This window comes from Cupressus sempervirens, chromosome 10 (genome assembly GCF_028749045.1).
Source record: "Cupressus sempervirens isolate cs-2001-9-10 chromosome 10, ASM2874904v1, whole genome shotgun sequence".
Lineage (NCBI taxonomy): Eukaryota > Viridiplantae > Streptophyta > Pinopsida > Cupressales > Cupressaceae > Cupressus > Cupressus sempervirens.
The window spans coordinates 919,210,422-919,282,510 of record NC_143127.1 but is presented as its reverse complement, the minus strand read 5'-3'; the positions used below and the strand labels follow the sequence as shown (position 1 = coordinate 919,282,510).

Below are 72,089 nucleotides of genomic sequence, written 5' to 3'. Positions count from 1 at the left end.
CAAGTTGTTGCAAGGTTTGTACAACTTTCATTTCCTACCAAATAACAACACCACAATGACCACTCTTCAATTATAAATGCCCAGGTTATGTGTTGAGAAAAAAATATAGATCTAATTTGGGTTTTGAAATTTATTTTACATCTTTTCAATTTGAATACAATCAAAAGAACAACACATTAGAAAAATTTAGAATCTAGTTTCTTACCCATAATTAAGGGCATAATTTTCCATCCATCCTTATAAGACTCTTTCTTTTGTACAACATAATCGTCATTTCTTGAACTTGATTCTTCCCGCACTCTCAATGGGACAACTGCACTAATATATCCATTGGGTCCATTACAAAAAATATTCTTCTTGGGTATATAAAGATTGTTATCATCACTTCAATTCATGAACAAATCATTAATATTCTTATCACAATGATGGATTAGTGAATGCAATCTTATATATTCATGCAAACTAAACTGTTACACAATCTAATTGAGAAATAACATTGCTCAATCACTACCCATAATTTATATTTGCACAATCTAGAACAACCACCATTCAACCTTTCAAATTCTGAATTTGGTTGATGGCATTGCTAAATCAACTTCTGTGATTGTTATTCTCAAACTATTGTTACTTATTTTGAACATCAAACTCAATGCAACAAAATTGCCTTGTGAAGGTTTTATCAAGAAACATATTTTTTTGATGAATAGTCCCTTCCTTGTATTAAAAAAATAATAATACAATAAACTTACATATTCACAAAAAAAGGGGTTGGGGGATACAGGATCACCCCGCGAGTTTATATGGCCACTAGTCGGAAATCAGCTATTCGTCAAAAAACTTTTAGAAAACAAAGAAATCCTCATGCTACCAGCACAGCGCCAATTGAGAAAGGAGGATCCTTATTATTAGAGCCCCACCCAAAAGTGGGGTGAGTAGATGGCTCGGGGGGGGGGGCAACCGTCATTAGCAGTAGCAACATTATCTTCATCTTTCTCTCCCTCGGGCCTAGGAGGAGAAATGGCTAAGTCCAGCAGGGGAAACACCCACTTGGGGTCCAAGTGAGCAGAGGGCCAACCACTAGCAAAAGCAACCATTGGGGACCACCTCAAACCAGACCTCCGGGGAGGCGAGGCCGAGAGGTGCCAACCACCAGAACCTCCAAAAGCACGACGTTGACCAAAAGTACCATCACTAGGAGAGCGGTGCTGTTGAGAGTGAGGCATGTGCGAGCAGCGAGCAGCGAGCAGAACTGCTATGTCCTCGATGGTGACCGCAAGGAGGGATATGGTCGCCGAAGGCCAAATTTGATTGAACATGAGCAACCATATAGGGGGCATTTCCCCAATGAGTCAAAAGCTCCTGTAAGTGCACCACCTCCAAAGCCACTTTATCCATTTGTACTTGAATCTACAACATGACATTGTTATAAATACATGCTTTAGAATACATAGCCACATTAAGGTCAAGTGTGTCGTGAGCATAAATGACCGCATTGTGATCTTTTCAAATGGTAAACAAGATCTCCAATCTAAAAGCATGCCATATCTGGGTGTATTTGAAGAGAATCAAGGTATTATCACCCAGAAGAACCATATGCCAAGAAAAAGGTTTTGGGCAAAAGGGGCGAAAGAGATCATGGACCCATCGCCAGTAACACTGAGCCTATCTACAGAAGCAAAAAATGTGCAAAAAGGACTCTGGTTGACCACAAAAAGGGCAACGGAGGTCAGGAACTCCTAGATGTCATAGCTGGGAGCCCAAAGGAAAGCCCTAGAAAAGAATACACCAAGCAAAATGCGCAATTTTGGGTTCAATAATGGCATGTCACATAGTGGAGAAACTATGACTCCAAGTGTGATGTGAGGATTGCAAATGCCAATGTTTTTTGAGTACATCAACCATGGGCAGGTGAGGAACAAACCATTGGTAACCCAACCTAGGTTTATAGCTGGTAACCGAAGTGTCTGGATACCACTTCCAGTCTTTTCACCAAGGGTGAGAAGACTGAATGCCAACTTCGTGTAACAAATGTGAAGGCACCGCAAAAACTAGAAGATCAAAATTCTATCGATCTGGATGAGTGAGTCGGAATTACACTCTCATGTCTTCCCACAATGACAAGCTCATAGTAGCTCTAGAGAAAAGATCTTTAGGGGTCCTTATGTCATGTTTAAAAAAATGTAGAGCACTAGACCCATGCACCTTAGCCAGGGGAACACCTTGAATAACAAATAAAGGTGACCACCAGAGATTATGTTGGTTCAAGGAAAGCCCATCTGTGAAACCATTGCCAACCCAGCGAAGCTAGGGCTTAACTGCTTCCTAGGCTTTCCAAATACTCTTGGCAACAAAAGTACCCTAAATTTGAATAGGTTTAGGGGTAATCAGAAGGGTTTGAAACCCAATCCCCTTCCAGGATGGCCAATGAACCAGAAAGCCTGAAGAAATGCAATGCCTTAACAAAATCTTCCAAGCTTCATTGCCGAAAAGATTTTGAATCACCCATTTGGCACATAAAGAAGTACCTTGCTTCTATGTGGACAACAAGCCAAGGCCCCCCGACTCCTTGGGAAGATAGCAAAAATCTCAAGCAACTCTATGAAAGCCTTAGTGAGAAGTGTCTAATGCCCAAAGGAAGTCACATAAAAGCTATTCAAGTTTGAGGTACGAGGCCTTTGACAAAGCCCAACAGGAAGAATAATAAACATGGGTGGCGGCCAACACTTTGCAAAAAATATGGAATTTGCCTACTAGTGAAAGAGGTTTGGTAATCCAATACTCCAGCTTCTCTATTCTAACAAGAACCGAATTCCAGAGTTCAACAGCTAAAGCTTGGAAGGTGAAGGGGATACACAGAAAATGGAAAATTTCCCCATGTTGAACCCATTTCCACTGGTATTTCTCAAGCCAAGCAGGATGAGGAAGGTAAGATTGTCTGTAACAAAGGGTTTTGTGCCACTAAATGATAGACGCTGAAGCAAGACAGAATGTGTCAAGACATTGCAAAGTGGAGGCAATATTCTCTTCATCCTCAATGAGAGTGAGGAAAGAGTCATCTGCAAAATGACCATTCACAAGCTGATCAAGGGAATCTGGAAGGGAAATACCTCAAACCCTTCTTTGGGAGATGGCATTTGCGAGAAAATACCCAAAACTTTCTGCTGCCAAAACATATAATGAGGGTGCCAACGGGCAGCGTTGGCGAATTGAACGATAAATCCCAAAAGCTTGAGACTGACGGCCATTAATGGAGATGCAAGCAGAGGCATCTCCAAAGAGCACTTGGACTTACTGCAAAAAAGTAGGGCCAAACCCAAGAGCCTGAAGCATGGCCAGAATGAAAGGCCACTCAATCCTATCATAAGCCTTGGCAAAATCAATTTTGAGAAAGATGGCATGTTGCTTGGAATGACGAGTCCATTCCATCCCTTCCCACACAGAAATTATATTGTCCAAGATATAACGGGACTTGATAAAACCCATTTTCTCAGGGTGAATGATCTGAGGAAGAAGATGATGGATTTTGAGCGAGAGAGCCTGGGCAATGATCTTATAGGAAACATTCAACAATGTGATAGGCCTCCAATTGCAGATGTCTTCAGGGTCATCGGCCTTAGGTACGAACTTAATATTCCCTTTGTTAATAAGATTACCTAGAGAATGAGAATTGTATGCCTCAATATAAACCTTATGCAGGTCCTGACCAATCTCATCCCAAAATGCTTTGTAAAATTCACAAGGGAGGTCATCACAACTAGGGGCCTTATCATCCGCCATGGAAAAGACAGCTTCCTTGAGGTCCTCCAAAGTGAGCTTCTGCTCATAGAGCACATATTATTCTGGAACGATTTTTTTAGGCATGACAGCCAAACAAGCCTGCAAGGCTTGGTCCCTAGGCACTGAGGGACCCAGAGCTGTGAAAACTTTTTCATAGTGGCGAACAAAGGCTTGAAGAATATTAGGAAGCTCATAGAGGGTATGCTAACCCTGTAATGTCCCCATTTTAGAAGTTGACCAAGTGTGTGTGCGTTAGCCTTGTTCTACATGGTCCTAAGGGCTAACGAAGGGTTTAATGGGATCCTGGAGTGTTTTGGCTTAGTCATTTCCATTTTGGGCCAAAACGAAGTTGATTTACTCAGTTTCAGGCATACTTACTGTTTTAGTAAGTCGGCAGGACACAGTGCAGCTCAATTTTGTTGATTGGATTTGATACTCCTTGGTGAGAGCTTTCCGATGAGCTATCACTTGCATTATTCGGAGTCCGATTGCTAATACATTTTAATGCCTGAAGTTTTATTAAAGTAACATCTAATTTAATTGTAAAATATTAAAGTGTTACTTTAATATTTATTTTATGGTGATGTGTACCCAAGGGAGACATAAGGGGTATTTTAATATATGTTTTATATTACACATCTTTTATCCCACATTGCCCATATGAGTTGAGCGGACCCTTGGGAATAGAATAAAAGGGAGCATTTGTGGCTTCATTAGACATGTTGAATATGAGAAGAAATTGGTGTGTGAGTTGCAGCTCTGTTCTTGGCATTTGAGGACATTTATCCTCTCTTGTAACATTCTAGACGTCATTCCCTTGGGGTTTGGCCTTTGGAATTCTTTGTTATCGGCTTCATTATCAGGGAGTTTAGTTGCATTTCCGGCTACAGGCAGATTTGGTATTTTGCTCATATCTTCTTCACTACTTGTTCGACGCTTATGCCGCTTTGAGGGAATGATATTATGAAGGTAGTGGACTAATTGAAGGACAAAGTACTGTAGCAGCAAGTTCGAAAGCATGCGCTGGAGTATTATGTCAATAATGCTGAAGTAATTAGTGAGTTGATAAATCTGCCATGTATTTGGTTTTATGAATTCTGAAAATAACAGTTTATTGGCATCAGTTCATTTCCACTTTGCATATTATTGTAGTTTCTTTCTTGTTTATGTTGTATGATACCAATTCCATACACAAAACACAACAAAAAAATAAACATTTGATTTCTGGAGTTACAAGGGGTTTAAAACATTAAACGGAGAAATAAGAGGTTGAATGCAAACTGTTTGACATAATTCCTTTCAGCAATTTGGTTTAGTTTTTGGGACATTCAGGGGTGCCCATTACAGTGGTATCAGAGCTATAAGTCTTGCCAGCCTGTGGAGGTCTTATAGGGGATTTGGAACAGCCGGATAGAGGAAAAAAGTGTTTGACGAAATGTCAAAACACTAAAATCAGAAATAAATAAAAAACACAGGCTAAGCATTTATGTTTGAGCATGCGACAGGGGTATTATAATTTCCGCGATACCAAAGAAAGACAAAATAGGATTTTAGACTTGCAAAACAGTCTAGTACATCCTTGCAAGTGGACATTGAATCCAACCATACAGACACAGAGGAGATATTCTTTGATCAGGACAATAATATGGGTGATCGAGATGACAGGAATACAGGATTAGGCGGAGGTAGAAATGCTGGTCCAGATCAGGGGGAGGTACTGTTCAGACAGTTACTAGATACATTAGAGCAGGGGCAGCGTATGTAGCAGGAACAGAATAGGCGAATGGACATGATGTTGCAGCTCATGGCTAGACAGATGGGTGTCAATATTAATCCAGGTGATGCCAACAACAGAAAAAATAACAACGAGGGAAACAATAACAACGGGGGAAACAATAACCATGGAGGCCAAGGCAACAACAATGGTCCTCAGAATAACATTAATGGTAATAATGGACACGGCAACAATGGGAATGAGGCTGATAACTTTAGACACGTTGCATGCCCAGCACGGACTGCGAGCTCGAGACCTCTTCTACCCACTTTCCCACCCAGAGATCCAGTTCAACCAGTAAACGAACCGCAGATTATCGAGTTACAGGATCAGTTCAGGAGGGACTGGGAGGCTAGTGGACCGGAGTTTCAAGCGGATATTTCTCTTAGAGATTATATGGACTTGAGGATAAGACACATGCCTAAAGGAGGAGGGAGGAATCAAAACTTTGAGCTGAGGAAGAAAGTTGGAAAACTTTCTTTACCTTATTATGATGCTTCAGGGAAGATGACTGCACGAGCTTGGGTGCAGAAGGTAGATACATACTTGCAGCTAAATCTTATGCCTGAGGAGGAGGCTATCAAGTATGTGGCTATGCACTTGGATGTCGTTGCACATGAATGGTGGCATCATGGCCTGGCGACTTTGGGGCATAATCAGATTACATCCTATGAGGAATTCACCGGAACATTGATTGGGAGATTTGACACTAAGGATCCCGAGTTACATTTCAAGGAGCTAGCACAATTAAAACAGTCAGGTTCTGTGGATGCTTACATTGCCGAGTTTCAGCGCTTGTCTGTACTTGTTACTGATATCTCTCCTAGGAGATTGGTGGTGTTATTTTGTGATGGTCTTGCTGATCCATTATGATGTTGGGTGAAGGGACATGATCCACTCACCCTAGCTGAAGCAACTAAAAAGGCACGAGATTTAGCCCCTTCGGTATACAAAGAAAAAAACCATTCAATAGATTCTTCCTACCGCAAGGACAAAGACAAAAAACCGTTTCAAAAAGAGTATAGAAAACCCAAAGAAGGATCAAAAGGACTAGACAATGAAACCTTGAATGAACTTCAAAAGAAGAAGTTGTGCTTCCATTGTAGAGAGCCTTGGGACTTATCTCATAAATGTTCTCTCAAGGCTAAGGCAAATCAAATGGAGTATTTTTCAACAGAAGAGTCAGAGTCAGAAGGGGAGGATCAGCACTCCGATTCAGATGAGGGTAACACTATAGAGGAGAGCAACATTCCTAAGGATGATAGATCATTGGCACGCTTGACAGGGGCCCAAAAGGCAATCACATTTAATGTCAGGGGTACTATCCAGGGGCAGAAAGTGATATCTCTTATTGACACTGGGGCTACACATAACTTCATAGATGCACAGTTGGTAGCCAGGAGAGGGTTACAGATAGAGGAGCATGATGGGTTTAGAGTCATGGTAGCTAACAGTGATAAGTTATTATGCACTCGGAAGATATCTAATCTTCACATCAGGTTTGGAGATGGCTACGAGTTGGAGGATGAGTTCTATGTTGTGGACATGGAAGATTATGATGTCATCCTCGGCATGACATGGATGGCTTCACTAGTTGAGTTCACACTCAATCTAGCGAAATTGGAGATGAGATTCCAGCATGAGGGTAGAACTGTGGTACTTAGAGGGCTTTCAGATGGAGGTTGCAGAGTAGTGTCCTTGAGGAGAATGCAGAGACTTTTTCGTCATGATGACATAGAGTGGGCGGCAGAGTGCCACATTATGCCAACTTCACCAGAGCCACCAGAAAAGAGTCATCTACTAGATGTCCAGAAGATACTTGATAGACACGCTAAAGTATTTAGCGATATTCCTCATGGGGTTCCTCCTGACAGAGGGATGGAACATGTTATTGAGCTCGAGGAGGGAGCCAAACCAGTTATGATTACTCCCTATCATCATCCTAAGAAACACAAGGATGAGATAGAGAATGCGATTAAGGATTTGTTGGAGATGGGGCATATCAGGCCCAATAAGAGCCCCTTTTATTCAGCAGTAGTATTGGTAAAGAAGAAGGATGGGACGATGCACATGTGCATCAATTACAGGGCACTAAATAAGAAAACAATTAAAAATAGGTATCCCATTCCTAGGATTGATGAGCTGATTGATGAGTTGCATGGGGCATGCTTCTTCACCAAAATTGATTTACGATCCGGATACCATCAGATCAAGATGAGAGCAAAGGACATTGAGAAAACAGCCTTCCGATGTCACTATGGCCACTTTGAGTTCATGGTTATGCCATTTGGTCTAACCAATGCACCCGCTACATTTCAGAGTTGTATGAACCAGGTATTCAGGAAGCAGTTGAGGAGATTTGTCTTGATCTTCTTTGATGACATCTTGATCTTCAGTAAGACCTGGGAGGAGCACTTACATCATCTAGAGGAGGTGTTATCTATTCTGGAGAGAGAGTCATTGTATGCCAAGGAATCTAAATGTGAGTTTGGCATGACTGAGCTCCTTTACCTTGGGCATATCATTAGTGCAGATGGCGTTCGGGTTGATCCTGAAAAGATTAGAGCTATTGTAGAGTGGCCTACTCCCACAAACCTTACACAGCTTAAGGGATTCTTTGGTTTATGTGGTTTTTATAGGAAGTTTGTTAAGGGATTCTCACAGATTGCTACACCCTTGACAAATCTTACCAGGAAAGGAGCATTCGTGTGGACAGGGGCAGCACAGAGGTGTTTTGAGCATTTCAAGCAGGTAATGTCTTCATGTCCAGTTCTAGCTCTACCAGATTTCACAAAGCCTTTTGAGCTTCATTGTGATGCATCAGGTGATGGGATTGGAGTAGTATTGATGCAGGAGAAGCATCCCATTGCATTCGAGAGTACGAAGCTCCGGGGAGTTGAGAAAATTTATTTTGTCTATGACCGGGAGATGTTGGCCATAATGCATGCATTGGCCAAATTTCGATCATATTTGGTAGGTGGACGTTTTGTGATCAAGACTGATCACAACAGTATTAAATACTTCATGAGCCAGCGTGATCTTAATGACCGGCAACAAAAATGGGTGACTAAATTGCAGGCTTATGACTTTGACATAGAGTTTGTCAAAGGTGAGAAAAATGTGGTGGCTGATGCCTTATCTCGGAGACCTCATTTATGTGCTCTGGCAGAGATTTCAAGAGATTGGAGAGATCGGATTATAGCAGAGTATGTGGGAGATGCTTGGGCTTCTGGATTGATTTCAGGTACCATACAGGATGATCGCTATGAGGTGATAGATGGAGTGATCAGAGTTCAAGACAGGGTATATTTGATTTCGTCATCACATTTGAGAGAGGCGATATTGAAGACATTTCATGATGCACCCGCAGCTAGACATCCGGGGGTCTTCAAGACCTACAGGCAGATCCGAGAGCGGTTTTCATGGAAAGGGCTCAAGGATGATGTTCAGAGGTATGTCAGGGAGTGTGTGGTTTGTCAACAGAATAAGGGAGAGCACACATTTCCTGCAGGTTTATTACAACCTTTGCCCATTCCTGATAGGAAATGGGAAAGTATTTTGGTGGACTTCATCATTGGTTTACCACGCGTGCAGGGAAGGGAATGCATCTATGTGGTGGTGGACTGCTTGACGAAGTTTGCTCACTTCTTTGCTAATCTGTCCACTTACACAGCAACACAGGTGGCAGATCTTTTCTTTAAAGAGATATTCAGGTTACATGGGCTGCCCAGATTCATTGTCAGCAATCGGGATAGTAAGTTTATGAGTGTTTTTTGGCAGGAGTTGTTTAGGTTGTGTGGTACAGATCTTACACCTAGCACTAGTTATTATCCACAAACAGATGGGCAAACAGAGATTGTGAATAAATGGGCGGAAGGATATTTGAGGAACTATGTAACTACACAACAAAAGGCTTGGATCAGATGGTTGCATATGGGAGAGTATTGTTATAAAACCACTTATCATATGTCCATCAAGATGACTCCTTTCATGGCATTCTATGGTTATGAAGCACCTAGCTTCATGGATTTAGTTTTGGGGGATAGTAGAGTGCCCAAAGCCAAAAACTTATTGCAAGATAGTCAGGACATCCTGAAAGTGCTCAAAGAGAATATACAACAGGTCCAGAATCAACAGAAATTGTATGCTGATCAGCACCGAATAGAGCGTAGCTTCGAGGTAGGGGATATGGTTTACTTGAGGCTACAACCATATAGACAGTCATCACTCAAGAAGAGCAGAGCTGAAAAGTTAAAACCTAGATTTTATGGTCCCTACAGGGTGATTCGCAAAGTGGGCAAAGTCGCCTATGAGCTTGAGCTTCCAGAGGACAATCGAGTGCACAATGTGTTTCATGTGTCTAGGCTTAAGAAAGCCATTGGTCAGAGTGTAGTGCCTTCTACAAATTTACCCCCTTTGGATGAGGAGGAGAAGCTTGTGTTAGTACCCGAGGCTATTCTGGACACCAGAGAGAGGAAGCTTAGAAACAGGATAGTGAAGGAGTATTTGGTTAGATGGAAAGACCTGCTGGGGGAAGATTCTACATGGGAGAGTGAGCAGGTTGATCAACAGGCTGGACTGAGATTTCTTGAGGACAAGCAATTTCAAGGGGGGCAGACTGTAATGTCCCCATTTTAGCAGTTGACCAAGTGTGTGTGCGTTAGCCTTGTTCTACATGGTCCCGAGGGCTAACGAAGGGTTTAATGGGATTCTGGAGTGTTTTGGCTTAGTCATTTCCATTTTGGGCCAAAACGAAGTTGATTTACTCAGTTTCAGGCATACTTACTATTTTTAGTTAAGTCGGCAGGACACAGTGCAGCTCAATTTTGGTGATTGGATTCAATACTCCTTGGTGAGAGCTTTCCGATGAGCTATCACTTGCATTATTCGGAGTCCGATTGCTAATACATTTTAATGCCTGAAGTTTTATTAAAGTAACATCTAATTTAATTGTAAAATATTAAAGTGTTACTTTAATATTTATTTTATGGTGATGTGTACCCAAGGGAGACATAAGGGGTATTTTAATATATGTTTTATATTACACATCTTTTATCCCACATTGCCCATATGAGTTGAGCAGACCCTTGGGAATAGAATAAAAGGAAGCATTTGTGGCTTCATTAGACAAGTTGAATATGAGAAGAAATTGGTGTGTGAGTTGCAGCTCTGTTCTTGGCATTTGAGGACGTTTATCCTCTCTTGTAACATTCTAGACGTCATTCCCTTGGAGTTTGGCCTTTGGAATTCTTTGTTATCGGCTTCATTATCAAGTAGTTTAGTTGCATTTCCGGCTACAGGCAGATTTGGTATTTTGCTCATATCTTCTTCACTACTTGTCCGACACTTATGCCACTTTGAGGGAATGATATTACGAAGGTAGTGGACTAATTGAAGGAAAAAGTACTGTAGTAGAAAGTTCGAAAGCATGCGCTGGAGTATTATCAATAATGCTGAAGTAATTAGTGAGTTGATAAATTTGCCATGTATTTGGTTTTATGAATTCTGAAAATAACAATTTATTGGCAGCAGTTCATTTCCACTTTACATATTATTGTAGTTTCTTTCTTGTTTATGTTGTATGATACCAATTCCATACACAAAACACAACAAAAAAATAAACATTTGATTTCTGGAGTTATAAGGGGTTTAAAACATTAAACGGAGAAATAAGAGGTTGAATGCAAACTGTTTGACATAATTGCTTTCAGTAATTTGGTTTAGTTTTTGGGACATTCAGGGGTGCCCATTACAAACCCTCCCGAATGCGCTTGATCCCTACCACAAAATGGCATGCCCTCAATGCATTAAATAATTCCTTGGAAGCTTGATCAACAACCTCCAGCCAGTGAAGGAGGGCTTTGAGTTGAACTCCCTAGGCAGCATAATTGTTTGCAACTTGTTTTTGATGGCAAAGTTTGGCAAGCCAAACCTGGAGATCTATATCAAACGGATTCATGGCAAGAGCTTCAGTGGCCGTACAGAGATCTTTGATAGTGGCCTCATAGGATCTCTTGCAGTATGTGGCCAATTGCCTCCCATAAATATGAAGAAACCTTACAGTATGGTTGATGGCTTCATTCCACCACTAGATCCACCCAGAGGATGAGTGGGGCCTAGGTTCAAGGTTCCAAGTTTGTAAAATATGGGTAGTAGTGGGCGGATGGGACAACACGAAAATATTAAGGTAAAATTGAGTTTTACAATTACGAAGGGCAGAATGCCAAGTAATGGAGAAGTGGATGGAAAAATGGTCTGAAAGAGTCACGTCAGGGAGCGAAGTGACAGGCAGTAGAATCGTGTGAGAAAAAGGAAAAAAGGACTGAGCAGAAATCATAGCACGATCCAACCTTTTAAGTACCCTGTCAGCTCCCTCTCGAAGGTTGGACCATGTGTACCAGACGCCATCAATCCGGCAGCGATGAACATTGGGATCAAAAAGACCCAACTTGTTCCGCATGTAGAACCAGACTTCTCACTCACCAGTTGACCATCGAAAAGGCAGAAGGCCCACTTTATCAACAGCCAGCTCAACCATATTGAAATCCCCGCAGAATAACCAGGTGGCAGGTGACAAAGAATCAACTAGCCACCTCTACAAGTGTGAGTGCTCAATCGCATCATCAGGGGCATAGACATTGACAATGCCAAAAGAATTATTTTGAAAAGACAACAAAATCCAAACTACTTTCTGCATGGGGTCAAAACCATGGGAAATAACAAAAGGAGAAAGTCGAGAGGAGAGGAGAGTGACAACACCACCTCGACCAACTTCATGCTGAGAAGAAAAACTAACACTATCCAGTCATATCACACGACAAGCTGAGTTGAGAAGGAACCCAGAGACTTCAAATTATTGCGAACACAGACAATCAATATTGCCAAGCCTACGCTTCGTATCACGAAAAAAATACTTTCTAGGGAGGTCTGTTAGCCCCTACACATTCCATGAGAAAAAATTCATCATAAACCAGCTTGCATATTCTCCTCGCCCTCAAGCGAAGAAAAACTATTATGCAAGAAAGTAGAGAGTTCAAACAAAGAGTCACCCAAAGTGATGGCTCTTCACTTATTACCTTCAGGGTTGTGAGAGCGATGGGGAGACGAATAAGAAATCATAGAAGCTGCTTGAGGTGCCGAAACCCAAGTAGCTCAAACCTTCGGCTTAGCTATCCCCTATAATGCAGGGTTTGAAACAGGTGACAGCGTCACAACCAAAGGAGCCTCTGGTGCCGAAAGCACAAGAGGAGTCATACTGGAACTAGGATGGCTAGGTTCTTGAGAAATAAAGTTTGGCTTAGTAGTGCCCTTGCCTTTCTTGACAACCATTGTCCACTTATCTTTTTTAACAGTTGGAGCCGGCTTGGGTTCCTACAGTAGAGAGCGATTCTGCTCAAGAAGAGGACAATCCTTGATCTTGTGACTCGCAAATTGATAGCAAAAACAAGTATTCAAGAGATTTAAGTAAAGAACCTTTTGAGAAAAGGTGGTAGGACCAATATGAATTTTCATAGTCTCTTTGAGGTCCCTAGAAAGGTCGACCTCAACATAGAGCCTCTGCTGAGGACGGGCATTAAAAAATTTGTCTGGTTCCACACAAATGACTTTGCCCATAGTTTGGGAAACTTCAGTGAAAAATACCAGCAAGGGATGGGCAACCCAGGGAACTGAACCCAAACTGGAACCCTAAGTTTGCAGTCATCCGAGACGCAAAAGTCTCGAGACCATCTCTGGAAAATGAGCAGAGACGAGCAAACTATCCATGGCCTATGGCTGAAAATACTCTCGGCCTGGGAGGGGTTACCAAAACGAAACAAGAAAAAACCCTTCGTGAGGTTTTGAATCCCCTGGAAGGACCTGGCTTTGGGTACCCATTCATGCAATGTGATTTCAAATGGAGTGCGACTCACAAAATACACAATAAGGGTTTGGGTTTCCAGCCATTGGCAAGTAGATTCAAAAGTAGAAATATTCATAACCAAGTTGAGAGGAATTACCTCGTGAAATACCTTGGGCACAAATTTGCGTGGGCGTTTGCTCGACGGGGCCATTATCGCATGCAGCAGCAACTCCAACACCAACAGTAACTGCTAGGCCGGAGAGGGCCAATGTCATTATAAGCTAAAATAAATTCCTGCAGTAAATGGAGAATAACAAACAGTAATGCAGAAAGGGCTCAGACGCAGACTGTACAAACCCTAGTAGAGCTCATTTCCTTGCATAATTAGGAAAGTAGTTTCCAAGAAACATATTTATACATATAAACAGCTATCATGTTAAAATTCTCTCTCTCTCTCTCTCTCTCTCTCTCTCTCTCTCTCTCTCTCTCTCTCTCCACACACACACACACACACACACACACACATATATATAGCTATCATATCAAAATCCATTCCTGTATATATGAACATATTTAAATATATATAAAAATAGCTATCACATTGACATCCATTCTTATATATAGGGGCACGAAAGAACATGGCCATTGGAAGGCATGCATTTGATAAATACTTTGTACATAGGTGCTTGTCTTTATGTCTTCTCTCTATAGATTAAATTTGTTTTTTTTGTAGGGTTTTTAAAGGGTTTGGACTGAATTGTCATATAGATTATGGTAAGCATGGAAGTAAAATCGTTTTACTTAAGAAACTATCAATGTTTGGCATAAGAGTGTCTTCCATGGATTTTTTTTATTAAAATTAATAACTATAGTATGAGATGTAAAGAAGCTTTAGTTATGTGTTATATAATTAATATGTCTTTTTAATATCTGATAATAGATGATTGATTTTTAGCAAATATTTAACTTTAATACAACATATATGTATAAGCTTGAAGAAGAGATGCATAACATTGTACTTGTGCCCTTCCAATGATAATTTAGATATTTTTAGTCCTTGGGATACCACTTTCTCCATTAGCTAAGTACTGAAATAAGAGTATTGCATTCTAATTAATTTTTGTGATCTGATTTCAATTAACCTCTATTGCTAGCACTCTACTTAACCTCTATTGGTTAGCCTCTTGTGCACCTCTTTCCATGTATCCTTGATCCTCTCTGATTAGATGTATCTCTTCTATCCTCTAACTCCTTTCCTTTATTCTCCTCTAATTGATTCTGCAATCCATACTCTATGATCACAACTCCCTTAGTCATCATGAAATGCTTTGTTTGCACATGCAAAGTTCTTTGTTCGCTCTTACAATGTTTTACGATTTAACTTCCTTAAGAAACTCTAGGTGAATTAAGGTTAGGTATGAATTAATGATTTTAATTCATTAATCTAGTCGCTCAATTCATCCCTTTTACTGATTGGTTGCATGTACTACATAGGGATTCTCAATAGAGATATGTTCTTATCATTCAAGATCGCAAAACAATCCTTAAGTTGGCTCAAAAATGGTCTACATAGAAGTTTGTGCCATTACAAACAACTATCCAGAATTGTATAAATTGACACTTGAAGTCTCTGATGCTCGGCATCCACTGTATCTTCAATGCTATAACTCGACTTCTGAATGACTCGACATCTATTGATCACTCAACATTTGAATCACTCAACACATATTTTCTGCTCAGCACTTGAGTGGCTCGGCACTAATTGTTTACTCGACACATACTATATATCTGGCTCGACATACACTATCTGACATGTTATGCTCGGCATGCATTACTTATTCGGCATGAACTAAGTTCTAACTTATAAATGACTTAAGTGTTTTGTCACTCATATGTCAAAACCAATCTAAGATTAACACACACACTTCTTTAGCGCAGGTCATGTAGTTTTCTCTTTGGCCCCTCTCACGAAGATTGTGTTTGATATTCTTCTAAGTTGTTTGATTGATAGTGCTTCTGCTCAAACATTTCACAAATAGTGTTGCATTTCCATTTCCTTTTTATATTACTGTAGATAAGAAGCCCAATGTTGTGATCATTTCTCCATATAGGAAGTTGTGGATTCAACATACATTTTGTGTGCGACATTAATTTATTGAGGACTTAAAATGAAAATAAGAAGTTGTGGATTCAACAAATAACATAATTTGCTCAATGCATCTGCAACTCGGTTAGTAGCTCCATTCTTATGCTTTATCACAAATGTGAAACTCTGCAAATACTCAACCCACTTCATGTCTCTGATTCAACTTATGTTGACTTCCCAAATATTGTAAAGCTTTATGATTAGTATACAACAAAAACTCCTTTGGAATCAAATAATGTCTCTACTTCTTCAAAGCTTGAACAATAGCATAAAACTTTTGATAATACATATAATGCTTCTTTTTAGCATCATTCAACTTCTCACTAAAGAAAGCAATAGGTTTACCTTCTTGACTCAACACATCTCTTACTGCACTATCACTTGCATCACAGTCAACATGAAATACATAAATGAAATCAGGCAAAGCCAATACAGGTAACTCAATAACCTTTTGTTTCAAAGTCTCAAAACTCTTATCAGCGCCATGTGTCCCCTTGAAATCTTTTTTATCTCCTCTCCTAGTCTTAGTCCTAGCATTACAAACAGAACTGAAATTCTTTATAAACTTTCTGTAGAAACTAGCGAAACCATAAAATTATCTTACATCACCCACATTCTTAGGTGTAGGCCATTGCAAAATTATTTTAACCTTCTCAAGATTCATTCTCAAACCATCAACTGAAATCACAAAATCCAAATACACAATTTTTTTTGCATAAAAGAACATTTCTTCAAATTGATTAGCAACTTCTCCTCTTTCAATCTCTGCAATACTTGCCCAACATGCTATAAGTGTTCTTTCTTAGTCTTACAAAATATCATAATATCATCCAAATAAACAATCACAAACTTACCCAAGAAGAACTTCATTCATCAACCTCATGAAAGTATTAGGTGCATTAGTCAAATCAAAAGGCACTACTAACCACGCATACAAACCATCTTGTCTCGAAAGTAGTTTTCCATTCATCACCTTCTTTAATTCCAATATGATGATAACCACTTTTCAAATAAATCTTGGTAAAATACTTTGCTCCACTCAAACAATCCATTCTCGGCCTAGAAAACCTATATTTCATTGTGATCTTGTTAATAGCTCTGGAATCAATACACATTCTTTATTCTCCATTCTAAGTGCCAATATAGCAGGTACATCACATGGACTCAAGCTTTCTTTGATCAAACCTTTCTGCAACAACTCCTGCACTTCTCTGTTAAGTTCTTCATTCTCAATAGGTGTCAATCTATATGGTGTTTTATTTGGTAAACTAGCTCCAGGAATTAGATCCATACAATGACTTATACTTCTTACTAGAGGTAAACCATTAGGTATATCTTCAAGAACAATCTCCTTGTACTCTTTTAGCAAGTTTGCAATTTCTACTAGCACTTGGCCAAAACAATCAATTTCTATTGTCACTCAACTTCTACTATCTTCGGTTACTCGGCCTCTATATGTCACTTGGTCATTACTATATTATGTTGCCCACTCACTATTGCCACAAATCGACCCTCTAGGAATTATAGCGAAACAAATTTGGTTCATTTTCCTCTTTCTCAAATTGTTTCCCATTAACCATGCAAACTCTAACATTAGCACAATTTACTCCATCGGGAGTTTCAATCGAAGGCAACAATATTTTCTTTTCTCATCACTCGAAGTGTATATTGATTCAATCTACCATCATGCACATGTTCATCATACTGTCAAGGTCTGCCCAACAGAATATGGCAACAATCCATAGGCAATATCACACATAATTTCACCAAAATAGTTTGCAATCTTGAATTTCACAACACATTGTTCACTTACTAATATTTTATGTTTGTTCTTGACCCATGAAACATGATAGGGTTTAGGGTGTCTTAAATTCTACAATTGCAACTTTCTAACCATTTCCTCTGATGCTAAATTTGTTGAACTTTCACTGTCAATGATCACTTTACAACATTTTCATGTCGTCTTAGATCTAGTCTTGAAAAAACTTCACCTTAGGACAGGTTCCTCATCAATTGTCTTATTACACAAAGTTCTCATCACTGTCAAGTTTTCTCCAACCTCAAGTCCACAAGGTGTACCCGCAAGATCTCCTTGAAACACAACATTTCTATTGCCTTGTTCATTTTCACCAAAGTGCCTACACTAAAAGGATCTATGCCCTTTTTTGCCACATCTAAAACAATTGCCATGAAAACCTCTTGTAGAATAAGAAATTACCTCTTCCTCGGTAAGAACTAGTACCTCCTCAGTAAGAACTACCACCTTTCCACTCGGTCTTGCCTTTATCATTTGTTATCCATTCAGATTTGCCCTTATCTTGCACAGAATTCTTAGATCTATCACTTTTTCCATAAGATATACCTCTGCCTCTTTGGAATCTACCACCTCCACCTCTTTGTCTTTGTTCATGCTTCTTTGTCAAGATTTCCTCAGCTTTCAAGACATTGATATGCTTCTTCCACACTTTCCAATTTCACAAAACTTATCTCATCTTGAATTTGAGATCTCAATCCATTCAAGTATCTTGCAACTTTCTCAATCTCCTCATCGACATGTCCAAATTTGATGTCCAATCTATAGAATTTCTCAATGCACTCCTTCCTAGTCATGTCTTTTTGCCTCAAATTTTGCATCTTTCTCAACAAGCTAAGTTGGTAATCAGTAGGAAGGAACTTCTTCATCACTTTGTTCATGATTTTCAGCCAAGTTCTAATCTTTTCCTTTCCTCTTCTTTGTCTATCAATTTGCAAATGCTCCCACCACAGTGAAGCATGACCTTTCAACCTAGTGACTACAATATTTATCTTCCTATTATCAAGAGTGCCTTCAAACTCAAAGAACTTCTCTATATCAGAGATGCAGTCCAACACAACATTAGTGTCCAATTTTCCTTCATAAGGAACAACTTCCACAACAGGCTTTGAATGTGCCCTAGACAACACAACAATCTTTCCTCATCTTGATCTTCATCAGGTTTTGGAATAGGGTTTAATGACATTGCTTCAGCATCACTCACATCATCGAGATATATTCCTCTCCTCTGGGTTGTCTCAATGGGATCTAATCTAGCTATAATTTGTCTCAATATGCCCATAATAATAGTGTAAGCATTTCCTCTACCTCGAACCATCTTGACAAACAAGGTCCTACAAGATCGTTACCTTTTGCAAGTTATAGATCAAATCCACAGATCTGCCACCCTACAACCAAATCCAAATTAGGGTTCTATACGATCCAATCTCCTTAAGGACGAACCTCAGGCTGTGGTACCACCTAACGCAAGGAGGATTGAACAACTAGGGCCAAAAGCACACCTAACTATCTAATCACCTTGCGGAGTAAACACAACGGAAGCAAAAAACACAAAAAAAGATCAAGGAGAGAAGGAACAACAAATATTTTATTGATTCATCAAATTATCAACATGCATGCCCAACTGTAAGGCCTTCTAGGTTACGGCCAATACAAAGATTCAACTTCAAGATCCACGATCCCTTTTAGTCCAACTCTAACCTCGCTCCTCCAGAATCATTTGCTCCAAACTTCTCTAAGTGATCCATAACCTAAACCTAAACACCCTTATTTAAACTTGCCAAAACGGCTTACCGAAGATTCTAGATCATTAAAAAATAGAAGGTTGACCTTAAAACAGTATGCACACATCCCAAGTTAAGATCTTTGCATTTAATTCACAATCCAAATTAATTACATAAGTCGGCTCAAACTAAGAACCAATGACAGACAAACTTGGTCAAAGAAGGAACCGAACATCAACAATCATCAAGTTCACAGCACATGAAGGAAAACTTGGCCACCAAAGCACTTGTTCAACACTGGACATCTCGGCCAACATTGAACAACTCAGCCAACATTAAACAACTCGGTAGCAGCTGCAACTCGGCACTAACAAGGAGAATGAACAAAGATGAGCAGGATAGCAAGGCAACCCAAGATGCTCCTGCATCATAAGTCCAACCATGGGCAACCTCTACCTTGGCATAGAGAGAAGATTCAACTATTCGCAATAGTTCATCTTCTAATGACATGGACACATGATTCAACTGCGTTTATTTCATTCTGAATGTATTATGGCTAAATTGTAGCTCTGATAACATGTTAAAATAAGATTGTTTTGTCATTTGCAGTAACTTGTAATTACCCTATCATATTTTTGTGTGTTTCAACTTACTATACTAATGAATATATATGCGATATAAAAAAGGCATGTCTCTACTCTCTTGCTAATATATTAACTCACATTAGTTATTGTTTTAACATATATTAAAATTGATATTTTCTCAATATATTAGCATGATTATATATATATATGACTGAATTATAACATTGACAGTGCACACAGATGTTAGATGAATCAAAACAGCACTAAATCTGCTATTATGGAGAGACTAATAATCTTGTATTATATGCAAATTCAACCTGTTTAAACAAAATGGAGCATACTTGGCAACTTTTGCATAGTCCTGGTATAAGCTTCTTAAATGTTTATGCCAGTGGAAATTAATACGTATTCCTAAGTATGAACTCCGTGAAAATATATGCCTCCAGAAGCTTACTCTTCTGGATGACCTAAAACATAAGTCCCAAGTATCTCCCAGCTGAAATCAGAACCCCAACGGCCACAATTTTCAGTGATCACCCAATTCTCAGAATAGACTCCTCAGGAATCAATTTATCACAATCATCAAAGCTATCTGACTTTGCTTCATGGTGGACCATAGTATGGGGGAGCTCCCGCCATTGGTGTTCCTATCATGGGCATTCCAGGTTGGATAGTTTGCGGGAGTTGAATAGCTGCATGTGGTGGAAATTCAGAGTTTGGGTTGTACTGTGTTGGTGCACCCACTCCATGGGGCATAGACAATCCTGTATACACAGGTTGTGTTGCAAATGGATGTCCATATACTGGTTCTGTCACATAAGAATGCTGTGGAGCATATGCAGGTAGAACAGCGGGGTACACTTGTGGGGAAGGACCTGATATATGTTGCCTTGGATAGGAAGAAAACTTTGGGTTTACAGTGCCATAAACTGGTGGAACCTGTGATGCCAACTGGCCTTGAGGTGATGGTGCAGCCTGTGGCATTGTTCTCTCCTTCTGACCTTCAATTGCAAGTTTTACGGTAACTGATCTTCCCTGCAATTCAAACACAGTACATGTTTTCATATTTCATGCTGCATAAAGAGAGAAGCTCATTCCTTAACACATCTGAATTGCAATTATGAAAACCTGCTATTACTTACATCAATATTCCGGTTTTTATCTTCAAGAGCTCTCTTCGCTGCTTCAATAGTCTTGAATGTAACGAAAGCAAAACCCCTATTTGGCATAAAACTTATTAGAATTAAAATACAAATGATTCAACTTCCTGACATGCTATTGGAATAGATTACATTCCAAATGAGCCCTTCACATAGAGCAATTTTACAAAATACGTCAACAATTTTCCTTTCAGATAACATCCCATTCAGTTAGAAAAAAAGGTATCCTGCACTTATTTTTCGATTCCGCTAACCTCCCATCCAGTTAAACAACACACAACTAGCAATTTTATAAAAGACTTAACACTTTTCCTTTCAGATAACATCCCATTCAGTTAAACAAAAGGTTTCCTAAACTTAATTTTTCCTTTCAGCTAACCTCCCATCCAGTTAAACAAAACACAACTATCTCTGGCACTTGATTTTTTATACCTGGATTTGCTTGAACTCTTGTCATATGCAACAGAACCTTCCTCTATTTCTCCGTATTGTGAAAAAATAGATATAAGTCTTTCATTGGATGTCTCGTATGAAAGGCCACCAATGTACAATTTCTTCTGGGACTGGTCAGCAGCTTGTGCCGAATTTGTGCCGGCAGTTGCAAGATTGCAGACTGTAATTCGACCCTGCAATCCCATCTCACACCAAATAAAACTCCAAATAGAAACAAGCAATGCATCTTACCTGAATTTATTACTGTGTTCAACTTCAAACATTGTTAAAATTTGAAACAAACCATAACTAACAATGTCCATAAGAATATTGCAGACAAAACATCTATAATTTACTACTTTAAACCCAGAAATTAATTATCTCCTTGAAAATAACGTTCTGATACTTTGTACCTAACAACAAGTTCTAACTATTGTAGATAGCAGCAATATAAATTATTCATACCTCTGATGTTCTTCTATGTAGAAGCCTGTTATCATCTTTAGCAGAGATTCTATCTTGACTATGGTGATTACCATACTCATCATGTATGTATTTGTTTGGGAGTTGTAATGGCTATTGCTGCTATTGTATTGTGCTCCTCTTGTAACCGCCACTGCTCAGCTAAGAGCCTTCGTGGAATTCCTATCGTGGTCAGCTGTTTTGTTATCTTCAGTTCTCTTCTTTAATTTAAACCTACTTGATCACCTTCGTAACTGATATGTATGCAATGACTTTGCCTCATGGACGAGATCACTTGGCAGCATGGACTTGCCATGTGTTGCATTCATCAGTTCGTGTTTAGAGCTGTCACTGATTCATGTTTAGAGGTGTCGTCGGTTCATGATGCCCATCCTTAGGTCTTCCATGAGAGACTCTTCAGTTTGAGGTGATGTCATTGATTTAAGTTATGGAAAAACAAAAGAACAATAGATTATCATGGCATCTTTATACAGTTGGATTGCACTATCATATTCTAACAGATTGTATGAGTGGTGGTCTATGGAGTGCTGCTTGGAAGGTAGTGTATCGAGTGCTCCTTGGGTGGTTGTGTATCGAATGCTCTTGCATTCTACATCTTCATTTAGTGGGAAAGTTTCAGTGATTCTATGTTGAGTCTGTATAAATCTTTTTTCTGAGAATATGTGTTGAGATCTAAATCAATGGTATTGTGAATAAATCTGTATGTGTGATCATCATGTCTGTTATGAGAATTATATCATTTGTATTGAGTGAGGCTGTTATTTTTCTGAATCCACAGTGAAGGTTTTATCTGTGAAGGAAGCATTTCAGGCTTATTGATTGGCTGTCAAAGCCATCAATAATTTTGTATTTATATTAAGAGAACTCAATAAAGGTATTATCTTTTTCTGGGCTGGGTTTTTCACCCTCAAGTAGGATGGCTTTCCTAGGGTAAATCTGTATCTCAAGATTTTTCACCCTCAAGTAGGATGGCTTTCCTAGGGTAAATCTGTATCTCAAGATTTTATGTGATTTGACATTCCTATTATTTATTTATGCTAGAATCGTTCTAGAAAACTTTACACCAACTACCTGCATAACCTCCATAATCAAACTAACAACATTTCAAAGATTTAAAAAAAGGAGTAAGAAGTTATACAAAGTTAACTTCAACACATGTTTTGGTTCACATGAAAGGCAGCAATGTTCCTTTTAGTCCACAACTTAAATACGAAATCAATATCCAGCCAAAATTAATTTTTACAAGAATAGCAAAAAACACAGGCATTAAACATAAAACTACACAGATAATACAACTAAACCAGCATTTGACATGTCTGATGTCAGACATGAGGCAATTAAGGTGATACAACATTCAGTAGTAAGATCCAATAAATCAAGGACTGTATTACTTAGTAAAACCAATAAATAAAAAATGCCAGTGCTAATCATAAAGCTTACACTAGTAGAAAAAAATGTTGTAAATGTCTAAAAGCCAATTCATATACTTACATCAATAGTCTTGCTAGGCTCCTTCAATGCCCTTTCAGCAGAATCCATTTGCTTAAATGTAATAAAACCAAAACCCCTTGGCTTTCCAGTTGCCTTGTCAATGATGACAGCTCCCTCTTCAACTTCTCCATACTTTTCAAATGCCTGGACAAAGAAAGTCACAGATACAATCACAAAAACTAGATTTATATGTAAACATTACTTACCTGATTAAGCCTCCAAAAAAATAGTTTTCGATGTTGGGCAAAGAAGATGGAATCTTCCAAATTTATGTGAAACCAAAACAAAGAATAGCATAACTTCCATGCATCCAGATCACAAAAGAACAAATACACACAAAACCAATGCTTAACACAACTGTGAACACCTCAAACTACACACTAGAGCCATTACAACTAAACGACATGATACTCAGAATCTGCAAACATACAAATCAAAAGCAAGCAGTCAATCATGCACTCACTTCACGCAGAGTTTGTGAAGAAGTCTCCCAAGACAGTCCACGCACAAACAGCTTCCGATGAGCAGGGTCCTTGCTTGCAACATCCCTAATGTCATCTGCAACTACAGGGTACAAACAACCTCTGCAGGATACCACCACAAGCATTCCAGTCAATCCATTCCCAAGCAATAAGCAAGACAAACAATCCATGCAAAAATGAATGGAATAAAAATTAAAACACTTACAGTCACATGCAAAAGGAAAACAAGAAGAATAATCTGAAAGCTAGAAACATGAATAATGCATCATTGCATTCAACAAGCAACAAAAACTGCACTCTACCAAGCGTAAAGCACATGACAGCAGCAGGAAGCTTTTAATAAGCTACAAGTAAGAAATCTGTAACAATGTTCTTCTCAAATAGGACTGGCATGCAACTGTTGAACTAAACTTTCCTTCCAAAAAATGATCTAAAAAAACATTACAGAATTTCCTTTCTAGTAATATGCAGAGAAAAACATATGATTCCATCAATAGATTTGGAATCCATAGAAGGAAATATATTTTATTTTATACACAAACCAAGAATTTTCGTTTTAGATATATGCAATGCATATTATAATATCACTGAACATAGAAATAAATTCAATGGCTATACTAAGTACTAAACAAGTAAAAGATGAATGTCTCTCGATGGGAAAATAAGCAAGTTACTACCACTATAACTTACAAGTAAAAGGAAGGCCATTGATAAGACAGGTCATTGCTCATGAATCTTGGATTGTGCACAACAAAGAAAAGAAAATGGTAGGACCATCAGCAGCAGAGCACTAGTCAAAAGTTTCACTTACCTCACTAATTCAACTGACCTATGCAGTGATTAGCCATGCAGTACCCAGCACATAAGTTCCATTAATTCCACTTCATTAAAATTCAATTTTCAACTCATATATCCAATAACAGTCCTCACATAGCCAAAAAGTTTATTTTTAATAAAGTATATTAATTGATCAAAAGCTTCAGGTACAGTTGCAAGTGCGAGATACAGATACTGGTACAGCTAATGCCTGTACAGCAATTTTTTTCCCTTGGGGTGCGGGTATGACTATGTATATAAGAACTGTGAAACTCAAAATTGCCAAATATTTAATAATGAAATATTTAAATAGCTCATAATCATAATTTGTAAATTTGAAAATACTTGTCTCAAAATATCATGACACAATAAAAAGTCAAATTACAATCAATTTTTAATATTCATGTTTAGTGATACGAATACAGGTATGATTATCCAGTACATGGATACAATCATACAGGCAACAAAAAAAATTGAGGGTTTGGGTACATGGGTTCAGGTATGTCTGTGTGTGTGTGTGCGCGCGAGCGCGCCCGCACATGTGTATTTGTGTGTGCATGCGTAAAAATAAATTGAAGAAATATACAGAATTGAATCATTTCATAGTATGATATTTCCTCATTATCAATGCCAAATGCCAAAGATTGTGAATGTAAATTAAACTTCTAATCAGACTGGTATAGGTTTTAAAATTTGCAGATTAAAATGCAATAGGTTTTTTTTGTTCAGGTTAAGATAAGACTTTACTCTTGAAGGAATCGGTATAACAGAGTGTATGTAATACAAGTGCACTTTTGAAAATGCAATTTATATTCAGATCTGCTAGTGCCGGACTTCACAGTGAGAGTATTTGTTGATTTCTATATCTCTCTTGAACTTATCAGCTGGGTATAAATATCTCCTCCGATAGACATATCATAAAAAGGTGTGTCATGAGTGGACATGTCTCATGTCCGTTCATGACAAGACTTTACAATTAAACAAATAGTTAATGTTAATCATAACCAGATTTGTTTATACACAACCAAATATTCCTCTTAGCAAATCGATGATCTGCTAGTGCATTAATGGATCATTACTCGAGATCCACAAAGAGGCTTAACATATGATCTGTTTATATAAACTCATAAGATCATATTCGATCTAAGTCAAGAGAGAATAATTATAATCAGAATCTGCCAATACCGACTGTAGTATACTTGATCTGCATAGAGTTTCGATTTGAATATAAGGGTGGTAGTTTTGTCTTTAAGGTTTTGTAATGATTACACTTATATAGCAATAGTCTATGTATGTATATCAGTTTCACATAGTGAACTGATATACATGCGTGCATGCACACGTGTGTAATCAGTGCAATCTATCACTCTAATATCTGACCAAAGCTACTATGTATCAACACTCCCTCTTAGCTAGGTAAGATAATCAAGTGTATATCAATAGTAATACCACCTAACTTGTGATATCAATGGATATAAAAAACATCAAGTCACATGACATTCTTCTTATATCCAAGTTATGGTAGGTGCATTAACATCAAATCTCATCATGTCTACCATAACAAGTCATGGCATATCCACAGATGTTATGTCACATAATATCCACCACGATTATCTCATAAAAGAACATTATGATCTTCAACTAATATCAAGTCACATGATATCTATCAAAATGTCCAAGAGATACTAACTATCATGACATATCTACAAATATCAAGTCACATGATATTCATCATGATAGTAAATATTGTAAAGTCGTCACCTTGCAATGTTAGATACAAGTGTATATTATCAAAATGATCGCCACCTTTCAGTAATGTACACAGAGGGACAATAAAGTCATTGAGTCACACTATATCAGTACAAAAACAATTTTGAGACTTGGTCTCGGTAACTTAGATTTAAACCATACCAAGTTTCTTTCTAAAGTGTTCAACTTTAACTCTGGAGAGGCACTTGGTGAGAATTTCTATTGTTTGATCACTTGAACTAATATATTCCAACTGGATCACATTTCTTTCTACCATATCTCTCACATACTAATGAGGAATTTCTATATGCTTAGATTAATCATGGAACACTGGATTCACTGAAAGCTTAATACAACTTCAATTATAGAAATGGATAGTTGTATGTTTTAGGGGCTCACCAAATAGTCCCACAATCAACTTTCAAAGCCATATTGCTTCTCTAGCTCTCATAAAGGCTGCCTTTTATTTGGCTTCTATAGAACTTTGTGCTATTGAAGATTGTTTCCTGCTTATCCAAGAAATCATGGCTGATCCCAAACTGAAGCAACATCTTGATGTGCTTTTTCAATCAATCACATTTCCAAGCCAATCTAAATCAGAGTATCCACATAGATCGAGGCCAATTTTCCTATATTTGAGATCATATCCAATAGTACCTTGAAGATGCCTCAATATATGTTTTGCAACAACGAGGTGTATCTCCCGTGGTTCACACATAAACTGACTCAAAGTATTCACTGCATAGCAAATATTAGGCCAAGTGTTAACCAAGTACATCAGTGATCCAATAATCTGTCAATAAAGAGTAGAATCTTCAAATCTGGATTATGTTGCTACCTCTTTAACTTATGTAAGTTGGTTTCCATGGGTGTTGACATCGGTCTACAATTTAACATCCCAAATCTTTTCAGAATATCAATATTGTATTTTCCTTGATTCAAAAGAATACCATCAAGTGTTTGCTAGACTACCAAACCTAGGACCTAGTGTAAAATACACAAGCCCTTCATATCAAATTCTGAGACCAAGTCCTTTTTACATTGAACAATAAGGTGATCTTCTCCTCTAATTACCAGGTTGTCAACATATAGGATTAGTATTAACATATCACCTTTAATAATTTTAAAGTAGAGATTTAGGTCTGCACCATTCTTTGAGAAACCTAGTCTCATAAGATAGTTGTTGATCCTTTCGTACCAGGCTTGGGGAACTTGTTTAAGTCCGTATAGGGCTTTCTTCAATTTGCATACATGTGAGAAGCTGCATTACGGATCACAAAACCTTCAGATTGTTCTAAATAGACTTCTTTGATAGTCCCCTTGAAGAATGCAGTTTTCAAATCCATCTGGTGTATCTTCCAGCGTTTAGCTGCTACAATAGCTATGATTTCTCTAATAAAAGTGTATATGGAGACAGGTGAAATGTCTCTTCATAATCAATACCTTTCTTTTGAGAGAATCCTCTAGTAACAAAACATGTTTTGTGTTTCTCTATACTGCCATTTAGAAGAGACAATCGATTTCTCTTTAGGCCTAAGTACTATATCCTATACATCATTTTCCAAAATGGATTGATACTCTTTTGTTATGGCATCTTTCCATACTTGATATTTGAGAGCTTTTATTACACTAGTAGGTTTAGAGTTTATGATTTCACTCGTTAGGACCACATAGCTTGAGAATCTATTAGGCCTTTTACTTTCTTTGAAGGTTCCTTTGGGTGTCGTCTTAAATTGGAAGCACTTCAATTTAATGACGATTTCACACCCATTTAATGCAATTCCATCATTTATTTGCATTTATCGTCTTTCTTCTCATTTCCCCTAGGCAGAATTAGGGTAGGACCTAATTGATCCTCCTTGGTGTTTCTTTTTATGGAGTGAAACTCGAGGTAGGATCTAACCACTTGGGTCCTCCCTTGCTTTCATTCAATCACTCAATCTATCTTTTGCACCATAATGGATTTTTCTCGAAAACTACACCTGATTTTCAAAGACTGGGACCTATTTCAAGACCCTGAGGGAATCCCGTGTTGGGGCCTAGTTAGCAGGGATGCAGAGTGTCCTTGCTTGCGCAATCAAGGACACAATGCATCCCTACTTGGGACCTAATTTGGGTTTGCTTCTCAAGTCCCAAGTTTGGATTGATCTTTGCATTTATCCTCTTTTCATCTCATTTCTCCTAGGCAGAATTAGGGTAGGACCTAATTGATCCTCCTTGATGTTCCTATTTCATGGCGTAAAACTCGAGGTAGGATCTAACCAATTAAGTCCTCCCTTGCCTTCATCCAATCACTCAAAATCTATTTTCAGCACCGTAATGGACTTTTCTCGAAAACTACACCTTGTTTTTAAAGACCGGGACCTATTTCAAGACCCCAAGGGAATCCTGAGTTGGGGCTTAGTTAGCAAGGATGCAATGTGTCCTTGCTTGCCCAATCAGGGACACAATGTGTCCCTGTCCCTGCTTGGAACCTATTTTGGGTCTTCTCAAGTCCCAAGTTTGGATTGCTCTGAGGTGTTAATTTCAAGGTACAATTGACCTGCGAGAGATAGTTATTTTGAGTTCTTTATAAACCCATCCATTTGCCTCATTTTGTATCCATCAATCATATGCATAAAGGATCCATCATTCACATGCTCAAGCTCTCGAAAACCCTTCAAGAATTCAAGGCATTCAAGCAAGTTCTCCATTGAAGATGAAGGATTCGAGCATTCAAGCAAAAGAAGAGATCTAACATTTTCAACATTCAAGATCTCCCTTCATGCATTTGGAATCCTTTACATTCATCTCTCCAACATCCACATTTATTCCTAAGGCGAATTTCAAGCACATTCATTCATGAAGATTTTCATTTACTTTGATTTCCTTTCCTAGGGTTTTTGAAGTTGCGTTAAAGCTATTAAATCTACATACTTGATTACATTCTAAAATCAAGAGTATATTCATAGATTTACATGGTTTTATATCAGACCTACTTCTACTACTTGCTAGCATTCTCTATTTTCTATCTCAATTTCAAGTTAATTCTTAAATTGAGGTTTGACTAAGGCAAACACCCCAACCCCCCTCCCCCAACAACAAAAAAAAACCCTTTATTTTGCAGGTTGCAAATTTCAAAAGGAAGAACCGGTTGTTGAGCAGGGATGCACTACATCCATGTTGCCTAAAGTCATCCCTATTAAGAAAATCCGACTCTACCAAAAAGCCAAGCGATTTATGGGCTTTGTGGATCTTGCAGTTTTCAATCTAGATCGCGGGATTCAACACTTTAAGAGGTTGTTTGACAACCCTTTTTCAGGTTTGTATTTTGCAAGGTATATCATCTTTCCTTCTCCATCTCAATACACTTTTTCATTTCTTTATATTTCAGCCTTATATTGCATATCTACTTGCCCAAAACTCTCTTAAGGTGGAGGTAAGGAGAAGTTAGTCCAAATAATTCACACTTTTGCACTATCTCACAAATTGGCAGTTCATTTTGTGTTAATTGGGCCTACATTAGGAGGTGAATCTTGATTTTCTCCCTACACATCTTTGGTGAACCCAAGACATGACAATTGCACTTTTGATTTTGTTGTTAGATTGCTTTTTTTGTTCAATTTTGGAGTTAAATTTCTTGGTGTATCCAAATCTACTTGTTTGCATTAGTGGTATTTAGATTTCTTTTTGCATTGTTTTCATATACATTGCCTTTCATATATTTGCATTTTGAAAATACAAAAACAAATTGCATTTCATTCCAATGGGGTTTTTATCTTTGTTTTCAAGTTTTATTCATGAACTTCATGATGTTCTATTTCATGTGTATGATGAAAAATTAGTTTTTCCTGGCATTGATTCTCATCCTCCCCCCCCCCCCCTCATGATGTTCCTACCCTTGACAATGCTATTATTTGGGATGAACCCTTGGATAAGGAAATGGGTTACTCTATTCCTCACGAGACATATTTGGATAGTGACATGGGTATTGCTTATAATGATCAACCTCTATGCATATTCCTTCTATAGATGAGGCCTTGATGAGTTTTGTTAGTCCTTTTTCTACAAGTGCCTTCACTATAGAAGATCCCACACTTGATGCTTCTTCTTCCTTTCAAGACATGTCTCAAATCAAATTAGGTCTTGTTGAAAAAAGATAATCATTATGACCTTATTTCACCAATCTAACCTTAGATCATAAGGAGCCTAATCACCTCAACCCTATAAGTGGCTTATCAACTCTTCAAAATAGAGAAAATTTCAATTTTACACCACCATTATACATTCTTGACTCTGTGAATCAAACACCTTTAGTTAATGAGTAGATGCATATTAATTGCTTCTCTTTACATCTCCATCTAATTACACCTAAGAGATCTACTATGTTTTATTTCTTGTTTTCAGTTCATTGCTTATGTTATGTTTCATATGACTTGCTATGATGAATAATATCTATTTCATGATTATTTTACTTGATGCATATATATCCCTATTATGTTGCTCCTTGGTTTGTGACATTGTTAGCCTATCTTTTGGGGGCTCCTTGTCCTAATATTGCAAGTAAAATAATAGTCATTTCCCTTGTCTCCTCACTTGGGGGGCAAGGGACCTATTTCGTTTTCTATCTATATTATAGGATCCATTATTCCCCTTTGCTGAATTGCTTTCCTTTTATATGATGACATATTTTCTTGCATTCATTTATTGTCATTACTTATGGATTAACATCCCAAGTGCAATCTTATGTTTGCTTGAAATTACATGTCTAGTATAAATTGAAACCACTTAGGGAGCATAACGTGTCCTCCCTCCATTGTTCAATGCATCCAATATCCTTTATGAATTTGCATTTTCTTATAGTTTAATGTTCTCTCTTGCATTCATTTATTGTGTTACACATGGATTAGCATCCTAAGTTAATCTTATGATTGTAAATGCGTTTTTATTATAGGGAATCTATCATTTAGGGCATATATTGGATTTTCTATCTCTTTTCTCTCAAGGACCTGTTATCCCTTTGTTGTTACTTTCATGATAACTAGATAGGCATAAGGTGGTATCCTTTCATCTCTCTTATCTCATTTCTCTATAGATTTGTAATATTTTATGAAGCATTCTTAGCTATGAATATGTACTGCTTTATTACATGCAAGATCATGTGTATCTGCCTAGCAAATGTCTTTTCATACCTTGGATTTTAATGTTTCTCATTTAATGATCACCTATAGTCTACTTCATATTCGATATCTTTTCTAGCATCTTATGTTGTTTGGAATCACATATCCTATGATGTTTTCTTGCTTTTATTTTCTCTATGGTGTTGCATTATTCTATAATACTTCTTGTTGGATATGGAGTTTTTGTGTTTTGTGCATGACTATCAGTTTTTGCTTACGACATCCTTATATCTTCCAAGATTTTGTTATACAATCCACCACAGACTTTTATTGCTTGCCTCGCGCTTGGGGGGCAAGATGCTTTTTATATTCTTTCTCTTTTTCTAAGAATCTATTTTCCTTAGGGTTAAGTGGAGCTTGTTTATTATGTGACATTGTTCTTTCTTTATGAAGAATTGTGTCTTGACTATGGCTTCTCCCTTTTGCAAGAGGTGTAGGTCCTATGTCATCACCTCTTCTTTCTCAAGAAAAGTTATGTCCATTATATACACTTTCCCTTGCTTTAGGTTGAAGTTTGTCATCCTTCATCCAAGGATCCCTATTCCACCTATACATAGGGGGTTGAATAGGTGCATTCTTGTTCTTCTTCCCCTCTTTTTGGAGATGTTATCTTGATCAAGCGCTCCTCCTAGGTAGATGTCTTGTCATTAAGATTTCTCCCTTTTGAGGATCCTCTTACCATTAGTGATATATCATTTTCATGATTGATTATGTTCTTAAGTTGTGAAGGTTAATGCTCTTCGCTAAGACCATAGTCTGCATTGTTTCTTTAAGGATATCTCCTTGTCGCGTGTAGAAGGTGTCCTCTTTCTCTGCCCTCTAATGTCTATACAGGGGTGCATATATACACCCTCCTTTTACATAGTTTATGCTCACAATCATGGAGTAGCAAATACGAATTCGAAGTATGGCTTAGAGTACTTTAGCCTTGGGGGCTTGGTATGCTTTCTAGGCTATCCTCAAACCTGTGCATTGTTGCTTCATCTCTTTTGCACACACAAGCACATATGCTAAATCTCATATATGGGTCACGCATTCAGATATATGCTAAATCTCGTATATGGTTAACACATAAGAACTTGCTAAATCTCATATATGGGTAACGCATTCCAAACACATTTTTTAAATCTTATATATGAGTAACGCATACAAGTTTGCTAAATCTCATACATAAGTAATGCATTCAAGCACAACATGCTAAATCCCATATACGAGCAACACATTTTTACAAGATCATGCCATGGTGATACAAAGGAGATTGATCTATGGATGGAACTTTGGTGGGTTGACTAGTGAATTGCCACCCTGTTAGACCATACAATGCCATATTTTGCAAACAGCTCTTCCTGTGATTCACAATAGGGTGGTCACTTTACTGGGTGAGGTAATCACTTCTCTTCCCCTTCTCTCTTTTGTTTTCATGCTAGTAGGAATACATCTTGAAGCTATGTTATTAATGATGTTGCTCTTGCATTTTTTATGTCATTACTTATGCTCTTGTAATGGCCTTACAGATACGATATTAGTGGGTGAGACATTTCGTCAGCGAGGTCTCTTTCACTAGTTGATTTGGGATTATTTTAGTACTAACCCCTTTTATCTCTATCTTTTAACTTGGTTTTCTTTTCGCTTTGTTTTTGCACCCTTGTGTATGGATGTGGAGTTAGCTAAGTGATGTTCTATCTCGTTGTGATTTGTCGGACTCTTCTCTCTTCTTCTCTTGTCTACTTTACCGTATGGGTTGGTCCACCCTCTTGCTAAAGTGAGGGCTAAATATATCGTCCTGAATTCGAAGGAATTCAATTTAATGATGCTTTAGCACCCATTTAATGTAATTTCATCATTTATTTACATTTCTCCTAGGCAAAATTAAGGTAGGACCTAATTGATCCTCCTTGGTGTTCCTATTTCATGGCGTAAAACCCGAGTTAGGATCTAACCACTTGGATCCTCCTCCCTTGCCTTCATCTAGTCACTCAAAATCTATTTTCCACAACGAAGCAGATGTTTTCTTGAAAATTGCACCTAATTTCTAAAGATTGGGACCTATTTTGGGACCCTGAAGGAATCTCGAGTATTTTAAGGCCTGGTTAGTAGAGACGTAGTGTGTTCCTACTTGATACCTATTTTGGGGTCCACTTCTCGGATCCCGAGTTTGGATTGATCCAAGGTGTTAATTTCAAGGTACAATCGGCTTGTGCGAGAAAGTTATTCTGAGCCCTTTATAAACCCATCCATTTGCCTCATTTTGCACCCATCAACCATATGCATAAGCGATCCATCATTCACATGCTCAAGTTCGCAAGCATTCAAGTCGTTCAAGCAAGTTCTCCTTTGAAGATCGAGGATTCAAGAATTCAAGCAATTGAAGAGATCTAGCATTTTCAACATTCAAGATCTCCCTTCATTCACTTGGAGTCCTTTACATTCATTCCTCCAACATCCACATTCATTCCTAAGGCGAATTTCAAGCACATTCACACATGAAGATTTTCATTTACTTTGATTTCCTTTCCTAGAGTTTTTGAAGTTAGAGTCAAGGCTATTGAACCTACATACTTGATTACATTCTAAATTCAAGAGGATATTCATAGATTTGCATTGCTTCATGTTAGATCTACTTCTACTACTTGCTAGCATTCTCTATTTTCTATCTCAACTTAAGGTTAATTCCTAAACTAAGGTTTGATTGAGGCAAACCCCCCCCCCCCAACAACAACAACAAACAAAAACCATTTATTTTGAAAGTTGCAAATTTCAGAAGGAAGAATAGGTTGTGGATTTGGATGCCCTTTTCATCAATCTTTGAAGATTCTGAAACTATCTCGCATTCGGAAACTCTTGAGAAAGGATGCATTGCGTCCCTGCTGCCTAGAGTTATCCCTACTAAGAAAACTAAGTCCAAAAATCCCCTTAACGTGGAGGTGAGGGAGAAGTAAGTCCAAGTAATTCACCCTTTTGAACTAGGTCACGAATTGACACTTCTTCTTGTGTTAATTGGACCTACGTTATGAGGTGAATCTTGGTTTTACACCTACACATTAACAACTCAATCCAGTATACTATGCTTTTTTCCTTGGTTGATGATAAAAGTCGACTAAATAAATCACTTGATTAATGAGTAAACTGCTCTATTTCTCAAGAAGTGTACCATTTTAGTAGTAAAAATCAAGTTTTTACATGTTTTTGTCTGTGCTACCCATTTGGACCTAGGACTTGGTAGTTCAAGTTTGGTCCAACTCAAATATAGGTCCAGGTCTAGTTTGAATTGGGAGCCATCCAAGGTCACATCCCTAACCTCTATGACTATATAGAACAGCCTGTGGACACCCCCTAACAAATTTCACTAATTTTCATGCCCAACCAATGAAACTGGTAATTTAAAAAAAAAGTCTTAACTGACATTCAACTTCGACTAAAAGCTAAAAAACACACCCAAAACCCTAAATGTGTATTCCCAACATTTTTGGGAACAAGAAAAAAGAATTTTATCTTTTTGTGAATGCCAAATGAAAATAAATTTTAAACCTTGCTTGCCACGACATGAATAGAGTTGAAGATTGATTGGCAAATGTTCTAGACTGCTTGGCATGTTATTCCTATGTATTTACTTGAGCTCTTATGATGCCAACAAGTTCACAAAGGAAGATTTTCAAAAAGGTGGTGAATTTTTTTCAAACTTTTAGTTTTTCCCTATACATTTTTCTATCGAATGAGCTCTCTTGATTTCTTTTGAATAATTGATTTGTTTACATTCTTCTATGATTCTATGACACGTGATAAAAATTTCTAAATCGGTTAAATTGCATGTGTTTCTTTTTTCATTTGTTTCAATTCTTCAAATGTGTTGTTGAATGAACTTGCTATAACGGGTATTACAATGGCAATTGGTTCAACCTCTCTGGGTCAACTTCACTTCAAAACAAATCCAAAATCTACACATTAAAATAATGTTGACATATAGCAACTTCCAAGTGTTGAGGGTTATGTTTGTATTTGTGGCGGCTGTGATGTTAGGTATTCAAGCTCATAAAGTTAGGTAAGAGGGCACTTGTGAAGATGTAAAGGAGATTTGTGCCACATTCACGGATAGGGCTTCAAAACTTGCCCAACAAAAAATGCTGTACCACTCTAGAAGCTCAAGTCATGGCATATATTAATGAGCAAGAAAAATAAATCAAGAGGCAGATCGCAGATCACAGATCAAACCAGCCTCTGTTAAAAGATTTTGAGGAATGAATCTCCCTCCATCACCTTCCAATTTTCAACCTATAAAAAACCACCCATTTTTACCACACATAAAGAAGAAACCATGGCCTTTATGCATACAAGATCAATGTGATCATTGGAAATGGCGTTGATGTTTCTATGCAAATGGATTGGCTTTCCATGTTGTTCACTTACCGCAGTGACAATAAAATTTGAAAGCAATTATTAAAGCTCCAAAAGGGTAAAGAAATCAAGTTTTGAGAAAGTTCATAGGACCTTATTGAAAGCTGAAGTGAATTATGTTGAGGATGCATTGAAGCCTATAAGGGATTCGTGGGAAAAAAACAAGAATGTCCATCATATTTGATGGATGGAAGGGTGAAAAAGATCAGCCATTAAGCGTCCCCCTAGAGGATCAACATTGTTGAGAGCAAAGAATTGTGAAAGGAAGGTAAAGAAAAGTACATTTATAATATCCCTTTCTCAAGCCATTTGGCATGGTGGACCATTAGCCTATCCAATCTGTTCCTGTAGACTATTGAGTTAGGGTTAGGGGACTCATGATGACAGTTTGAACCAGCTTTTAGTAGTGACAAGATTTTTATTAAGCTTCAGTCATTGAGATGTGCATAATGCCTTTTTTGTAATGACCCCATCTTTTAGCCTTCACGTTCTCCAAAGTCTAAGTGGAGCATAAGAGGAAATTAAATTAATTTCTTATAAAGTCATTAAATATATTAAAATTAAAAATTAAAAGCTGACTTTATATTTAATTAATTTAATTAATTATTGTATTACAAGGGAGAAGCTTCTAGAGTGTGTATTAATTATTGGAAATGTGGAAGCGTCTAGTAATTTAATTTTCTAGAAGCACAATTAGTTTTTGTATTGCAAGGGAGGAGTTTCTAGAGAGTGCATTAATTATTGGAAGGGGGAAGCTTCTAGCACTTGCAATTAATTAATGTTTTAGTTCCTTCTAGAAGGGTGAAGGAAAAGAATAAATAGGGGTGAGAGTCTCATTGTTGAGCATCGGTTTTTTGTGAATGACATTTGATAAGAGCTTGGATGTGTGAACCACATATCTTTCTTGGCAATTGGGGACATTCATCCTCTCTTGTAACATTCTAGACGTCATTCCCTTGGGGTTTGGCCTTTGGAATACATTGCTTGTACTTGATTTCATCATTTTGAGAATTAATATAATTTCAGCATCGGTTCCATCTTCAGTTTGCATTAAAAAATCTATTTCAGCAATTGGTTCAGTTTTTGGGCATTTCTAGGGTGCCCATTACATTTTTTTAGAGTGGTAGGTTGGGCACCCAATTGGTCAATTGACACTGTTTCCATTTTGTTAATGTTTGTGGATGCATTAGATGTTGGTATTATGGGAATTAATTTAGTCTAATGTATTTGATTTGAATAACATTTTAGTTATTAAGTCAGATAGAATATTTAACTTTATCATTATTTAATAAATTTTGTTATGAAATATGGGATCTAAGATAGAGAAACATTATTTCTTCTTAATCTGCAGATCTGTATTATTCTTCTTCCAATGTAGTGTATAATTCTTATTAAACAGAATTATATGTTTTACTTAACTAAGATACACACACACACTTGATAGAACAGTATATATAATAAACTTGACTGTCTATTTATAATGAACATGTTGTAGTATATAGTAAACTTGCCAATAACAAACACTAATGTTTGTATGAGTATCGAATGCAGAAGATAAATGGCTGATGTGATTGATTTTCTTTTGCATCGATATAATGAACATATATATCTCCCGGGTCATGATTACGTAAGGCCATAACCCTTACGTGGTATGACCCATGAAGGGTCATGGTCTTACTTATCCATGACTAATGTTAATTACTTACATGGTTAGAACTTAACATGCTCTTTAAACATGTTACCGATCGTGGGTAATATAAGTAACCCCAATCCTCCATAGTAAGTAATATGATTTTCAATGTCATCTATTGTAGCAGAGATATATATAGACTCAATTTGAATTCGAATGTATTTATAATACATTATCACAATATCTATCTATATGTGTGCACGCGTGCGCTTATGATCATACATATCAAATCATCATAATTTACTAAGATCATCAATCTGACTAAAGCTATAATATCAACACTCCATCTTAGCGAGGGAGGATATAGCTATCATGAATATCTCATAAAATATGAACTCCTATCACAAATAATTGTGAGCATCAATCTTAACACATAACAAGATTATGAATTATCTAATTTCTGGCACTTTCCGGGACAACAATCAAAATAAGTCAAACAGATCTCAACCTTGATCTTAGGATGACAATGAAATCTCCAATATCACAAAAATATACATATCATAGTTGGAAAACTTGCCAAGCCCCCCAAAAGTTTAATCGGGAAAAACTCGGCCAATTTTAAAAAAACTCGAGAAAATTCGAGAACCTAAAAAAGCCACTAGAATTTATTTCAAAATACATTTTTTTGCAAATTTCAATGAGAAGATGCATCTAATGGGTATTATAGAAAACACAAAATAAACAAGCAGGAGTTTAGATATATATAAATGCATAGTGGGTACAAAATCGCATTCTCATGCCAAATGCTGATGGTGAGAAGCATAATAGTAAATAGTTTGTCAAACTAGAAGTAAAAACATCATTACAATCACATTTTCCTCTTCCTAGCTCTACTAGCATACTGTAACTCTCTATCTTACATAATATATATATGCTTTTTGCCTTTTTTTTTTAACAAACAAAAATTTTAATTTTAAAAAAAAAAGAAAAAAAAAAAGAGTTTTTCTGAAAAACTCGCCAGATTTTTGCAAAAACCCAATGATTAATTGGAGATTTTTTCTCGCAATTAAATTTGGGAAAAACTCGCCAGTCCCAAAAACTCGTTGATTATTTGACGATTATGCCAACTATGATACATATAGTCCATCCTGATACATAAATCATCATGACATTTAACAAATTTCAAGACAACAGTTGTTGGAGTCAGTCATAGTAATAAATCAAGAAAAATGACTTATCTCAATATCATGATACCAGGCACATCTGGGACACAACTTTAAAGCAGTCAATCATGAAATGTATGTTATCCCAAATTACCGACATAATTCAGAGACACACTAAGTGATAACAAATAAACACACTATATACAGTATCAAGATATCCGACATATTTCGAGATAGCAACATAATGTAGTCAATCTTGATACAGTAGTTATCATGAATTCTAGCACAGGACCTTACAATAGCGACCTTACAAATTTATTCCATGAAAGATTGTCACCTTTCATGACATAGCACATGAATGCAATATTGCAACATTAAATATTCATGAATATATTAATTTCATAATATAGAAATTACATCTCAGATATTTCAATTACAATTTAGTCATACCAAGTTCACTTCTGAAGTAATCCACTTTCAACTTCCCAAGAGGCTTGGTAAATATGCCAGCATTTTGCTCTTCACTACAAATGTAGACTAATTTAATAACATCTCTGTCTACCATATCTCTTATTTATGGTAAGGAATTTCTATAGGCTTGGATCGATAATAAAAAACTGGATTTACTAAAAGTTTGATGCAGCTTTGATTATCACAGTGAATCATAGTGGGATTCAAGGGCTTCCCAAATAGTCCAAGTAGTAACTTCCTCGGCCACACTGCTTCACAAGCTCCCATGGAAGCAGCCATGTATTCAACTTCAATAGAACTTAAAGCAATTGCTGACTGTTTTCTACTAAACCAGGATATCATAGTCGTTCCAAGACTGAAACAACACCCAATAGTACTTTTACAATCCATGGAACCACCTGCCCAGTCAGAATTTGAATACCCTTGAAATTGTATCTCAACATTCTCATACTTCAAACCGAGTCCAATCGTGCCACGTAGATATCTCAAAATATGCTTGGCAGCCATTAGGTGAATCTTTTTAGGTTCACACATGAATTGACTTAACACATTAGTAGCATAACAGATATCAGGGCAGTGTTCACCAAGTACATAAGAGATCCAATAATTTGTCTATAGTAGGTAAGGTTAGTAGGTTCTGAGTCAGTTGCTTCAATCTTAAGCTTATGCAGATTTGTTTCCATGGGAATAGATAGAGGTTTACAATCTATCATGCCAAATCTGATCAAGGTATCTCAAGTGTATTTCCCTTGATTTAGGAAAATGTAATTTTTCTTTTGCCATACTTCTAGACCCAAAAAATAGTGCAGAATTCATAGGTCCTTCATATCAAATTCAGCTACAAGTTCTTGTTTGCATTTAGCAATAAGATGATCTTCACCTGTAACAAATGTCATCAACATAAAGAACAAGAATTAACATATCACCATTAGATATTTTGAAATATATGTTAGGATCAGCTTCATTTTTGGAGTATCCTAGTTTGGAGAGATAGTTGTCTATCCTTTCATACCAAGACCTGAGCTTGCTTAAGATCATAGAGAGCTTTCTTTAGTTTGCATACATAAAGATTTATGTCATGAGTGGCAAATCCTTTAGGTTGTTCTATATATACTTCTTCAATGACACCATTTTAAAAAGTAGTCTTGACATCCATTTGGTGTATCTTTCACCCTTTGGATGCTACAATTGCAGTAATGGCTCTTACCAAAGTATATCAGGCAACAGGAGCAAAAGTCTCTTCATAATCAATTCCAAACTTTTGAGAAAACCCCCTAGCAACAAATCTGACTTTGTGTTTTTCAATACTACCATCTAATGCATATTTAATTTTGAATAACCATTTTGAGGATACAAATGATTCGTCTTTCGGTCTTAGTACAACATCCTCGACATCATTCTTTAAGATGGATTGGTATTCTACGATCATAGCATCTTTCCAAGCTTGACATATCAAAGCCTCTTCAACATTTGACGGTTTAGTTTTAGTAAGCTCGGTCACAAGTGCAACATAGCGTGTTTGATTTCTTGTTCTCTTTACTTTCTCTAAATACTTCACCAGGTTCCACATTATTTTCTTCAATCATCTTTCTTGCCCATAATGGTCTTTTCTTGTTGTTGTAAATTTCAGCAATTTCAAGATTAGATGATGATGGAGGTTCATAATTTTCTATAATATTCTCCCTCTGATTCTCAATTGTCTCTAATTCTATGATTGAATCATCTTCAATATTTAGAGACAGTCGATAGGCTAAATCTTCTTCAAATTTGACACCTCTATTGATTTCAACTGATCTTTGTCCTAGAACATAGACTCTGTATCCTTTAGTGGTTTCACTATAACCAACAAATGTTCCTTTCTTCCCAGAGGGTTCTAGTTTAGTCCTCTTTTCTTTGGGGACATGAACGTATATAGGGCAACAAAAGATTCTTAGATGGCTTAAGTCCGGTTTAATCCCTATAAAGGCTTGTTCAGGTGTTATATTCTCTAAGATTGAATGGGGACATTTGTTCTTGATATACATATTTGTATTTGAGGCTTCTGCCCAAAATGAAAAACGTATGTTTTGATCATGCATCATGGCTTTTGCAGCTTCCACGATGGTTTTGGTTTTTCTTTCTGCGACTCCATTTTGTTGACGATTATAAAGTACTGTACTCTACCTCTTAATCCCAACAGAAATGCAGAACACTTTGAAGTTTTCAGATGTAAATTCACCCCCATTATCTGATCTTAGACTTTTTATTTTCTTCCCTAATTGATTTTCCACTGAGGCTTTAAATTCTTTGAATTTCAACAATACTTCATTTACTCCTCAAGTTTTAGGAAATATATCCAAGTTTTCCTAGAATAATCATTGACAAAGATTACGTAATACAAAAATCCCCCTAATGATGGTGTTGACATTGGATCACATAAATCAGTGTGGACAAGTTCTAATACATTTTTAGACTTATGTTCACTTGGAGGAAAAGAATTTTCAGTGTTCTTCCCTAGAGCACAACCTTTACAAATCCCACTACGTTCAAATTTTAAGTGAGGTAATCCATTAGTAATCTTTCCTTTAGTAGGTAGAGCACTGTACCGAAGATGTCCTAATCTTCTATGCCAAATCTCATTATGATTTGATATTTCATGGCTTAGTGCATGTTTTTTATTATTACATAGTTTGTATAAGCTACCATCTCTAGATCCTATAGGAATAGCATTCTTAATGTTAGAATTTTTGGGCCAAAGTGACACTTTAACTTCATGAAAGGTGATGCGATAGCCTTGATCAGCTAAACCTGAAATAGAAACCAAATTTCTCTTTATGCCTGGTACAAAGAGAACATCTTTTAATTGTAAACTAACTCCAGTTTTTATTTGAATTGAACAGGTCCCTATTCCCTTTACTGGATAGGTGGAATTGTCTCCCCTTTAATCATTTTGATATTTAATAGCTGCTGCATTAAGGTGAGTAATCTGCTTGCATTGTTGATTTCAAATGTATTACTCTAATGCTGTTCACCATGATTGCTCCTCCTTTAATTCTGATATTTTGATTCAAAATTTCACTGTCTTTAGTATGTATTCTCTATCAGTTAGGCTCTGATACTATGCTATGAAATATGGAATCTAAGATAGAGAAGAATTATTTCTTCTTAATCTGCAGATCTGTATATTCTTCTTTCAATGTAGCATACAATTCTTATTGAACAGAATTATATATTTTACTTAACTAAGTTTATACATATATATACTTGATAGAACAGTACATATAATAAACTTGACTGTCTATCTATTATGAACGTGCTGCAGTATACAGTAAACTTGCCAATAACAAAGACTAATGTTTGTATGAGTACTGAATGCAGAAGATAAATGGCCGCTGTGATTGATTTTCTTTTGCATTGATATAATGAACATATATATCTCACGGGTCATGATTACGTAAGGTCATGATCCTTACGTGGTATGACCCATGAAGGGTCACGGTCTTACCATTTACATAACCATAACTAATGTTAATTACTTACATGATTAGCACTTAACGTGCTCTTCAAACATGATACCAATCGTGGGTAATATACGTAACCCCGATCCTCCATAGTGAGTAATATGATTTTCAATCTGCTGTAGCAGAGATATATATAGACTCAGTTTGAATTCAAATGTATTAATAAGACATTATCACAATATCTATCTATCTATATATGTGCGTGTGCGCGCGCACACTTATGATCATACATATCAAATCATTATAATTTATGAGATCATCAATCCGACTGAAGCTATAAATTTAACTATAGTGAGAGGAAGTTTGTTTGCAGATTGTGGTGTTTAGACTTGCGGTAACAAACCTACATCAAATTGGCCCTTTTGGAGGTGGCATCTAGAGCTTATAGGTGCCAGTTTATTTTATTTCCTGCCATTTCTCAATATTATTTGTGATCAGAAAATGTCTTATATTTTATTATCATGAGATTCAACCATCAGGTTATCTTCAGTTTTGATGAGAAATTGTACTTTCAATTAATTGTTGATTGTGGGTATTTAAAATATTGTATCTAGAATGACATTTCAGTTCTTTATTTATTGCAAATATATCTGTTGTGAAACACAAGTTCTACATCTCTGTCTGCTTTTGTTAAACTCTTAAAAACATAAAACAAAGAAAAGAAAACAAGGATGTATATTACAACATTTCGTGCTAATATTTTCTTGATACTCAGTGAGGAAGTGAACTTCAAAAGATTGTTAAAGTCATAGTAAACAATGCCAAAAAAGTGTAAAATGAATGAGTTATTGTTTGAGATGTGCTATTTACATATTTTTTGTATAGTTTGTGTTGCACACTCTCTCAACCTTATGCTACAAAAAATTGGTGTCAAAATTGATTAGACCAAATAGGTGCATTCTTGGGCCAAAGAAATCCCAATGTTCACCACAAACTTCCATATGCCAAAAGGCATATTTGAAACATTCTCAATTGTCTGCTCATCTTCAACATCAACAACATTGACTAGTTCCTTGGGATCTTTGATATTGAATATTTGTTTCCACACTCTTTGAGTCATCATTCACTACCTCCAGATCTCCCTTCAATACATATAGTGCTCTTCTCTTATGAATAAGGATTGCAATATTTAACACACACGACCACATATAGCTAATGCAGTCGGTATTATTGCAAGATTTCAAGCAGATCCTAAAGAAACACATTATGCAGCAGTAAAAGGAATTTTCAGATATAGGTGTTAGTATTATAGGCTGCACAAGGACTCAAATTTTCTCTAATCAAACCTATAAGCAATAACTCTTGTACTTGTTGATTCAATTCTCCATTCTCTATAGGTTTCAATCTATGTGTTGCTTTGTTAGGAAAACTAGCTGCAGGTATAAGATCCATATAATGACCAATACTCCTAACTGGTGGTTTTCTCTCAGGTAGATTGTTTGAAATAATATCTTGGAAGTTTGAGATCAGAATTTGGCGTATGCATAAGTAGCAACCATCACCGAGGAGAAAAGCCTCACTAAGGAAAGCCTTGAGCCCATCAATATAGATATCGAACAAAGTGGGGGAGTGAGGGCAGCCCCTACTTCACCCCAATGGTGCTCTGAATCAGATCGAAGAAACCCTTAGGAGTCCTAAATCTGCCAACCACTATCTCATAATTGTTGTCAGAAGAGTATTAGAAATACCAATGTCCTTGAGCCTCTGAAAAAGGGCCTCTTGAGGAACGGAGTCAAAAGCCTTATGAAAGTCTACGAAACAACAGTAGACTTTCACAGCGCAATGCCGAGCCTCCTCAATGATAGCCTGCAATGTCAATATGTGATTCATAGTCTAGAACTCGGTAAGGAAACCAGTCTGGAACTTGGTACGGAAACCAGCCTGTCCTCTAGTGGAGTTGTGAAGATGAGTGAAACAATAAGATTTATTTTAATTATATGTTTTATTTTAGTAAAAAAAATGATCTTTTAATCTATTTTTTAAATAGGATAAAAGGGCCTCTTCTACCTTGCAACAACTTGTGAAGGTTAGTAAGGCACTCTGATATATGGCGGTATCAACTCAACGATGGATAAGATGAGAATCACTTTACATGCAAAAGAGTGAGATCTTAAAGAAACTTTTTTCAAACAACTACATACAATTGTTGAAGAGAGATGGAACAAAACAACAAACTCGACACATCTTGCCTCTACATTCAATCCCAAATATCATGGTGTTGAGTTCCTTTTTGTATTAACAAGAATTGCCCCACATAAGATATTGAGGTCAACCAAGGGGCAAGGCAGCATTTTGTACTCTTTATTGATCCTCAAAAGTGAGATGCAATTAGTATTGACTTTGTAGATTTTGTTAGTATTGATACTCTCCATATAAAGTTTAAAGTCGATACTCGTAACTAATGGTAACTCTTTTAACTTCCATCTATATTCAATACTTTAAATTTTGTAGTTCTTTATGTCTATAATTTTATTCAATAGGTTGTTGTTCATCTACATCTAAGGGCCCATTTATTTTGTGGAATTACAAAATGTCGAATTTACAAATACTAGGTTTTGCCAATTCAAGAAGTTTAAATTTGGAATATGATGTTTGGAACATGACTGTAACTGTGATCCACGGGGACACGTCCCCTATGGTTTTGGGGTCGTACCTATACCGGGGGCAAAACAGGGATGTGGGGACAGATTTTGGCCGTCCCCTAAGTCATCCCCTTTTTGGCAAATTCAAAAACGTCCCCGAAACGGCCAATTTTTTTGGGTAGGAAACTTGGGGACGACCAGCAGTACCAGGGACAGTTTTGTCATCCCCTATCCGTCCCCGAAACTACTAGCCGTCCCCTTTTTTCTAGATTATCTAGTAAAGGCAAAATGCCCCCAAAAAATCATTTTTTTTCTGAGTTTTACTATTTGCGCGACCCCTAGTCGCCTTAAAGACATAATAAAAATATGCAACCCATATTTGGTCCATTAAAACACTAACTCTTCTACTCATTTCTACATTTGACATACTTGCTAAGAGGAAGAAAAAACATAAAGAGCAGTAGCAACAGTGGGGAAAGATTGTTTAGTATTTACGAACTATTTTAGTTGGACTTCTCTTTATTTCATTCTGATTTCAGCATGATACTTGGAGCCTTTAGGCATTTTGATTTTTGCCATATATGTATGTGATATTGTTATAATGGAAGTACTTAGTATTTGCCATTTGATAATATTCCATGTATTGATCTTCTAAAATGTCTATGGTGAATGGTTTATCAATGTTATGATATGCATATTTGAATTCTATCTCTATATATAAAAAAATCCCCTATGTTTTTAATCGTCATCCCCTAAATTTTGGCTTCAACCCGTACCCGTACCAGAAACACGTTCCCATCCCCTAAAACGTTCCCGTCCCGGAAACCCCATGGAGCATAGCACTGTAACCATTTGGTTCACCTGGAAGATGAGTCAAGAGTTGCATTTTTTATGTTTGATTCCATTGATTCGAAACTGGAATACCATAACACAATTCAAAGACTCGTGGCCTGAAGTCTACTAATTTATGGACAATGAAGAAATGAGATATATAGTTTGACAAATTTGTTTAACTATGGTGCTACCAGAAATTATAAAGTAGTTGTCATTCAATGAAGCCCAAGTTCGCACACAGTCTTTGAGCGGCAATCTGTAGGAGAGAAGAATAAACAAAAGAAAGAAAGTTGCATTCGGCATGCTGGAATTCTGAAAATTTATTGACACCAATGGTAGAGAGCTCTTCATATTGGGTTTTTTGCATTATGATAACAGATAGTTTCTATTATATTTGATTAGTATCTAATGGTTATCTATTGTAATCTCTTGTAAATATTAGAATGTTTCTTCTATTTAGTTTCCTGTTACTATAATAGAATGTTTCTATTCTTTACAAGTGTTTCTTAAAGAAACATCGTTTAGTCTCTTGTATAAATTGATCTCTTTGAAAATTGTTAATTTCCTTTTTGAAATTATTAGTTTAAAATTTTCGAAATATTTGCCCAAGTGTGTTCAAATATTTTATCTTTAATTTTTTCCCTCTAAACTCGACAAGGGATTCGGCATCCAATTTTTTTCTACAATTTCGTGGCCTTTTTTTTGGGCATTTTCAAGCTGACTTTTTCTGCACATCTTCTGCAAAGGGTGGTGTCTAGGGTGTTTAAACCCTGTCTCTAATTTTCGTCCACCAATTTCGCTTTCCACCATTTTTTTACAGCGAAATCTATCACTTTTTGTTTTTTTTTAAATAGCAAAGGTTTCTTTTGAAACTCTCTTTTTTCGTGTTGATCTTTTTATAAAATTGGAAATTGTTGGTGGGTTTTTGCCTATGTTCCTCAGGAACGCATCCCCCCCAAAAAAGCCAATGTTTCGGGGACAGGGACGTCCCCGTCCCAGGGACTTCATTGGGGACTTGGATCTGTCCCCAATTTTTTAACACACAAAAAAATTTTTAAAAAAACAAAAATGTCACTTTTTCCATCCCCATTTGCCGTCCCCGTTCGTCCCCAAAATTGGCAAAAAAATTTGTCTCAAAAACCCGTCCCCGTGTCCCCTATAGTCCCCGTCCCGGAAACTCAAGGGAACATAGGTTTTTGCAGATCTCAACTAGGTCGGGCTCTATTTTTCCTGGGTGCATTATTTTTTGTGCCTTAATTTTTGAGCCAGCGATTTAGAATCTAATCTCAGATTCTTTGAAGGTTTTTCGAGCTCTCTTCTAAGTGTCCTTCCATTTTTTGGGTCTTCTATCGTCAATCTGCCCCAAAGTTCATGACTTTTCAAACACTCACGTGTCATGGCATCTCTCGCCAAACCTCTCTTGGAAGGCAATTCAATGATTCAACCAAAAGAAATACAATACCTAGAAGCAGAGAATGATAACAATCTTTGAGTATTGTCACCTTGAGGCACTTGTTCTGGGTATCGAGACTCGTCCTACCACAATCAATGCTACCATAGACCAACATTGCAGAATATGCAGACCTCTCTGATCAACCTGAGGCTACTTTTTACACTTTTTGAGGACATGCAAATTTTTGTTCGTTATGGAAACTTTCTCTTTCTCTCTTTAGAATGTTTCTATTTCTCTCTTTATTTGTTGTAAAAACAATCTTGTGTATACTTGCATATATAGATCATTTATGATCTCTATTTAATAACACATTCATATTTTACCATATTATGGTATCAGAGCTAATACTCTAAAAAAATTCAAAAATTATAATTTCTTAATCAAAATTAGCTGCCTTTTGTTTTCGAAATTATTTTCAGGCATATTTGCTTCCAAAACCTCTGGTTCGACTAGGGTTTTCTGCCAAAAAAATTTGCGGCATTTTGTCTGTAATTCTTGTGATTTTTTCCGATCTGCAAACTCGTGCCCTTCTATTTGCAACTAGCATGACTGAATCCTCTAAAGATCAACAATTATTCTCTGTTGTTCACGTGGAGGTTTGTTGGGCACTTTTTCTCTGCAACTCACCCATATTTTTTTGCCACTCGCGTCCAAATTTCTTTGACAATCACGTGTCTGTTTTGTGGTCGGTTTTTTCCAATTTTTTAAAAGAAAAAGGGGTCAATTTTTGCCTATTTGGAGGCGTCTAGGTTTATTACAAACCTCTGTTGTTTATTAGTACCCAAATTCTGCAATTTTCTCTAAAAATCTGCCATTTTTCTAAGCTTTTTTTAAAAAAATTTGCAGCCAAGGTCGTTTTTGTTCAAAACCCTAAAATTTTGCACTGGGTCAAAATCAAATTTACAGTGTTGTGTTTTGCAAGAGCTAAACTGGGTTGTCATCCATTTTTCTGGGTGCCTTGATTTTTGTGACTCAATTTTTGGGCTAGCAGATCCAAAATCAGACAATATTCTTTCTAAGTTTTTCGAGCTCTCTTTTGGGTACCTCTTCATTTTTTGAGTCTTCTATTTTTTGCCTCAAAGTACGTGCCTTCACAAATTTTCACACTTTTCCCTGAAAAATGTGCTATGGCATCTTTGACTAATATTTTGCTCAAGGGAAATCAAAAGTTCAACAGTTGCAATTATGGCACGTAGAAACAGTGGATGCTAACCATTTTCAAATATTGCAACAACAATAAGGTGGTTTTGGGTACTACAACTCGACCTACTCAAGTTGGTCCCGTTCTAAGAAATCTTGTTCGCAGCCCACAATGAACAACACAGAGCACATTGAGCAGACAAAATCTGTCTTTTATGCCTTTTGATAGCTTCGTGCTCTGAATAGATTAACCATTGAGGGAATTGCGATAATAGATAGTTTATATTATCTATGTTTAGTATCTAATGGTTATCTATTGTAATCTCCTGTAAATATTATAATGTTTCTAATATTTAATTTGCTATTTCTAAAATAGAATGTTTCTATTCTTTATGAGTGTTTCTTAAGGAAATATCGTTCGGTCTCTTGAATAAATTGATCTCTTGATCACCGTTAATATCAAGCAAAAAAATTCTAATAACTTTTTTATATTTTGCAGATCAAGGGACTTAGAGAATGATACTCCCTTTGTCTAACTGGCTGGACGCTCCTCCAGCCTGGTTCTAGTAAACTGATCCAAGTTGCTGAGAATTCGTAGGCTGAAATATCGTGTTTTGTTTTAGGAGAAATGCAATAGTTGCAATCAGTCTGCCCCCACCAGCAGCAAAATCTGGAAGCTTTGGAAGCCGACTTGCCTGCAAGTCAATGATTGGTGGCATACTCCCTTTGTCTAACTGGCTGGACGCTCCTCCAGCCTGGTTCTAGTAAACTGATCCAAGTTGCTGAGAATTCGTAGGCTGAAATATCTTGTTTTGTTTTGGGAGAAATGCAATAGTTGCAATCAGTTTACCACCACCAGGAGCAAAATCTGGAAGCTTTGGAAGCCGACTTGCCTGCAAGTCAATGATTGGTGGCATAGCTATTGACTCCCCATAGCCAGATACTATTCCAGGGAAAATTCAGGAATGAATTTACAAATTATGGGCACAACTGAGGAAGACAATTGTAGTATCAATCGAACAAGGTTAGAATTTCCAAATTTGGAGCCTGAAGATGGATTACAACTTGCAGAACAAATCGGTAGCAGGCTGTTAGAGCTGTACAGGTCTAGCTAGAAGTGAAAAAGGCAGTGTACAGCATGGCATGGGAAGGAAAGGCATCTTCAGGCAAGTTTTACAGGAAATTTACGATAGCTACAGAAAATAGATAATGAAAGGACGCTGGATGAGATCTTTAAGCTTTTCTTGGGAGGACTCAATGTGATTTAGTTTTCGAAGTCCAATTTCAGTTCCAGTTCTAATTTTAATTCCAGGTTTTCAGGTGGAAGATTCTTATGCTTGTTATGGGTTAAAATTAGAATTTAGAAATTCCTATTCCATTTTCATTTTTTAAAAACAAACACAGAATTCAGAAATTCCGGTATCCAAGCATTCCAATTCCAGCTCAATTCCAGGAAACAAATAGGCTCCAAGGGTCCGTTTGGTTCGTGGAATTGTAGAAATTGAAATTTCAACAAATCTCGATTTAGCCAAATCAAAGTTTTGCAAATCTTCATTCCTATTTTTAGGATTTTACTTGAACTGTTTGTTTCACTCGGAAGATGAGTGGGAAGATACATTTTTATGCAATTGGATCCTCACATTGGAATTGGAATTAGAACTCAGAATCATGCAATGGTTTGAAAACATAATCAAAAATCACATTTTTAACATCATTCAAATGCAATGGCTTAAATGCAGAATCTAATCTCTAACATCATTTACATGAATTAGTTTTAAATTCAGAACCACACAATATATCTTTCCAATAGTTTAAATTGCAACACTGAGCATATATGATATCAAAGCCGCCTCGTGAAGGGCAGTCCTCCCTCTTCTGTCATGAATGACCACCATCTTTCCAACATTTTCTACAGTTTCTTCATATATTTTAGAAGAAATAATTTCAGTTGCACTATCGTCAACATCACACATGGCAGCCAAATGCAAAACCGTTCCCATCGTCATCGCAGTCACCAGCTGGGAGCTTTACTCCCTCACCCAACAAGAGAGATACAATTTCTATGGAACCAACAAGTATAGAGTAGCATCGGAGCTGTTGCTTATCCTCTAATTTGCTAATATAAGCTTCTAGTTCGTTTGTCTTTGATAACAACTTTGCTGTTGACTGATAATCCTTGTTGGTGACAGACATATCTAAAGTTGTGCGATGTTTGTTGTCTTTTAAAAGCAAGTGATTCAGTGACAAGTGGACTTTCCAGTAACACACCTGTAACTTTATCTTGCCCTCCTTCAACTTCGTAGTGCACAGCTGCCATCTTATTTACATCTTGAGCATTCAGAGAAGCACCCCAATCAAGAAGCAGTTGACAGATGCGTCTGTTTCCTTTCTCAGAAACCCTGTGAAAAGCAGTCTTCCAATATATCATACGAATCAGAAAACAATGTTGTAGTACAACGCATTCAAAGTTTGGAGTTGCAAGCGGACTCCAAAAAATAGTCCAATCTAATTTTTTTACACTCCTCAAAAAGTGTAACCATGTTTTGATTTTCAATTCCTAGTTGCTAATGGGAAGTCTCATAGCTTAGTTTTGAGGCAAAATTAGAAGTCTGGTATTCTAATTCCATTTTGCCAATTTTGAAAAAAAGTCCTATAGATTACACTCAAAAAAGGCAAAGGGCTTAGTGTATGTGCATTCATCTTGCATCTCATTTCACACAAAGTAGCTACAAGAAAGTAGGATATTAAGCCAGAGCATATTGGCTTGTATGCTTCCACTTCCCACCATGCCGCACATAAAGGAGAGTACCAATGCTAGTAATTGTGTCATGTCCCCACCATAGTGGATGCATGAGATACAAGGAAATTGTCTTCATAATCCCTATCGTAAATGAATATTCAATCAATTAAAGGCAAAACAAGTAGCAAGATAGAAGAAAATGGTGATAGGATGCCACATGGGTACACCACCTCATATGCATATGGCACAAGCCACGAGGCCAAGAGAGATGGCATCTGCTCTTGGGCCTATGGTAAGAGGTCTCCAGGGCACCTCATCAAGTCATCCTTACCTGACACTTCTATGGTTGAGTCAACTTAAAATTCTAGCAATCTATTGACTTGACCTACATTCCTCATATATGTTTATTTCTGATTAAAGAAATCTAGCTACAAATTATGATTATAAATAATCCCTAACTAGGTTGCAATGCCTCAATTAAAGTGAAAGGTATCTCTAAACCCTACTTGTTTTGAAAGGAAAATTGTAATCTAGAGCGAATTCGGATACCCATGATTTGGGGACATTACAACTAGTGCCGATGTTCGAGGCCTTTTTTTTAGTTCTTCTAATGTACCAATACCCACATCATCTAATATAAGGTGATGATAATTTTGCAAACCGATAGGGTGACGCTTGATCAATGGTAGCTGATTTTTGACGCTTGACATTATTAGATTTTAGTTTTAGTGACATACAAATTCAACTAAATAGCAGTGTAATACTGTTTTTTTATGGCAGTTGCACTTATTACACAATATATGATACTATGTGTGGTATTTTGAGCTTAATTGCTAGTGTAAAATATATTTACATTTATGATTTTTACCTTAATCAAAAAAGAATACCAAGCATGTCAAGTGATGGCTCGTTGAACACAACTAATGCTTTGACTGCAATTGAAAGCGAGACAGCAGACTATTGACTGCCATCAAAAGCGAGATAGCAGACTATGGTTTTGTTGAACACAATAAAGCTTACCTGCCCCCCCCCCCCCACTTCACCCCACCCCCATGGGAAGGGTTGAGGTGGAGTTTAGAGGTACCAAAAGCAAGAGAAATCCTATCATCTCAAACTGGACTTTCTCTAAAAGATGATACTTTGTATGAAAAACACCATTTCTATATTTGCGTCTTTTCTCAATGCAAGGGAGGCTTGGCAGTTTTATATGGAGTATACTACATAGTTGACTACATTTCATTATATAGATTTCACGATTTGTGTATATGAATAGTTGAGAATGTTTTAATCCATAATCCTAGAGGTGTGTACTTGTGGATGATTGAGTATGTCAGAATCCACAAGAGAAGTGTTATTGTGGATACTTGAGTGTCTCAATCCACAAGAAGAATGTTGTAGTTACAAATAGTTGAGTGTGTCTTAATTCATAAATACTGTTTGACAGCCACTTATGTGATTACATCTTAATATAGTATATTGTAGGCTGTTAGATAATAGTAGTTAATAAATAAAATGAATATTAATTTTCGAGGTCTTTTCCCCTGTCATAGCATAGGTTAGGTAGTTTTGTGTACGAAAAGCAAAGGCTCGTAAGTACATACAACTTAGTGTAAAATCAGAGTGTGAAATTCCAAAGAAATCAATTTATATCATTTTCATTATTGACTGCAACCATAATGAAATTTCTCCATATTTACTAACGAATTCGATAACCTTGATAAGAGTGCCATGTTGAAATCAAATCAGACAGACGAGAAAATCCAGACTTTTCAATGTCGATGAGCGTTGTAAATTATAATAAGAGGAACTGGATCGGTATTTCAATGTAGCTTAAAGGGCCTGTATATCTCATCAAATCCTTAATATATTTCAAAGAAATCGGAGTCTTCATGTAATGGCAATCGGACGCTCACAAGATTATGACAACAAATGCAAAGTACACTCGCTGCGATACTCTATCAAACACGTAGCAAGATTGAGCGTAAAAAATTGTTTAAGAGTCGGCTCATACAATCACCCAAAACTTTCAAGATACATGTCAAAGCCTATTATATCCCCCGTACAAAGAGATGCTTCCCAATTCTTCCCTAGAGGCCTAGCATTAGAATATATTTTTGCTAATCAGGTTAAGCAGAGACAACATCTCAGCACATGAATTGGAATCGGATAAATGCATTCGACAGAAACAAAAGATAAACCCTAGTAAATCAGCAGGGCGTCAAGCCAATACGTACGCATTGACCAGGAGAGTGATGAGCTGGTCTTTGCACAAGGGCATCAAAAGCTGCCTCAAAGCATCCTCTGATGGATGCATAGCTCCTCCACCGTTGCTTTCATCATCCAATTTCCTTTTCTTCCCATCTCCATTGCCCTCCATTCTTGTCCCAAATACAATGGATCCACGTGCTCCGTAAGTGCGCCTCGCGACCCAAAACGCATGTACAGAGTAAAGCCCAGCCCAAATGCGAAAATGATCCAAGAAAAATAAATTCAGGATACCCTGAATGTTAGGCAAGCAGACTTGATGAATGTGCCTTTCGGGAGTTCAACAATTGAATTGAATGCAAAACATCTGCCCTGTCAATTTTAGTGGAAAAATGCTCTTTCGAGGCTCGGATGTGCGTTCCAGAACTCACTCTCCTAGGATGATCGGATTGCCAATGTCTAGGACTGCTTCCTTTGCAAATACTATTTATTATACCAGCACTTGTACCCAAAAGAGGTTCATGGGGTATGCTATTTTTTACAAAAAGAACAAGAGTTGTGTAACAACTATAGTCCCATATGGAAAAGTAAGAGACTCGCAATTTTGCAAAGGTACTTTGACAAAAAAAATCTACTCAAGAAATGTTTAATATTTAACTTGAGAGTTAATGTTTAATATTTAACTTGAGAGGAAAACTATGACAATATACATATAAATAATTTTGTTATTTTTTATAGATAACATTAAATTTTAATTATAGATGATTTATAGTTTAGATCTATTATATATTATAATATAATATTAAGATTAATTCAAATTAAATATTTAGTGCACATAAAATTTGAATTGTATTTATTATTAGATTTTTTAATAATTAAAAGGCTAACTTGCGATAGTTATTATTATTATTATCACAAATATAATACATGTCCTAGCTTGAAAGAGTCATAAAGTTCAAGATCATAAAAGTTCCAAAGTTTCCATTTCAAAACATTCACAAGCCACCTTCTATTTGTTTAAAATATTGTGCAAAAATAAAGAAAAGCCTAAATAATTATGATATGAGAGATTAGAATAAACCACCAACATTTAAATTAGATCCCAATATTTGAAAATAGATTATTTAATTTTACTAATAGCTAACTAAGTTTCTATATCTTTTGATATTCCAATTACAGTGAATATATAATTATGTATATTTATACTTTTTTTACATAAAATAATAGTTGAAAAATTAATATATTATATGTTGAAAAAATGTTTTCTGAAGATTATCAAAATTATTAAATTATAATATATGTTGAAGATTATATTAAATTTTTAAAAGTGTAATATAAAAATATAATTATTAATGTAATAATGACTATCTATATTATCATCAAATTTATAATTTAATTGAAAGAAAAGAATTCAAACTAAAATTCTAAGCAAAGAAAGTGTTCTTGTATTTGAAAATTGAAATCAATTTTAATAAAATATTTAAATTATTTTGATAATTTTTATTATCTTTCTTCAAATTTGACGATTTTAACATAAAATAATTATTCAAATTATTTAAAAATATTACTTTTTGAAAATAATTAAAATAATTTTTTTGACAATTATTTAAAATAAAAAATTATAAAACAAATATATTTAATTTTTTAATTGAAACAAATATAATTATTTAATATTTTATTTAATTATTATTATTTTATTTAAATTCAATAATTTTTATGTAAATTAAAAATTTATTTCTGAATTAATTCTAAAATATTATTTAATTGAAAATTAAAATATAATATAAAATTATTAAATAAATTAAATAAAATATATATTTTACATATCTTAACAAATGTGTTTATGATTATTTGTGTACCGAAAGTGACGATAATTGCACATTACAAACTTTATAATTTTTATAGTTTTGGTTTAATATTTGCATCAACACGATCCCCAACGCCGCAGATAGAAATTGATGAATGTAGCAGTTGATTAAATCATTTATTCTCGTGCGTCATTCATATTTTAAATTTATATGCACGACAGTTCGTTCATTTTTTTTCTTCAATTTTACGAATGGAAATTTTTTTTTTCACCTGGGAGAAATTGTGTTGGCCAATAAGAATTTTAGTTTTTAACATTTTCAGGAAAAAAATAATCTTCATTTTCCCACAAACACGAGCAGACATAGGATTTGTGTAAAATATTTTTGAGGACACCAAGATTTCTGACGCAAACAAATCCTCATATTTGAGGTGAAAACAATAGTCTCGCCTATAAATAGGCGGGACTAAAAATTGTAAATGTATAAAATTGATGGAAGCATTAAAATTTGATATCAATTAGATCTTCTATAGATTTTAGTCATATAGACACTAATAACTATTGTATATACTAAATAACATATATATATATATATATATATATATCTTATGAAAATCAGAATTTATATTTTAAAATGGCTTTTGACTAAAAATATTAGTAAACAGTTAAAATTTAATTATTTGTTTATGTAATTTTAATTTTAAAAATATTTGAAAATAGATTTAACTTAATTAAATAATAGATTGTAAGTTAAATATGACAACAAGAAATAATAATAAAATAAATTAATGTAGAAACTTTTCTAAGAGATATACACTGAAAAGAAAATGAAAAACTATAACAATGTTCTTAGGGAAAAATAAATTAATGATCAAAGAAGTTGCATATTCTTTATGCTCACTCGAAATTCCATAACATTTTCAAAAGTAGGATTTAAAAGAAATGCTTAATTGGATCTCATATTAAAAAAAATTCCTAATGTATGCCCTTGCTCTATGGCAAAAAAATATAATTTTTTAACACAAGACAATAATTTTGTTAAACTATCCCTTTTTAGAAGCTTCTCAATCAAAATTGATTGAACTATATGTGATGTTGGAGTTAAAAGGGAAATTTAGTTGGAGACGTGAAATAATATTAGAAAAAAATAAAATTCAAAATCTAAATACGAAAAATGAAAGTCAAACCTACTATTATAGTGGCAATCAAGTTGCCTCAAGCTTTATCTTGTTTACAAGATAAATCTTTACTTAATTATGGGTTCTCGTTAAAGTTTGTTGTGTTAATACCCTATTGCAAATATACCTTGTTCATTTTGTTCTGCCTTACCTTATACTTATTCCTCTTTGTCTTCCTCTTTTTCTTGTTGATGTTTGGTACCTTATGTCAGATAAACCTATATATAATTTTTATATATAAGTTTTTTATTGTATGAGAGAAATTAATATAACATATACATACATACATGCATGCATACATATATATATATATATATATATATAATGATTAAAATATTAATTATATTAATTATCAAATTAACAAATAGACATGTCCAATGAAGGGTTGTATCTCTTCTTATCCTTTTCTCATTATAAATAAGAGGTTGCTATCATTTGGAACACACATACCAAAAATTATAATAGTGTTTAGTACATTTGCAGTGGTCCGAGAAAATCAACATGGTATCAGAGCCAAGTGCAAATGTAACTTCAATGAATTTTTACATAACTTCAGTAGTATTATACTACATTAGGGTGGAAACTAGATTTTTTTCGAAGATAGACTATGATGATGTTGTGTTTTTTCATTGGTTGACACAAATGTTTGTCTAGCTATATCCAATGTTATTATAATGCTCACAAATAGTTCCACGATATTGCCAAATCCATCAAAGCATGATTTTGTAGGGAACAATGAAAGTTGTGCTTCAACATCATAGATTAGACCAAGAAAGACTCTATTGTTTCTCCAAGGGATTCCTTTTACAAATGAAATGATGCTTACTAAATTGGAGTCAAGATGACTTAAAACAAATATAATTCCTAGCATAGAGCACTAGGGTTATCAATGCACGAGCAGATGGAAAGGGAAAATGTGTTAATGTTGTGGAGCTTGATTAGTCTCCAAGTGGGAGATTGTTGTGATGTGGAGCCTAATTAGACTCAAAGGTTTATTCGGTGCAATTTTCTCCCCATATTATTTCTACGAGGGTTTGGGGGCAGTGCCCTAGGTGCACTCCTGGTACATAGCCAGATGTAGTGAAATCATATATTTCAACAAAAAGGGGCCTTGAGAAGATAGAAATGATGGCCATTAATGCACAACCAGATAAATGGATAACCTAGAGCAGCGCTTGAATGTCCTAGTGGAGTTATTTATGGTAAGGAACATACTAGGTAGAATTAAACCTAATACTAGGATGCAAGAGGTAGAGACCAGCCTAAGAATCAACTAAATCCTATACTCAACAGGGTTAAACCTCAGCTTTGGGCCAACTTCAACAGAATCACTAGGATTCTCTTTACTTTAGGCTCTATAGGGCCAATGTGGGTACACCTTAGGGATATAAATGTGATAGGTTATTTGATCTTCTTCTTTGAAAAACTTGCTCACTGATATTTCTTCTTTCAAACCTTATCCCTTATAGTAAATATTGGTCACAAATTCTTCTTAGGTTTGCAACAAATTCCTTGACTGCAATAGCTAGTTATAATCAATAGGAGAACTATCACAAATAAGTATTGACCAACAACTTTTAGTTCTTCGTTACATAAAATGGTGAATTGATATTTGATTAAAGATTTGGATCTCAGAATAACCCATGCATGCAACAACAGAGAACATGTAATCTCTTAAAATGATCAGTCCCTTATCCATTGGGCATTCAATAAGTCAGAACATACACATGGACACCCAAAATATACTCATATATCTAGACATTAGATCTATCTATCTACCTTGCAAATAGATATCAATATTCAAATTGAAACTCGTACTTATGAAATATCCTTCTCAAATAACCAGCAGCCTTGTCAAGTATATCAACCATTTTTTTGGCTCTTTGATCCAACAACAAAACATACAAGACATACAACCTTAAGGGATTGCAAATGAGTTTAAGCTCTTTGTTCTTAAACACAAAACATTGTTGACAACATAAGAAGGAGATGAGAATCAAAATGAAGCTTTTTGTATTAATCTCCTTTAAACCAATACATCACAGTGTGTAAAAAACTTAGAGAAGACACAAAGAATGGTTGTATTAGCTAATGCTCAGACGAAAAGTACACTACTTTTGTTCATAACAGGGGAAAATATTGAGAATGTTATCATAGTCATAAATTGGAACCACCTATGGTATCAGAGTAGCCAGAAAATTCTCCAACACTAGAACCCCTAAAACAAGAAAAGAAGAGAGAGATATAGAGAAGAAGAAAGCTCCCATATCCGATATGCTACTGCCAAGTGTCTACCTAAAACTCTTCATCCTGATGTTATAGAAAATTGTCTCTTCCCTCAACCACCGGCAATTAAATCTCATCAATTGTTGTTCCAAAATGTTTGAAATATCTTCTTAGAAAAACCAAAGAAACTCTTCCTTGAAGACAAATCTGCTTCACATCAAAGGTGCAGGAGCTTCAATCTGATTTTGGTTGACTTCATATACCCTTAGCTGTGAAAACTTTTCAACTACTCCTACCAACAAAACACTATCTTCTACATCTGCCTTTAAAACATTCAATTCACTCTTTATAGCTGCTCAATGTATTTGATCTTATCAAAATTTGATCTAATCCTGATCCTATTCCTCTAAGACAACAAATATGCATTTAAAATTGAGGATGCTCCGAAGTCATAAATCAGCATCTAGCTTCTGCCATTGAAGACTTGTGCAAAATCTGATTGCAGAAATGAAAAATTTGGGTTTTCCTGGTTTTGGGTAAAAAATGTGCTCTAGGGTCCATTTGAAAATTCTAGGCCTGTGCCATGAATAGAGCATTAAAATTGAAAATTTTAAAATAATTATATAGTTTCAACTATATAATAATAACAAATTTAATTCAAATCTTTCAACTTTCAATCTGAGAATGCGTTCAATTTGGAAAACTATTGAATATGAATATTCCATTTATTTTATTTCCCCTCCCAGTGAGCCTCACTTGTCCATTTCTTATTGGTCAACTCACTTAGGTGGGCCCCTCATCACTTCATACAACATTTGAAATTTTTGAATCTCATGCTTTTGATCTCACGAGCTTATGATATTACGATCCCATCGTAACTTCGTAGCTCTCAAATTTTCCTCTCTCGACCTTATGATGACTTCATAAGATCTTAACTTTCATCTTTCAACCTTACGACCATACAAATCATAGCATCTTAAACACATGTATTTCCTTTCACGATCTTACACCAACACCAAGGGGCCTCCATCATAACATCATAAGTTTTAATTTTTGGCTTCCTGATCTTACAATATGTTGTGACATCTTAGCCTTCATTAATCTTCCTTTCGACCTTATGACAATCAAAACATCTTAACCCTCCAGTTGAAGCCTCTCGATCTCCCGACTACTTCATATCATCATAGCTGTCTCCTCTTCATGTTCCAATCTCACACCATGGTTCCACATGGTGCCATGTGGCACTCCACCTCAGTGTTTGAAAGGTCAAAACTTGTTTTTCCACTCCAACTTGACCTTGGTGGGCCCCTCCATGCATGAGCTCTGCCTTCAAAAGGCAAGTGCCTTTTAAGACACTAAGGGCCCGTTTGGCAACGGGAATACAAGTGGAATAGGCATGTGTAAATTCTTAAAATTTTGAATTCTTCATTTGGATGCACCAAATCTGAATTGGAATACGAAATAGAATAGGAATACGTATTCCAATTTTGGCCCAAAAATGAGGTTTTGCAATTCCACCTAAATAGGTGAAATTGGAATACGTATTCTTATTCCAGTTTTATTTATTTTAGAAAACATAAATTTTTGAGTCCGCAAATTCCCCATCAAATTCTTCCTAAACCTAACGGAAAATAGGAATATGTACCCCATTTTCTATTCTAGAATAAGTATTCTAGAGTAGCTATTCCTATTCCTCCATTCCTATTCCCGCAGCCAATCGGACTACAGTGTATTTGGACTTTTAGAAACATAACCACGCTACTGCACACGGCATGTGAGATGAACTCCCTAGGCCGTGGACTGCCCTGTTTCTGCCTTGTGCACGTGCTCCTCATTGCGTGTGAACAGATGAGAGCTTCTACATGTGCCTACTCTTAAATAGATGATATTCTTGTGCCATTTCCTCCTCATCTTAAATGTTTTGAACATTACAACGTTGTCTGCTTCATTTTCCTTTTCAGTTCGACACTGCCAACAGAATTGTGTGGCTCAACTTTCTACCAAACAGGATTCTTTTGTTGTTGCTTATTCGCAAGATTTTTTCAGCGCTACTTCTCCCTAGCCTTATTTTTAAATTTGATTCCACCAAGATCAAGGCCCTCAATGGGCACAAAACCATCCCCAATCCTTTCCACTTGAAAATATATGAACAGTGGTGCTCCTTGTATGCACGAATAAATGACAGAAAAGCCCTCAATCATTTATTTCATCCATTCGATTTAACATTGTGGCTGAATGTATCGGTTCTAACACTTCCTCGACTGCCCGATTGGTCTCCCCTGCAACCCCTCTGACCCCTGTTCGGCTGAGCTCTGCCCTTTCCTGCGAGGATCCTGCAGATCTCCTTTCCGCGTGGACCGTTCACATGCCATGGATGCTTGTTCCTCCTACCGTGGAGCCTTGCCACAGACTGTGGCTCCGAATTTCTTCAACGTTGGTGTAGCTCTAAATTCCTCTACTCGTTTACTTTCAAGGAGGCGTTTAGATCGCTTTGCAGGTTCAAAGATATATGTCAATGGCTACTGTCCAGGCTGGGTCAAGACTGATATGATTGGTAGGGAAGGCATTACAACTGCCGATGAAGGTGCAGATACAGAAGTATGGACACTCTGGTGGTTAAAGATCCATGGCATGATTGATGAAAGGGTATGCACGGGTAGGGGACCAAGAAGAGCGTATATGGAAGCTCTTCAAAATTCCTGATTTCATGTCTACACGCTCAACCCTTCCATTTTTTGTTAGATAAATGCTCAATTTTTTATTGTCGTGCCTCAGACTCCAGGCTTCCACAGTACAGGGGCTTCATCTTCAAAACTTGCACGATTTGAGCAATCTTCCTACACTGCCACTTCAAAAACAAACCTCTCTTAAAATATAAGTTGTAAGAAACACATTGGTCAATTACCACCTGGGACTTGGTATTGATAGTAATGATGCACACATTTAAATCATATCCCACAGATAGAGGAATCATAAAAATTGTCTTGCAAAAGAGGAAAGACATGCACCGACTACTAAAGCATTTTAATGACTAGAATCATTAAAACAACTTTAAGATCTCTTCAATTTCAGCCAACCCTTGTCAACCTGAACAAATTAGTTGGACTCCAGAGTGCGTCTAGCTAAAAAAAATTTCAAGCTGAAACAGCTGACCCCTTCAAATTTATCAATTAATCATCTAGCACAGGTTAAAACAAATTTGACCACTAATTGATTATTTAAAAATTGAGTTTACCCTGCTATTTGTAAACTGTGATTCGCTGACCAAAAGGCCTATAGGTTGGCTTTAAAAACTAACTAAAACAAATATTTGGGCTCTGAAAACTGACATGTTGATACTTTGTTCTGCACTCTTGCACCTTGTTAGATCTCATCCCATGACGAATTCAAGGTCAAAAGATATTGACCGTCAAATTTTCTCAATCGGAACAACTTGCAAATAAACATGTTAGAAAACAGGAAAGTGCATTTGGTTTCAGCTTCGAAAATAGGTTATATGGATACTTGGAAGCATGAAAATAGGGGCATTAGTTCAATGTCATGAGGGGAATATAATTCTATGTTTTGGGCTCATGACGAATAACAAGGCGCACTTGGCAAGCAGTCGAAGTGGAGTACTCAGATTTGCAGGACTAGAAACATTAGTAGAACTGTGGTTTTCACAAACAAAATGGGCCTAGGAAAGTGTGCAGATGGATTCGTCAAGATTTGAAAACTAGCACACTTGAAGAATTTTTAGAGTAGAACACAGTGGTACAAACCATTTGACCTCATCTATCATGGATTTGAAGGTATGACATCCCAAACAAGGGTACTAATCAATATGCACTTTTTGACACTAGTAAAACTTCACAAATTGCATTTGGAATCACGTTCAAAAATTAGTCAAACAGATTTTTCATAGACTCAAAATTGAAATATAGAAAGTGTGTGACCTCTAGAATACAATACAAATGAAATTTTCTCAGTATGGTCAACTGGGTCAAATTTATAATCAATCAAACAGGACTCCCATAATTCTGAGAAATATGCATCAACATGATAGAGATAAGTAACCAACTTTGAGGGATTCAAAACCTAGTCAAAACATATCAAAATGACTGGAAAACTGAAACATAGGTTCCTTGATATGCATATTGAATACTCCCAAAGCAAAGAGTTATGAAATATTACCGGGCACAAGATATTCAAAGGCAAACAAAGTCTTTTGTCTTTATTTGACACTTAAGCAAAAATGCAGATGTAAGTAATGCTCAAAATGAAACCTCACAAAATGACTTAGAATGACAATTTATCATTATAGGACACATGGACATGTTGAATGCAAGGTGTTAGAAGTGTAAAACATCTCTTAGGCCTCAAAATAATAACCGTGTACACAAGCATTAAAATGCACTTATAAGGCTCAAATGGACTCAAAAGTTTGGAATGGTACTCAAAATAGGAACACAATTTTGAGTCCCATCATGTCCTCTGCATTAATTAGGCATGGAGACCCCTGAAAGTGGTTGTCGATGCTTGAAGATATATAATTCTCCATTAAAGAGTTGTTTTCTTTGTTATCAGCACACCAAGTCAGAAAGATCAACAAGTCAATGATCGTCAACATTCACCCTGTACCTTTCTTGCGATTTCATTGGTTGAAGATCCTTTTTCTTCCAGCTCAGACAAGTAGAAACACTTTATATTATGGTCAACCCAAGGACCTATGATCTTACGATCATTCATGCAATGAAAAACCCTCATATCATCTCCTATTGAAGACCCAACTTTTACAATCTTATGATCATCAGTCTATCTTATGGTCGAGGGCTCCCTTTATGATCCTTATGATCTTACAATCGTCAATCTATCGTGACATCAAGCCTTCCTTAAAACTCATTTAGTATCATTCGACACACCACGCATTACAATTTTACGACAACACACACACATGATAACATCTTTGGCATAGGGTCTCGAGACCATCAATCCTCCCTTTACGATGTTACAAACACAGTGAATTGACCCTTACGATCTTATGATCACAGTCTATCGTAATATCATCAACAACAACCATAACCATTACAATCTTACAATTGCGGTCAGTTAACCTTTTGTCGTGCCTTCATTGGTCTTGTTATTTGATTTGATGATCTTATAAACAATTGCCTTGTCATAAGATCAAAACACCTCTTTGCCTGCTTCTGTCGATGGAAATCTCGATTGAACCCCCTATCTTTTATTTGATGGCTAACTGCTTTGAAACTGGCCCCTTACCTTTTAATGTCCCTTATGATCTCATGTTCATGCAATGGCATGATCAACCTTGTTCTTCATAACTTCAGAATCCTAGAAAGTTGCCCTTATGATCTTACCATCGTTGACCACTCGTAACATCAGAACACTTCTTTGCCTGATTCATGATCTTACGATCTTGTCTTTGCTTCACGATTTTATGACATGTCTCCATCATAGCATCGAAGATGAATTGACACGTGCATATTTACCTTTGCTTATGCTCCTGGCCCCACCATGCCACACAACAGATTATCATTTCCCCACTTTAGTTAAACATCAAGCACCTCTAGAAAGTGTGCGTACGCCAGCCATTGATCCTCCTTCATCTAACAATCACAATCAAACTAAGACCATTTGACAAGTTAGCATCCAGATATAATTCCAACCTACAATATTACGATCGCCTGTAATTGAAAACCTCATGATCATACGACAACACCCTGGCGTAGCATCGAAACCCTTGAATTTTGCATCTGCGATCACTCAGCATGACGACACTATGGTCATACAATCTCGCAATAAACTTCTTATTGTAGCATTGGAAAAATGCCTCATCCCTTCTATGATCATCCGGCCTCACGATCCTTCGATAGCTGATGCTACAATAACCTTTTATATTGTAACATCTCAAGCATGTTCGTTTGGGTCTAATGATCTGACAATCCACTGTATATTGTAAGATCGTAACCATAGCCTTTTTGTTGTAACATCGGGACTCCTCTCTGCCATTGGTTGACCCGAGCTGTGTTGACTGTCACAGGGTCGCCATTTAAAACCCTTGAAGTTAATCGATAGAAAGAATTGATCAAACAATTGGCCCTCGTCTGATGAGAATATTTTTCCCTTGGCAACAATGCAACTGCAAAAATGGAGATAATTGTACCGCACCTTCGCCATCTTAACTCTAGATTAACCTTTAACCCCCACGAAGGAGAGAAACACATGAAGTGTAGCATTAGTGCCTTGACTTAGGGTTTCCTTTAACCCATTGTGATGATGCGAACAACTAGCCTTCGCCACTTCACCACTTAACCCATGGTCTATCTTGAAACCTCTACAACCAAGCAAAAACACTGAGATCACCACTGTGTGACTTAACTCTAGGGTTAGGCTTAACTCCAAGCAATTGCATGAATAAGAAGAGAGTCACAACATTGCTGCCTCAACCCTGAGTCATCTTAAACCACCTATGATCAAGCAAACAATTAAGATTTATGACTTCGCCACTTAATTATGGTTAGCTTGGAAACCCAATGAGATGATGTGACGCTGACCTTAACTGTATCCATCTATTTAACTCTCTCATACATTCGCAGCATAACTATTAATAAAACATCTAACTCCTACAAAACCATGACCAAAGAAGTCATTGGTTCATACCCTAACCCTAGATTATCATAAATCTTTGTATGACGCTACAAATATACTGTATTCTTACCAAGGTAACCAACTTTCGCACAGTTGCATCATTAAAACCTTTAATGCCATCAAAAGCAACGACCATGTGACAAAGAAAGCATTCGCTCTTTTGCAACCGAAGGATAAGCATTTGCATTAATAGCTGTGAAGTTGCACAACTGTGAAGGAAACCATTTCATACTTTCTTGGCCTATTTGAGGCTCAAGCCATAACCACGTGTGACCAGATGATAAAAGGCAATCGTATGGTCACGACTTAAAATCCTAAGAGGATATAGCATGAAAATGTAAGGATATAAGACTTTGGGATATAATAGATAAGCCAAGGTTTTTCATGTCCCTAATATGGCTTTCATGGAAAATTTGAAAAGTCAAATTGAACGTTAGTCATGGTTGCCACATTTAAAATTCAAATTTTGCCATGGGGGGGGGGGGGAGGGAATGACTAACAAAAACCAGCAGTCTCATGTGAGGAAGTACTTTCTCACACAAGGAAAATCACCATATCGTACAAGGAACTAGACCTTCATTTGAGGAAGTGCTTGGCCCAGTAGCCAAAACATCCAAAATGGGTGTGGAGTCTCGCACGAGGAAACTCAATGGGCCATGCAAAGAAACTTAGCACACCATGCCAGAATTCATAACTCTCTCACGAGAAAGTACAATCTTGCATAAGGATTCAAATTAGCAAGCCAGAAAATATTAAGTAAAAGTTAGGAAATGAATTTCCTCCACACTAAGGAGTACTAGATCTACAATCGAGGCTTGGACTCTTGAACACAATAAGCAGAAAGACAGAAATGAAAATACAACTAACCATCTAAATCTTAGCAGTATAAGGAAACATATTGAAAGCAACATCGCAATGTACATAAACAACAAAACTCATGCATAGTTCCTTCCAACCATGATAACATCATGAGACCTCAAAGGCCCTAGCCATCCCCTACATGTAACATCCCAAACTGCCAACTAGATAGTTGGAGCTATCTTATGAGGACGTCACTACTAAAACATAATAACATCATAAGAACATGAAATCTAACATGCTAACCAATAAGCAATAGATACTCTGACCAAGTAACTCACATCATCTAATCATATGCAAAACATTATAAAATAAAAATGTGACAAAAAAACTAACATCATCTAAACATGATATCCAAGCATTCTAATGAAAGCATAAATCACAAGGAAACATATTCCGGATAAACTAAAATACCAAGTGAACATCAAGCACTGGTCGCACTAGAATAATAGACCATCTTTGTACACCAGTCCACAGTAGTGGTGAAGGTAACTACACCTCCCAACCATGTGGAACCCATAGGCCCACTCCCAATGTGCTAATCAAGATAATGATCCAACCACAAACACACATAAAATAGACGTCCATGACTAACACTCACGCTAGATAGTAATGATGACTAAAACCAAGATCATGAGACAATGCAAGTACTATAGGTCCTAGTCAAACACTCAATGGGATACTATGTAGGGGATGACAATATGGAGAGTAGCTTGGCATCAAAAAGCCCAAGCTCAGATCTTGGGGACTCAATTTCCCAATAGAAGGCTCTCACACTATATCATTTTATTACCCAATAATTTTATTTAGTTATCACTTGATTAAATTTTCCTCTGCCAACCCTCTAGCACCATAAACACTAGGTTGCGAGATAGAAGCCCCCTCCATGGTGTTACCCTACCCTACCCATGCTCATCCAACAATGAGTGCCCGTAGGCATGCATATTCCCAACGCAACTCGAAATGATCATAACTCAACCTAATAAATGCACATGCAGATGTTTGTGTGTGGTGCACTTTCATCACGAAGATCATAACACAAGGATTGGATGAGAACACAAGCAACAAATCACTCAACCAAAAATAGGCTCGAGAGGGTAGATGTGACACGTATCCCAATGTGATAATAAAAGTACAAACAATGATCAGACTGACATCCTAAAGATAATCTGAGTCCATGATCAACATCATGCCAAGAAAAAATAAGAAAATTGGGTGGCACACAAATCAAGGTAAAAACCCCAAAACTTGAAAACATAAAAATTAAAACCCATTTGGTATTAGGGCACACAAGCCAAGAAAATACAATAAAATTCAAGTTTGGACACCATATGTAAAAATGGCCAGCATAACGATGTGAAACCCCAAACCCTCAACCTTCTAACCAACAACTATTAGAAACGAAAGCAAAAATGAAGCTGAAATACAAAAATGGGAGAGCCCTACTTGACAACAAAAGGGGCAGAAATGAAAAATGGTTGGATAAAATAAATATCTCACAGAAACTACAACAACACAAGGTCTCCCTGAGCTGGATCCAACGAGACCGATCTTGCGATGATCCCATGCCTGTAGCTCTCAAAATGAATAGAAAGGTAATCCTCTAGAAGAGGTTTTGGACAAAGCTCTCAATTTTCTTATTTCAGAGAGTGAGAAGTGAGGAATTAAATTCCTCTTTCAATACTTATTCACTTTTCAAGTGAATAAACAATTAGGGAAAATAACTAGAAAGCCTAGTTAAACCTTGAACCAACCCAAATGAAAATGGGTTATTCCTAGTAATAGGAATTCATCTATGGAAAAGCTGCCAGAAATTAAAATCAATTAAAATAAATCCTGAAAACCCAAAATCATAGAAATTCCTTAACATCTTTCATGACAAATACGAACCTCTAAATGCACAGACACGCTTGCAGGTCTAGTCGCATAATGCAAATGAGTTTGGATTCAATAATCACCAAAAGGTTTGATTTAAACATTTAAATAAGGATATGTTGACCATACAGGGACGACATTGGAAAATATGAACAACTAAATCACTAACTCCATCTACCACTACCAAGGATATAAATCTTGCACACTAAAACATATGATCAAGTGCAATTGCATATAATAACATAGTTCGGAGCAATAAATGCATTAATTACCTAATTTAACCATTTATTTAATTATACATAAATAATCCATTTACATCACTCACATTCACATAAAGCATAATGAAATAGGAATGAAGTAAATAACCATAGCATTAAATCTACATCTAACATAATTAGAGATATGTCCATATACCACATAACCATATATCATCATAAAACATACTATCATCTCAAAATGGCATCAACATGCAAATATGATCAATTGCACAACATAGTAATCTAACATCTATGATACTGGAAATCAAAGCATAACATATTACCATCAGGTCATCTCAAAATACAATGACATGAGTAACAAGTATCTCTCAGATCAAAATATAATAAGATACAGATTGCAAACACAAGAAGCACTACAACTTAGATTTATTCTCATAAAAATATCAATGCTTTGAATATTCTACTTTTGCATCGACACACCCAAAAAAATCACTCAAATACTTTATGAGTTACATAGTTAATTTTATAGTGGCATACTATTCCTTCAAAGGGTTTCTTCTATGATTCATATTAAAGCATATTCATAAAAATAATTTGGAGCTCTTAAATCATAAAAACATAACAAATCATAACCAAAAACATAACAATGTGGAGATAAAAAGAAGATAAAATATTTTACAAAGTATACATTACTACTTGAAAATCCTTACAAAATTCTCCAAGATGAGAGAGCTCTAACTTCTTACAATATGAGAAAGCTTCCAATATAAGGTCTTAGTAAACAAAATGGCCCTTTTCTCTTTTTCTCCCTTCCATTTTTCATCAATTTCTCTGCATCATATTGTTACTCAACCTCTCTATGCCTCTCCTACTTAGGCTTTGTTATCACCAAAGTTTGCACCCTTGTCTAAAGTGTGACCTAAAGGTAACTTTGTGTAACATGGAAATGACCTCCAAGTGTGGGACTTGCATTTTGAGGTTGAATCTCTAAAGAAGGTCGGCTTCCTTACAATCAAGATGCACCTAACTACTACTTTGAAGGAAAAAGGAGAAGGAGATGTAGGAAAGTAAATTGTTGAAAGGGAAAGGGGGTGATGAACCTAATTGAAATGGTTACGACTCTACTTCTATATGCTTGACACATCAATGAAAAGCCAAATACTTGACTCTCGACTCTATTCTACCTTCTAAGAAACCACATGAGGGATTGGGGTTGATCAAATGCTGAAGGGAAAAATACAATTTCACAATACAACAACCATCGATGAATCCAAACTCAACATATAGATCTAAGGAAACAAAAAAAAAAACATTCAAAGGAGATAAGATACTTGCATAGACTAATGAATGGCAAGAGAGGGTAAGAAATCGATGATTTCATTAATGGAAGGCAAGAACTACAATTATAGAGCACAAGGCTACTGCAAGTAGACATTATTGAAACAAAGAGGAACCTAGAAAAAGTATTTACAACTTGCCTTTATAGAGTTCAGGCATAACTCATATCTAACTTGAAGTTCAAACCCCACAAGATGGAGTCAAGTTGTAGAGAATAGTAATAAATGAATATCAGAACAAAATCTGATCTTGAAATCAATCTGTTGTAGTGAAGTGATAGGAAGAAACCAAAATCAACGCATCTAGCCATAAGAAATCAAATCCAAAAGATTTGATCATTACATATAATAAAGAGGCATAGAGATGCATTAACGCCATGGAAAAAGGCCCAAAATGTTGGTTTGCATTGAAGAAATGATCCTTGTAACGTGTCATGGCCACAAAAAATAAATCCACACTGCTGTCAAAAGAAAATGCAGGATGGGATAACACGCAAGTTAACTTGCCGCAAAAATTACAGAGTTGACATGTGTGAAAAAATAATCTCATTTTCCCAAATGAGGTGAGTTGTCAATGTAGATCTTCGTTCTGAAATAGATGGCTCAGATGCTGCAAGAAATCCCTAATTGATGAATACAACACAACCATGGATCAAGATCTTCCACCAAAAGAATGGACAACCTAGATGCGTCTAGAAAATATCCAAAAAAATTGTAGCCTAGCACAAGAAAAATTGCCACATGGCATGAAACTACTGGTTGACACATTTCTTGAATGTTTGGTTGAAGAGGCAGTAGCAATTTCTCAATTTTGGAAAGAGTAGCAAAGTCATTCTCTGAAATGGCAAAAATTGTTCACATAGAATGTTAACCTGGTGCAAAAATGTGCGTTAACCCACAAATCAACACATGAAGAAAAATGAGCCGACTCAGCAAGTGCTCGCTATATCACATGAAATAACTACCTTTCAAATTTTCATAGCGACATAGCAACAACCATAGATGATCCTTAATTTGACAGTGAGTAAATGCACTGAAGGAACTAGCCCACCACTTGGCATTTATTTGTTGACACATTTCCCAATACATGGTCAAAGAGGCAACATACAATTTTGCGATTTTGCAGAAGCAAGAAAAATCACTTCTTGAAATAGTGAAAATGGTTAACACAAAATGTTAACCCTAGCAAAAAATGCACATTAACCTGCAACTCGACACATGAAATAAAAATGAGCCAACTCAACACATGGACAAGTTGAACTAGCTCGACACATGAAGAAAATAAACTAGCTCGACACATGAAGAGATTGCATTAACATGAGATGTTAACTCAACCAAAAAGCATGTTAACCCACATCAAAACAATCTAGCCTATTGAAGATCTCTTAGATCAGTTATTGATGATGGGTTGAATGGGGGGCAAAGAATGTCCAACATTCTTGGCAACTCATAGGGGATGCTTGCCTACTAAGCATAGACTAGTAGCCTTAAGCAATCTAATGGGCATAGAGTCACTACCAAGAATTGACACGTTATCTCACTCGCAACTTCACGAAATTTTGCAACCAACAAAAACCAAAACTCCAAGGAGCTCTAGAAAGCTTAGAACAAACTCCAAAAAAGGAGAAAATGTGCTCATGCACTTCTTAGAAAGAAGAAAATGCCTACTCTACCATGTACAAGTATTTACAAACAAAAAGATCAAACAAAGCCATTGACTGGCTTGTTGAAGTAGCTACCCTTCCTTACAAGTTGATTCTTCCTTCCATGCATGTGGGCAACTGAAGATAGTAGCAAGCATAATAGACATGTTGTTGCATGGAACTCTTTTTTTCCAATGTTGAAGACAATGAAGCTCTCTAGCAATAGGAAGTCTTGATACTAAGCAAAACATGCTTGCTCTTCCTTGTGGTTTTCTCCCCCATGTTTTGGAATGAGCATGACCAGGGGCAACTTGCATTTTTGTAGAGCTAGATGCCTGACGGGGCATCCTCTTGATAGTTTCAGGTCCAAGAAATCAACCTTGACCTCACTATTGTGCTTTGCAATAGTTGTATCCTCTTGGCCAACAGGGGCTAGCTTTGATGGTGTGGCTGGTAGTGTGCATATCTCCTCTTGTTGCTACTAACGAACGTGCTCTTCATATATAGGAGATGATGACTCAACATCTATAGAAGAGCAAATAGCATCAAACTCATCCAAAAGATCATCTTCATCATCGATCTCCTCCATTATAGTTGCAATAACATGTATAGGTTGAGGGAAAACCTCATGCATGTTAGCATGTCCTTCCTCAAAGATGGAGTTATCCTTGGAATCATCCTTTCCATCCTCCATATCATGAAGGATAGTCTACTGCAACAAATGTTCCTCATATGGGGAAGATGACTCATTAGATAGAA

General features: G+C 36.5%; 1 protein-coding gene across 1 annotated transcript; it reads right to left on the bottom strand.

Moving 5' to 3' along the window:
* Nucleotides 1–19,933: 19,933 nt before the first annotated feature.
* On the bottom strand, nucleotides 19,934–54,016 carry LOC149537006 (UBP1-associated protein 2C-like). The gene is made up of 6 exons (XM_089806822.1): nucleotides 53,570–54,016; nucleotides 23,688–23,808; nucleotides 23,225–23,368; nucleotides 21,251–21,444; nucleotides 20,801–20,876; nucleotides 19,934–20,693 (listed from the first exon to the last, which is right to left on the bottom strand). The coding sequence occupies exons 1-6, from the start codon at nucleotides 53,710–53,712 to the stop codon at nucleotides 20,262–20,264; spliced, it is 1,110 nt and encodes a 369-aa protein (XP_089662948.1). The 5' UTR covers nucleotides 53,713–54,016; the 3' UTR covers nucleotides 19,934–20,261.
* Between the last annotated feature and the right edge of the window lie 18,073 nt (nucleotides 54,017–72,089).

Bases quoted from the DNA above. Each gene is read 5' to 3' on its own strand.
- LOC149537006 (XM_089806822.1), bottom strand. From the start codon at position 53,712: ATGGAGGGCAATGGAGATGGGAAGAAAAGGAAATTGGATGATGAAAGC. The intron at 23,369-23,687 runs GTGAGTGCATGA...TTCTTTGTCCAG, and splicing joins CTTCACAAACTCTGCGTGAA to GCATTTGAAAAGTATGGAGA. The intron at 21,445-23,224 runs GTAAGTATATGA...ATGGGATTGCAG, and splicing joins AGCCTAGCAAGACTATTGAT to GGTCGAATTACAGTCTGCAA.